At 44.6% G+C, this 71,365-nt stretch overlaps 3 protein-coding genes across 6 annotated transcripts; 1 reads left to right on the plus strand and 2 right to left on the minus strand.

Annotated features, from left to right (window-relative positions):
• Positions 1–22,600: 22,600 nt before the first annotated feature.
• On the minus strand, positions 22,601–29,387 carry LOC307238960 (gap junction beta-4 protein-like). 2 transcript variants are annotated; one of them, XM_080012124.1, is made up of 4 exons: positions 29,258–29,387; positions 26,325–26,538; positions 24,739–25,040; positions 22,601–24,162 (listed from the first exon to the last, which is right to left on the minus strand). In XM_080012124.1, the coding sequence occupies exons 2-4, from the start codon at positions 26,493–26,495 to the stop codon at positions 23,832–23,834; spliced, it is 804 nt and encodes a 267-aa protein (XP_079868250.1). In that variant the 5' UTR covers positions 26,496–26,538; positions 29,258–29,387; the 3' UTR covers positions 22,601–23,831. The 2 variants fall into 2 exon arrangements, with proteins under 2 accessions (XP_079868250.1, XP_079868251.1); XM_080012125.1 differs by lacking the exon at positions 29,258–29,387 and having other exon boundaries at positions 26,325–26,693.
• A 9,841-nt stretch (positions 29,388–39,228) lies between these two features.
• LOC307238950 (protein tyrosine phosphatase type IVA 2-like) lies at positions 39,229–47,919 on the plus strand. 3 transcript variants are annotated; one of them, XM_080012109.1, is made up of 8 exons: positions 39,229–39,537; positions 39,792–39,939; positions 40,035–40,158; positions 42,376–43,170; positions 43,334–43,426; positions 44,229–44,359; positions 46,834–46,908; positions 47,667–47,919. In XM_080012109.1, the coding sequence occupies exons 4-8, from the start codon at positions 43,075–43,077 to the stop codon at positions 47,776–47,778; spliced, it is 507 nt and encodes a 168-aa protein (XP_079868235.1). In that variant the 5' UTR covers positions 39,229–39,537; positions 39,792–39,939; positions 40,035–40,158; positions 42,376–43,074; the 3' UTR covers positions 47,779–47,919. The 3 variants fall into 3 exon arrangements, with proteins under 3 accessions (XP_079868235.1, XP_079868234.1, XP_079868236.1); XM_080012108.1 differs by having other exon boundaries at positions 39,795–39,939; XM_080012110.1 differs by having other exon boundaries at positions 39,795–39,866.
• Positions 47,920–49,026: 1,107 nt separating this feature from the next.
• On the minus strand, positions 49,027–56,243 carry sdsl (serine dehydratase-like). The gene is made up of 9 exons (XM_080012631.1): positions 55,992–56,243; positions 53,122–53,290; positions 52,915–52,951; positions 52,285–52,424; positions 52,026–52,114; positions 51,537–51,770; positions 51,042–51,172; positions 50,275–50,361; positions 49,027–49,534 (listed from the first exon to the last, which is right to left on the minus strand). Exons 2-9 carry the CDS (start codon positions 53,269–53,271, stop codon positions 49,425–49,427), a joined length of 978 nt encoding a protein of 325 aa, XP_079868757.1. The 5' UTR covers positions 53,272–53,290; positions 55,992–56,243; the 3' UTR covers positions 49,027–49,424.
• Positions 56,244–71,365: the final 15,122 nt, after the last annotated feature.

Genomic DNA, 71,365 nt, shown 5'->3' on the forward strand with positions numbered 1-71,365 from the left:
CGTTGATGGCCCAAGGGCACTTGCAGGCTTTAGCATTCAAATGCGTTGGTGGAAAGTGAACATATAATAAAATGGAGCTCAAGGCAAAAACTTGGCATAAGAGGAACATGGCGTGCAGCGGAAAGAAAATAAGGTTATTAATATATATCAATAAGTGAGGCTATGAGCTCACATGGGATGATTTGGCATTTAAAAAAAGAAATCTAGGATAATTGGCTATCTGAAATCTTAAACCTTAAGGCAATAATTTTGATCCATTTTTGGGCGATTCATCCATGGGGTCTCGGGTGACTAAGCCCCGCAAGCAGAAAAAACGCCAGTGAGACCGCACGTTTGTGAAAGATGCTACAGAGATAGAGAGCATGAACGGGGGGGGGGGGGATGGTATCTGCAGAGAGAACAGGATAAAAGCATATAGCGTGAGGAGGCGGTGGAGATCGAGAGGTTGCCAATTGCGTAACATCATCGAAAATTACCTTTGGTGCAGACTGGCCTGCAGGGAAACGAGAGGAATGAGGAAAGAGAGAACGATAGAGAGAGTAGAGGGGAGTGGGTGTGGGGGGTGCGGTGAGAGACAGAGACGGGTGAGTTATTTTGAATCCGCGATTGAGCTAAGAGGAAAGTGTGTGGGCAGAGGTGTCGGCCAACATGAGCAAGCAATGTGTATTTAAACCTGTGGGGTGTTATGGTTTTTTTAAACCAATGTGACAGAATCCCCAGAATTGAGCCTTGTAGCCGAAAAAGTATTGCCGGTATCAGCGGTCCACTCTCGAATAAAAAAACGAACAAAAGAAACGTAACTGTTCACTGAGTGAAAGTGGAATTCACCACAACTCTCCTAATAAATCACTACCTTAGCAGAAATCGGTTTGCGTTGCCGTCCAGGGAACACGGAAAATAAATCTACTGAATCAGAGTACGATTGTCCGACTTTTTTTGTGCCACACGTCATGAAATTTAAACCAATTAATTTGAATGGGGAGATTTTCACAAACATTAGAAGGGGGGGCATGGGGAAGGAGGCGGGGCGCAGATATGTAGACTTAACTAACCTAACCATGCCCCCACCATGGGGAGGTGGGGGCATGGATGTCATCAAATACATGGGTTTACATTTCTTTCTGACTATAACGAAATAAAAGCGGGATATTGATTTTGCTTTTTCTCAATTGAACGGTCTTTTAAATTCAATGATGGGCCAGAATAGATATATAGGGTCATACCCTCAGTATGAATTTTATTCATAGATACAATTAAACTGGATATAAATGTCAGCGTTTGCCCCCTGTGTCTCCATCAGCCAGTGTGGCAAATATTTCCATGGAAACAGCAAGCTACACTAACCAGAGACGTCACTTTTACACTTGGCGTCATAGTAATGTGATTATGGGTAGTGTAGTTGCCATGACAACGTTAACAAAATATGTTATTCTTAAAACAATGTTGATATCATACAAACTTTTGGCTTCGGGAGCAAAAACTAATTATAATATTCATTGCATAATACTGTATTTATGCTAATTATTTATAAGCGTTTCAAACCTAGTAACCCTAATCCTAGAAACTACAAAAATTACAATTCTGAGCCATTTTGTTATGCATCTTGATGATCTCTGATGACTCTGCAATCGTTGGCCTCATCACAGATGAGGACGACAGGGAATACAGGAACTCACCATCAACTTTGTGGGCTGGTGCCAGGGGAACCGCCTCCAGATCAACGCGGGGAAAACTGAAGAGGTGGTGGTGGATTTCCGCAGGCGCAGATACTCCCCCCCGACTCCGGTGAACATCCAGGGAATGGATATTGACATAGTGGAATCTTACAAGTACCTGGGTGTTCACCTGAACAATAAACTGGACTGGACTTATCACATACATGCACTTTATAAGAAGGGTCAGAGCAGACTCTATCTGCTTAGAAGACTTAGGTCCTTTGGAGTACAGGAGGACCGGGCCACCTCTGTCCTGGGGGGTCCCATTGACCCAGTGCAGGTGATGGGAGAAAGGAGGATGATGGTTAAGCTGTCATCCATGATGGAGAACGAATCCCACCCCATGCATTACACTCTGACAGCACTGGAGAGATCCTTCAGCGGTAGGCTGCTTCACCCAAAGTGTGGGAAGGAGCGCTATCGCAGGTCCTACCTTCCTGCGGCTGTCAGACTCTAACCAACAGAGCAGCCAGTAGACCACACACACACACACACACACACACACACACACACACACACAACTGTGGAAAATTCAAGTTAATTTTTTTATCAAAAAAAAAGAAAAAGTTCCTGATGTGCAATGTGTCGAAACATGTGCAATACGCTCTTTACTATTCTTTACTCTGATTCCTATCCATCTATATATTTAATATTGTTTATAGTGCTAACCCTGATATGCTCTATTTTCTGCTGTCACTTTTTGCTGCTGTAACGGTGCAAATTTCCCCGTTGTGGGACTAATAAAGGTTTATCTTATCTTATCCTATGTGTAAAAAGTGCAAATTGTATAAAATTGTGAAAAGATAATTTAAAAACGGGACAAGTAGAAATATCACATAAAACACAAACAGCAAATACATCAAAATGTAAACATAAATACACATATATTCATACAAACAAATAGGCATAATTTAGTCACAGTTGTCTATAGCCAATCTACCTTGTAATTTGGTTTGAATAACAATCAGTTATGGAGAAGTACCCAGTTTTAGCCTTTACATATACTGTATGTCATAAATAACTGCCATGTCTTATAAAAATGTACCTGTAGAACCACCCAACATACACTTTATTTGATCCATGCGTAAGAACTTCATAAGTTCTCCAGCCTACTGGACATGTGTGGGAGAGGCATCCTGCTTCCACTTCATAAGTATAAGGCCTCTAGCAATTAAGGAACCAAAAGTAATAGCATTCGAGTAATGTCTGAGAAGGAGCGTGTCCTCTGTTACTCCTCCGAAAATTGCACTGCCAATTGTGATCTGTTAGTTCTGATGCCAAATCATCTTCCCAACTGGATCTAAGAAGAAAGAGAGGTGGAATGCAAAGTCAATAATATATTGTGTATCACTTTGATTACTCTTCTGTTGTGCACGTTTATGTTGAGAATTATATCTAAAGTTGTTTCAGCTGGCAAACTTGTTAGGCTCACTGACTCAGACCAGAGGTGAACTCAAGAGTACAACGTAGGAGAGCAGGTGAAAGTTCACAAAGAAGGGGGTTTATTAGAACAACCAGACCAGGGTCAGGAAAGCCAGGATATCTGTCAAACAAGTCAGGCAAGGTACAGGCAGAGAATCAAAAACTGGGGAATCAACAAGGTATTAGCAAGATTACGGTACTGTACAGTAGAGCGCTCAACCTAAGCAAAGAAACAATCTGGCACAAAAAAGCGGAAGGGGACCAGTATAAGTTTTGGGTGACTGATGAGGAGATGAGCTGCAGGTGAGGGGAAGTGCGGGAAACCTAGGTGACCTAGAGCAAAGGGGAGTGGCCGGATCTGAAATGACAGGAGAGTTACCGACAGGCTAAAGGCAAAACTAGATGAACTTCAATGAGTAGACCAAAGAATGCTGGATCACAGTGAGAGTTCATGAAAGAACTGGGGATATCTGCTATGCATTAAATTTCAAATTTGTAAATTTTGTATACCATTAACTGTTCCAGATCTTAAAATCAGAATTTATCATGGAGGGTGCGAACATATTATTATAATAAATTGGTGCCTAAATAGACAAAGAATGAAAACCAAACCTTTTCCTACACTGTACCCAGTTTCTAAGAGAATGATATACGAAAGATTTACACTTGTAGGTGTACAATTCTAATGGAAGAGCTGAGCCAAAGCTGGTAGTGAGGTTTTACCACAGTGTGAAGATTCAATATAAAGCCATGCTGGTGTTTCTGTAGATGGAGCTCAGCCAATAAAGCATATTTCGTACATTCCCTGCCCAATAATAGAACTAGAAATTTGGGCCTGTCAATTCTGACAATTCTGATTGTTTTGTTCGTTGCATGATTTTTTTATGGATCCTTGGGGGTTTACTATTCCAAATAAATGCAGAAATATATTTGTCCAGTTTATTGAAATACTTTTCTGGTATACAAGTTGGGATATATTTAAATGTACATAAATAAATGTATGAATTTAGGTAAAGGATTCATTTTTACGACATTAATGCATCCAATTAGTGATAACAGGAGATTATCCCATCTCTGAAAATCTGTCTCGGTGCGTTAAAGAAGGGGGGTAAAATTTTCCTCAAATAACTTTTTATATACATTTCCCTGGCTTAAGAATTGATAGCGAGTAGTTTGCTATTGTGTTTAATTTATAACCCAAAATACAACCAAAGTTTTGATAGTCAAAATATTTTTCAGCATCAAGCGATAAAGCAGTCTCAGGCATTGGAGATGATGGTGTATATGTAATATTAAAAAGTCTGCGTAAATCAAAGAAGCCATGCTGACCCTACACGAATCCCATTTGGTCTGAAGAAATAATGGAGGGCAAACATTGTACTATTCCAAGGGAAGTGTTTTAGACAATATTTTAAAACCCACATTTAAAAGGGATATTTGGTGCTAAAGGGAAAACACTCATGGGTCTTTATTTGATTTCAAAAGAGGTGAGATTGTTGCTTGTTCAAGTGTAGGGGGACCATGCACCAACCACCAAATGCTTGAAAATTTTTGACTGAAAAGCGTCCAGGCTTTTCCACTCTGCAATGATTTGATAGCCATTTTAATTTCCTCAAAGTTCATTTGCTCTTCTAGTTGATCTTAACATGTGGGTCTAAAGATGGAAATGGCAATTTATCAAAATAATTGTCAAATAATTCAGGTTTGCAAAGTCTCATTTACATTTTTAGGATCTGTAGTAATATGTCCCCCGGAAGAATCGACACCTTACCGCGGTGGACGGGTTTGTGTGTCCCTGTGACCCTGGGAGCTGTGTTGTCGGGGGCATTAGCCCCTAGTAGGGTCTGCCAAGGCAGTGTGGTCCCAGGAGAGGGACCAGACAAAGAGCGATTCAAAGGACCCCTATGAAAAATCACCAAAGGCAATATGGTACCTCGCCCGGAATAGGGAAACTGGGGCCCCCTCCTGGAACCAGACCTGGGAGGGGAACTCGCCGGCGAGTGGTGACCGGGACTTGACCCATGGGGCTCGGCCGGGCATAGCCCGAAGAAACATCATGGAGCCGCCACCCTGTGGGTCCACCACCTGCAGAGATAGGTGTTGGGGTCGGGTGCAATGCCAGCCGGGCGGCGGGCAAAGGCTGGGGCCTGGGCCTGCTGATCCTCGACATCACAGACTAGTTCTAGGGACGTGGAATGTCACCTCTCTGGCGGGGAAGGAGCGGGAGCTGGTGCGGGAGGTGGAGCGGTACCAACTAGATATAGTTGGGCTCACCTCTATGCACAGCACTGGCTCTGGGACGAGAGAGTGTGCTCCAATTATAGGGGTATCCCACTTCTCAGCCTCCCCGGGAAAGTTTACTCCAGGGTGCTGGAAAGGAGGCTCGGGCCGATTATCTAACCTCAGATTCAGGAGGAGCAATGCGGATTCCGTCATGGACATGGAACAGTGGACCAGCTCTTTACCCTTGCAGGGTTGCTGGGGGGGTCGTGGGAATTTGCCCATCCAGTCTACATGTGTTTTGTGGACCTGGAGAAGGCTTTCGACCGTGTCCCTCGGGGGATCTTGTGGGGGATACTGAGAGAGTATGGGGTACCGGGACTGTTGGTACGAACCATCCGGGCCTTGTACAACCAAAGTGAGAGCTGGGTTCGTATTCTCGGCACAAAGTCAAACACGTTCTCAGTGGGTGTTGGACTCCGCCAAGGTTTCCCCTTGTCAGCACCTCCAAATCTGAGGCCATGGTTCTCTGCTGGTAAACGGTGGATTGCTCCCTCCGGGTTGGGAGCGAGTTGCTGCCTCAAGTGAAGGAGTTCAAGTATCTCGGGATCTTGTTTACGAGTGAGGGGAAAATAAAGCGTGAGATGGACAGGCGGATCGGTGCAGCATCAGCAGTGATGCAGGCGTTGTACCGGGCCATTGTGGTGAAAAGGGAGCTGATCCGGAAGGCAAAGCTCTCAATTTACCGGCCCATCTACGTCCCAACCCTCACCTATGGTCATGAGCTTTGGGTAGTGACCGAAAGAACGAGATCGTGAATACAAGCGGCCAAAATGTTTTCCTCTGTAGGGTGGCTGGGCTCAGCCTTGGAGATTGGGTGCGGAGCTCGGACATCCGGAGGGAGCTTGGAGTAGAGCCGCTGCTCCTTCTCACCGAAAGGAGCCAGTTAAGGTGGTTCGGGCATCTGATCAGGATTCCTCCTGGGCACCTTCCTTTGGAGGTTTTCCGGGCATGTCCAACTGGTAGCAGACCACGGTGTAGACCCAGAACACGCTGGAGGGATTACATATCGCAGCTGGCCTGGGAACGCCTCGGGGTCCCACAGGAGGAACTGGAAAATGTTGCTGGGGAGAAGGGGGCCTGGAGCTCCTTGCTCAGCCTGCTGCAACCGCGACCAGGCCTCGGATAAGCGAAGGAAAATGGATGGATGGATGGATGGTAACATGTCCAAATTGGATTTTGATTTCACATATTATATGGGTAGATTCTGATTTATGTAGCTGGTGGGTTAAAATCTTAGAAGCTTTTTCTCCACGCTCATACCATGATGGTCTAGACCTAAACAGAATCCATTCAGATTCATTAGTTGTGAGTGAATTCAATTCTGGAGAGATCTGGAGAAGGAGCGGCTGAGTGTTGGTCTAACTTTATGATGAGATCTGTTGATTCGGTTAAAGTCTCTGTTTTTATTAGTGAACGAACAGTATGAAATTATATGGCCCCAAAGGAATGCCTTTAAACTTTCCCAGATGGTTATGGTGGACCAATGGAGCAGGGCCAAGCCGTCACTGCAGACAGGCGGTGCAGTCTCCCATCCTGGGGCCGCTAGCTGCTGGGGATCAACCTAATCAGCGGAGGGACTCCGCTGATTCGCCTGATCCCCGAAACAGGAAGGTATAATTGTGTGTGTTTGTCCCCGCAGTAGGATTGGCGTGCAGGTAGGTCAGCCTGACAGACAAACGATCAGCCACTGGACAGCTCACGGGAGATTGGAAAGTGGTGATCGGAAACACACCAACCGGCGCTGTTTCCTGCCTCCGCTTCCTCATTCCCTGGACCTGAGCCAGAACACACCTCCACAAGTTACATCTGAGCATGGACATGGAGCAGCGCGAGGCAGAATCCCGGATGCCCTCCCTCTTGGAACAGATGGTGGCAGCTCTCGCAGGAACAACAAGCCCTGCAGTTCCAGGAAATGGCGAGGGCCTACAAGCGGGACCAGAGGGTGCTCTGGGAAAACCAGCAGGCAACGGTGGCACTGTGGCACGGTGGCGCAGTGCATTGCACTGCTGCCTCACAGCAAGAAGGTCCTGGGTTCGATTCCCGCCTGGGGCGCTGTTGGCACCGTGCTCCGGCGGGTTATCTTCCAAAAAAAACAGGAGCCTTTCTGTGTGGAGTTTGCATGTTCTCCCCGTGTTCACATGGGGTTTCCTCCACCTCACGTCAGTAAGGACCCCCACCAAAAACATGCACCCATCATCGTCTGACCAGCGATGGACACTTATCACCTGGCCTCCCACGTATGCTGCCCACTGCTCCTGGCTGTGCCCCCGGAGGAAGGACAAGCCAGGATGGGTCAAAAGCAGAGGATCCATTTCACCGGCCACCATCAAGCATGTGCATGTGTGTGTGTGTGCAAGCATGTGTTGTGGAGTGTCGTGTGATGATTAAAGACTGTTTCTTCTTCTTCTTCAATAAAGACCCTCCTTCGGGAGTGCACCAGGAACGGTGAGGAACGACCGCTGGGCACCCCCTTCCCCCTGCTACAGAAGATGACGAGGGAGGATGATCCTGGGCGTTCCTCGCCAACTTTGAATAAATGGCCAAGGCGGCCGGATGGACAGACCGTGAGCAGGCATGGCGGCTCGTTCCCCTCCTCACAGGAGAAGCCCAGCTGGTGGCCCTACCTCCGGAGCAGCGAATGAGCTACGCTGTCATCTGGAGGGCGGTGATGGAACAGGTGGGGAGAACACCTGAGGGTTTCCTTATCCTGGCTTCCTTATGACACCGCAGACCAGCCGTTCCTGCATGCCCAGCAACTCCTGGACGCAGCCCAGCGATGGCTCAGACCGGAGGAGCGCTCCCTGCACCAGATTGTCGAGCCGGTGGCCACTGAACAGTTCGTGACCAATCTCCCAGCCCGCACCTAAAGCTGGGTGAGATGCCACCGTCCAGCCTCCCTCCAAGCCTACAGCACCAGACCAGAGAGGGGCCCACCGAGGGACCTGTGCCAGGACACGGTGCGGGAATCGACGAGGGACCGGCCGATACCAGCACCACAAGAGTCTACGAGGGACCGGCCGATACCAGCACTGCGGACTTGGCGCTCACTTCTGGACCCCCAGGATGGCCCACCTCCTGTCCCTTCGCCCGCCAAAGGAGGGAGACCACCTCCTACCCCGATCCAGCCTCCTGATCCTTCCTGAGGGGCGCGGCCTCGGGACCAACGAGAGCTGGGCAGACGCCTGGGCAGGTATGCTGGCAAGACCCGATCACGACTTCCAAGACTGCCCACTTATGGAGGCCGGCCAGGTTGTTCAGGCCGCCTGTCCGCTGAATCCCTCCCCCGGTCTAGAAGGGGCCTACCGTGTGCCGGTAAGGGTACAAGGGGGTAGACATTAGGCTTTGCTGGACTCGGGTTGCTCGCAGACGATGATTCAGCAGCACCTGGTTCGACCCAGGGCTTTGGTAGAGGCATTTGTTGTGTGCATGGGGATATTCACACTTATCTGATAGTGCGGCTCGAAATTCCCTACAAAGGAAAAAGCATATGGTAAAGGCTGCGGTTAGTTCCCGCCAGTCGCACCTCTGATTTTGGGTACAAATTGGCCAGGTTTCGATGTTCTAATGAAAGAGATGGGGGGGTGTGCTCACGGTCTGTAGGCATATGTGAGTGTTGCGCGGTGCACAGCGACGCAGCGGTCGCACCGACGGAGGTCACCAGAGCGGAGGAGAGGGAGCCCCAAGTGGGAACTTCCCCGGAACCCTCATTCCATCCCATGGAGGGCTTTCCTCTAGAACAATCGCAGGACAATACACTTTGCGGGGCCTTTGAGCGATTTGATAAAATCTAAGTGCATCCAGAGGCTAGCCTCACTCACCCGTATTTTGCGGTGATTAGGGATAGATTTTATGGAGTGAACCGTGACGCTCAGTCAGGAGAAGAGGTTACACAATTGTAAGTCCCTAAAAGCCGTCAGAATTTAGTTTTCCAGGCGGCTCATTATAACCCAATGGTCGGTCACCGAGGACACAAAAACCACTCGCGCAGATAATGGTTCGTTTCTACTGGCCGGGCATCTGGACGGATGTGTGGCGGCGCTGTGCTGCCTGTCCTGAGTGGCAGCGGTTGAATCCACCAGCTATTCCCAGAGCGTCGTTGAGCCCCCTCCCCTTAGTCGAGACTCCATTCGAGAGAATCGCTATGGACCTCATCGGGCCATTAGACCATGGTGCTCGGGGCTATCGATTCGTGTTAGTCCTAGGGGACTATGCGACCCGATACCCAGAAGCAGGGCCTTTCCGCGATATTACGGCCAAAAATGTGGTGCAGGCTCTGTTTCAGGTCATCTCCTGGGTCGGGATTCCAAAGGAAATCCTGACCGAAACAAGGCACACATACTGCGCAAACTGTATGGGTTCCTAGGCGTCTGCTCAATTCGGACTAGCGTTTACCGCCCACAGACGGATGGCCTGGTCGAGCACTTCAACAAAATGTTGAAAAACATGATCCGGAAGTTCATCCATGATGACAGCCAAAATTGGGACACATGGCTGACACATGGTTGTTTGCGGTGCGCGAGGTTCCCCATTCATCCACGGTGTTTTCCCCCTTTGAGCTACTGTTCGGCAGGAGAATGTGGGGGGTGCTCGAATTGATTAAGGAAAACTGGAAGGAAGGTCCATGCACCAGTAAAAACGAGGTCCAGTGCGTCCTGGACCTGAGAGCAAAGCTACACGCCTTAGGACAGGAGTCACAGGGGAACTTGCTCCAGGCCCAGGAACGTCAGTGCCATCTGTACGACAGGGGGGCTCGGTTAAGACAATTCTCACCGGGTGACAAGGTGTTTGTACTACTCCCTATGTCCAGCTCGAAATTACTGGCAAAGTGGCAAGGGCCCTTCGTGGTCACACGACCAAGGGGGGAGGTCGATTATGAGGTCAAACGCACAGAGAGGGGGCCGTCTGCCTAAATTTCCCACCTAATCCTCCAAAACAATGGAGGGAAGGCGTGCCTGTGGCACTGGCTACAGTGACAATTGAGAGGGACTAGTTGGGGCTGGAGGTTCCAAAGCCGGCAGATCGCGCTGCAGCCCTGTTAAGTGACCATCTCTCCGCCGGCCGAAAACAATCGGAAAATAGTGCAGGCGGAATTAGAGGCTGGACATGGGGGTAATAGAGGACCTATGAGCGAATGGTCCAGCCCCATCGTGCTAGTGGGTAAGTATGATGGGTCAGTGCGGTTCTGCGTAGATGGCCGGAAGGTGAATGTGGTGTAAAAGTTCGATGCCTCCCCAATGCCCCGTGTCTACGAGCTTCTCAACCGGTTAGGTACGGCTCGTTTTTTCGGCCTTCTCCACTCTGCAAGGCCTTTACCAATTCCGAGGGCTTCCGTTCTGGTTGTTTGGTGCCCCCGCAACCCTTCAGAAACTCATGGACAGGGTCCTGCGCCCGCATGCAGCCTCTGCCACTGAATATTTAGACAATGTCATTATTCATAGCGATAGGTGGGAGCGGCATATACAGCATGTGGACGCAGTGCTAGCGTCCCTGAGGCGCTCACCGCCAACCCAAAGAAGTGCACGGTTGGGCGGAGGGAGGTACGGTATTTGGGGTACCACTTGGGGGGGCCTGCAGATAGCCGGTAGATAGGACCGCCACAGTCGCAAACATGTCCAGACCTAAGATTGAGAAGGAGGTAAAGCAGTTTTTGGGGTTGGGCGGATACTATATAGGGTTTGTGCTGGAATTTGTGGCACTGTCCAGCCCCTTGACCGACTTGACTCGAAATGGTGCTCCAGATCCGATCCAGTGGTCAGAGCCGTGTCAACAGGCATTTGTTAAATTAAAGGCAGCTTTCTGTGGGGAGCCTGTACTGCATACCCCTAACTTTGCTCTTCCTTTCATGGGGGGGAGTCGGCTGTTGGCCGGACAGCGCCCGGCTTAAGTGCGATGGTGGGGGTATGAGGTGGACCAAGGGGGCAGGGCCGAGCCACTGCTCTAGACAAGCGGTGTAGTCTTCCATCCCGGGGCCGATCAGCATAATCAGCTGAGGGACTCCACTGAATCGCCTGATCCCCAAAACAGGAAGGTATAATTGTGTGTGTATGTCCCTGCAGTAGGATCGGCATGCAGGCGAGTCAGCCTGACTGGCAAATGATCAGCCAGTGCACAGATCGCGGGAGATCAGAAAGCGGTTTTATATATTTATATACATTGGCCTGCAAGCCCTGAGTTGTTCCTTTTGGCCCTCGAGCCACCATTTGATCTTAAAAGACTAATCAATAAACACGCAAACTGATGCTGTTTCGCCTCCGCCTGCCTCCTCTTCCTCATTCCCTGGCCCTGAGCCAGAACACACCTCCACAAGTGGACTATAGGTTACATCAATAGATATATTTGTTTTCAGAAAAATTTAAACATGTTTTGAAATATACTGGATAAATCCTTGATCAGATAGTAAGTGAAGGTTAAGCCACCATGAATAAACTGAATGTTGATTTTGGAAGCTGACCTCTAAAAACAAATTGTTCTACCATGGATTGGATGGTAGGAGAAATGGGATAGTCTTGAAGGAAGAACATGTCGAGTGTTTTGGAGGTGACGAGAGTGTCGGACAGAGTCATGAGCATGAAGCTGGAAATTGATGGGGTGATAATGAATGTGGTCAGTGCATATGCTCCCCAAGTTGGGTGTGAGATGGAAGATAAAGAATAATTCTTTAGTGAGTTGGATGTAATGGTGGAGAGCATCCCCAAGGGAGACAGAGTGGTCGTTGGAGCAGATCTCAATTGGCATGTTGACGAAGGGATCAGCAACATAGGTGACGAGAAGGTGATGGGTAGGTTTGATGTCAAGGAGAGGAATGTGGAAGGACAGATGGTGGTGGATTTCGCCAAAAGGATGGAATTGGCTGTTGTGAATATGTTTTTCAAGAAGAGGGAGGAACACAGGTGACATACAAGAGTGAAGGAAGGTGCACACATCTAATGCAGGAGGTGCAATCTGAAAGAGATTAGTGACTGCAAAATGGTGGTAGGGGAGTGTGTTGCGAGGCAGCATTGGATGGTGGTCTGTAGAATGAGTCCAAGAAGAGGAAGAGAGTGAAAGAAGAGCCAAAGATAAAATGGTGGAAGTTGAAAAAGAAGGAGTGTTGCATGCAATTTAGGTAAGAGGTAAGGCAGGCAATAGGTGGGAATGAACGGTTACCAGATGACTGGGAAACAACTGCAGAAGTGGAGAGGGAGATGGCTACGAAGGTACTCAGTGTATCATGCGGGAAGACAAAGGAAGACACAGACTCTTGGTGGTGGAATGAGGAAGTACAGGAGAGCATAGAGCAGAAGAGGTTGGCGAAGAAGAAATGGGATAGTCAGAGAGATGAAGAAAGTAGACAGGAGTACAAGCTGATGCGGCACATTAACAAGGATGGTGTGAGAACAGCATTAAAGAAGATGAAGAGTGGAAAGGCAGTTGGCCCAGATGACATACCTGTGGAAGCATGGAAATGTTTAGGTGAGATAGCAGTGGCATTCCAAACGAGACTGTTTAACACTATGCTGGAAAGGGAGAGGATGCAGGAGGAGTGGAGAAGTGTACTGGTACCCATCTTCAAGAATAAGGGAGACAGACAAGGGTAGTGGAGGCTAGGTTAAGAGGAGAGGTGGGGGTCCGCAAGCAGCAGTGTGGTTTCATGCCAGGAAAAAGTACTACAGATGCAATGTTTGCTTTAAGAATGCTGATGGAAAAGTACAGGGAAGGTCAGAGGGAGTTGCACTGCGTCTTTGTGGATTTAGAGAAAGCATATGATAGGGTTCCAAGAGAGGAAGTGTGGTATGGCATGAGGAAGTCAGAGGTGGCAGAGAAGTATGTAAGAGTGGTACAGTATACGTATGAAGGCAGTCAGACAGTAGTAAGGTGTGCAGCAGGCGTGACGAAGGCATTCAAAGTGGAGGTGGCATCAAGGATCCGCTCTGAGCCCTTTCTTGTTTGCAATAGTGATGGACAGGTTAACAGATGAAATCAGGCATGAATCTCCGTGGACTCTGATGTTCGCGGATGATGTTGCGATCTCTAGCGAGAGTAGGTAGCAGGTTGAGGAGAGTCTGGGGAAGTGGAAGCATGCATTAGAGAGAAGAATGAAAGTCAGCAGGAGTAAGACAGAATACTGTACATGTGCCTGAATGGGAGGGAGGGCAGCGAAAAGCTGAGAATGAAAGGAATGGAGGTAGAGAATGCGGATGAGTTCAAGTACTTGGGGTCAACCATCCAAAGCTGCGGAGAGTGCGGGGGAGAGGTGATGAAGAGAGTACAGGCAGGGTGGAGTGGGTGGAGAAGAGTGTCCGGAGTGATCTGTAACCGAAGGGTTCCAGCAAGAGTGAAGGGGAAGGTCTACAGGACGGTAGCGAGACCAGCTATGTTGTACGGTTTAGAGGCGGGGGCACTGACAAAAAGGCAGGAGGCTGATCTGGAGGTGGCAGAGTTGGGGATGTTGAGATTTTCATTGGGAGTGACAAGTATGGACAGGATTAAGAATGAGTACATTAGAGGGACGGCTCAGGTTGGACAGTTCGGTGAAAAAGTGAGAGAGTGTGTAGGGGAGATGAGAGTCACATTGGGAGAAGGATGCTGAGGATGGAGTTGCCAGGCAAGAGGAAAAGAGGAAGGCCAATGAGAAGGTTTATGGATGTGGTGAGGAAGGACATGCAGCCATTTGGTGTAAGGGAGGAAGATGCGCACAACAGAAGGTATTGGCGGCGGATGATTTGCTGCGGCGACACCTAATGGGAGCAGCCAAAAGATGAAGATTATATGTGCACACTTTCACATTGGATAGTTGCTTTTTATCAATGAAGAAGTAATCAATATGTGAGTATGTTTGATGCACCCGAGAAAAAAAATGGGCATTGTCTGGATGATGGGAAAATAAATTGCCAATAGTATTTATATCTTCCCCAAGTATTAATTTGATATGAATATGAGTATAATACCACTAAATAGTGAAGACATTTTCAGAAAAAGTTAATATTATCCCAATTGGAGGCATACACATTTGCTAAAATGAACGGGGTAAATTATGAGCCAATCACAACTACATAAACACCATTTGGGTCAGCTGTCGCATTAGAAACAAGAAATGGAGTCCATATATGAATAAGGATTGTAGTATCCCTAGATTTACAATTGAATTTAGAGTGGATCATTTGTCCGACCCATTTTTTCTACATTTTAGGGTGGTCTATATTTTTTAGGTGTCTTTCTTTAAGAAACACAATGTTTACTATAAGGCCTAAAAGATCATCGAAGTCCCCTAATATACCAGCTCATAAAGTTAATAAGGCAACCATTATTTTCTGAAGTTGAGGGTGAGGGTATCACCATCAAAATTTATAGAAGAGAGAAATATGAAGACTTGTATTTATACATTTTGTGACACATTTGAATTAACTGTGTAGATGTAGTCAACCGAAATTCATTTAGACAAGGCAAAATAAATTAAGATAAAAACTTAAACAGAAAAAACAAAAACATCAATCCTACCCTCCCCTCCCTGTTATCCTCAATGTTATCCTCTAAAGAAAAACCCAAGAAGATTCCAAAAGCTTCTTAGCTTTTCTTGAGATCACAATACACATGCCTAATCTCGCCTGTCGTCCCATTTATAAGTAGGTTTTCTGAACTATGATCCCTATATTCAATCAGTGAATCAGTTTACTGATAAGATTCAAGATTCAAGATTCAAGATTTTTATTTGTCACATACATATACATACTTCCATACATATATGCAGTGAAATGTAATAGTGGAATACTTATAGAATAAGATAAAAAATATATAGAATAAAATACAATAAAAAATAAATTGAAATAAAATGGAATAGGTTGAAGGAATATGGCTATGTATATACAGATATGTGCATTTAAAGTGGCATGTGAATTAAAGTGGCATGTGAATGTGAATAGTGTGAGGTAGTGTTTGGGATAATACAGCACAGTATACAACAGTACGGCGCAGCAATACGGCATCACGAACAACCCTGAACAGTGACACAGTATGCGGTACAGTATGCTACATACAGTACAGTAGGTAGTGGAGCCTAGTGCATGGCTCAGTTAGGACCCCTGGTGAGGTCAGCGTTGACAGTTCTGATGGCTTGAGGGAAGAAACTCCGTCTCAGTCTCTCTGTTCTCGCTGCGTGACTGCGGAGGCGCTTGCCTGACCGCAGCAGCTGAAACAGTCCGTTGTTGGGGTGATGAGGATCCTTCATGATCCTACGGGCTCTGCTACTACACCTCCTGGTGTATAACTCCTGCAAGGGGGGGAGGGTAGTTCCAGTGGTACGTTCAGCTGAACGCACCACCCTCTGCAGGGCCCGCCTGTCCTGGGCAGTACAGTTCCCAAACCAGGCAGTGATGTTGCCTGTCAGGATGCTCTCCACTGCTCCAGAGTAGAAGGACTTGAGGATCCTCACCGAGACCCGGAATTTCCTCAGCTGCCTGAGGTGGTAGAGACGCTGCCTCGCCTTTCTCACCAGAGTGTCTGTGTGAACAGTCCATGTTAAGTCCTCTGTGATGTGGACTCCCAGATATCTGAAGCTGCTCACCCTATCGACAGAAGTCCCATTAATCCACAACGGCGCGTGCGTCCTCGATTGTGATCCACGCCTAAAGTCCACAATCAGCTCCTTGGTTTTGCTGACGTTCAGGTGGAGGCTGTTGTCCTGGCACCAGAGTGACAGGTCAGCCACCTCCTCGCGGTAGGCCTTCTCATCGCAGTCGGTGATCAGGCCCACGACCACGGTGTCGTCAGCAAACTTGATGATGGTGTTGGAGCTGGACCTGGCCACACAGTCATGTGTGTACAGGGAGTACAGTAGGGGGCTGAGGACGCAGCCCTGGGGGGATCCTGTATTCAGGGTGAGGGAGCTTGACATGTACTTCCCCACCTTGACCACCTGGGGGCGGCCTGTGAGGAAGTCCAGGATCCAGGTGCACAGCGGACCATTCAATCCTAGCTCCAACAACTTGACAGCCAGTCTGGTGGGGACGATGGTGTTGAAAGCTGAACTATAATCAATGAACAGCATTCTCACATAGGCCCCCTTCTGGCCATCCAGGTGCGTGAGCGTGGTGTGCAGTACCTGAGAGACCGCGTCATCCGTGGATCTGTTCTGCCGGTACGCGAACTGCAACGGGTCCAAGGTGCGGGGGAGGGAGGCGCAGATGTAATCCTTAATCAGCCTCTCGAAACACTTCATGACCACCGAGGTGAGGGCCACCGGACGGTAGTCATTCAGGCAGGTTGGAGAGGCGATCTTCGGGACAGGAACGACGGTGGACCTCTTGAAACAGGATGGGACCACTGATTCAGCCAGGGAGATGTTGAATATTGTGGTGAACACCGGAGCTAGCTGGTTAGCACAGGTCTTCAGTACTCGTCCAGATATGCCATCTGGGCCCGCAGCTTTCCTGGTGTTCACCCGCATCAGAGCCCTCCTGACCTCGTGCACGGACACTGAGAGTGCGCGCTCATCCCCAGCGGTGTAGCTCCAATTAGCCGGCGAGCTAGCGGTGCTGCTGCCAGACTCGAACCGCGCATAAAAGGAGTTCAGTTGGTTGGCCAGGGAGGCGTCCGCACTCGTGGCTGGGGAGGAGCTGCTCTTGTAGTTTGTTATTGTTCGCAGCCCCTCCCACAAGCGTCTTGTGTCCCCCCGCTCCATCTGCAGCTCCACGGTGTCTCTGTACGTCCGTTTAGCGTCCCTCACCGCCCTCCGCAGATTGTACGACGCCGCTTTGTAATTGTCCATGTTACCAGATACAAGTCCGTCGTTGTAAGCGGCCGTGCGAGCATTCAGAGCGCAGCGGATGGATTTATCAACCCATGGTTTCTGGTTTGGAAAAATCCGAACTTTCACCGTGGGAACGATTTCATCCGCGAGCGTAGCCACGAAACTCACTACAACCTCCGTAAACTCGCTGACGTCACTTGAGCTCGCTCGGAACACGTCCCAGTCTACGTCAGTCAGAGCGTCCTGAAGCGCAGCCTCTGATTGGTCCGTCCACCGCTTCACTTCCCTCGTCATCACCAGATCCCGCGCGATCAGAGGCCTGTAAACAGGAAGCAGCGAGATCGCGGCGTGATCTGATTTCCCGAAAGCAGGAAGCGACACGGGCTTGTATCCGTTCTTGTAACGTGTGTAACAATGGTCCAGAGTTCTGTCTCCCCTGGTGGCACACGTGATGTGTTGGTGGAAATTCGGCAGAACTTTTTTCAGGTTGGCCCTGTTAAAGTCCCCAGTCACCACCACAGCCGCGTCGGGATGTCTGTTCTGAAATCCGCACAACACATCGTGCAGAACCGACAGAGCTGCGTCGGTGTCCGCTTGCGGTGGGATATAAACGGCTGTAATGATGACCGTGCTGAATTCCCGGGGGAGATAAAATGGACGGCATAGGATGGTCAGCTGTTCCAGGTTCGGCGAGCAGGAGTGGGAGAGGAATTTGGTGTTGTTGGCGTTACACCAGCGGTTGTTTACCATTAGGCAGACGCCTCCACCTTTGGATTTCCCCGACTCTCCCGTTCTGTCGCCGCGGAACACGGAGAAGGCCTCGGCTGGACGTATGGCTTCATCCGGCACCAGTGGGGTCAGCCATGTTTCCGTCAGGCAGAGGACGCAACAGTTCCTCGTGTCACGCTGGAATTGAATCCTCGCTCGAAGTTCATCCATCTTGTTCTCCAGGGACTGGACGTTCGCAAGAAGGATGCTTGGCAGAGGTGGACGGTAAGGTTGCATCCTCATTCTGACCCGAATGCCGCCTCGTTTACCTCGGTGCTTCCTCCGTGGGCCGGCTCGTGGAACAGCGACTCCATTTTTGTTGTTGTTGCGAGTGTTCCCGCGTAGGATTTCCGCCGGCCACTCTGCTCCCACGGATAAAAAGTCCCAAAGTTGTTCGTTTAGGGAAATTTTTATATCCATGAGTGCATCGCGGCCGTATGAGTTAATTGTTGATGTTTTTCTGGCGAACATTGTGATAAAAAAAGGAAAAAATACTAAAGAGTAAGAAAGAAACCGGAGCGCCGGCGCAGGCGACCGCTAGGGGCGGCGCCACTATCGCCACACTGATAAAGAGAGTCAACAAGAAACAAGAAAAAAAAATAGAACATGGAAAGCTTTCTTTATAATGACTGTCATAACGTACAAGAGAGCACCCATCTCGATCACAGCAACAGCCCGCGCGTGAATAGTCGGTCATAATTCAAGACAGTTGTGCAAAATCACCCACCCGGACCGCCCAGTGAGAGTTTAGCGCACCCCACCAAGACCCTTAAACCCCATGGCCTTGGTTTGTTGTCAAAGGAAATACATCACTTGCCATGTAGAGGCCATAGTTGAAAGGCCACAGAGAGCTTAACAACTAGTTCAATAACAACGTAATCAATAACACAAAATAACTGCCTTTTAGAACATGAACAAAATTGAAGGCACACATCGTGAAAAATGGCGCCGTGCGAGTGGCAGCCTGTTACAGCAGCTCCTGCTCACTCCTGAGCTTCTTTTAACTCTTACATCTGTTCTATTTTTTTTAAGTACTTTTTGTGTGTTATTATTTCTAAACAGTATTGCACTAATGGAGGCCAAAATTGCACGTTTTGCTCTGGTTCTTCTTCTTTTTTTAACTTTATTAACTACCACGTCGGGAGATTTGGTGCGTAGCCCTATTGTTTACAGTGGGGATCAGAGGTGCTGCCCCAGGAGAGACCCGATGTCCCCCGCAAGCTGAGGACGAGGAGGAGGAGGCGGGGGAGCTGGACTGTGTCATTCCCGGATGAAACGCTACAGGCCCGTTCTCCCGTCTGTTATCATGGGGAATGTAAGATCTCTCCCCAACAAGATGGACGAGTTAACGGCGCTGACCCGGCACCAGAGGGAATATCATGAGTGCAGCATCATGATGTTTACCAAGACATGGCTAGCCACGCTAACTCCGGATGAGGCTGTTTCCCTGGACAGATTTTATCTGCTGTGGGCGGACAGGACAGTGGAGAGCGGTAAGAGGAAAGGGGGTGGGCTGGCTGTGTTTGTTAATGATAGATGGTGTAACCCCTAGCACATCACTATCAAGGAAGAACATTGTTGTTAGGACATCGAGCTGTTAGCCGTTAGCATGAGTCCGAACTATCTCCCGAGGGAATTTTCGCACATCGTTGTGACCGTTGCATATGTCCCCCCTCTGCTAACGCTGAAGAGGCCGCTGATTCCTGCACTCAGCTATAAGCAGGCTGCAGACACAGCACCCACATGCCCTCCTCCTCATCTCTGGAGACTTTAATCATGTCTCTCCGTCTTCCACTATGCCCACTTTCTCCCAGTACGTGACGTGCCACACCAGGGATAATAAAACACTGGACTTGTTATATGCCAACACCAAGGAGGCATATAACTCATCCCCCCTCCCCCCCAGGAAGATCAGATCACAACCTGGTTTATCTCCTGCCTGTGTACAAACCTCTCGTGCTCAGGCAACCATCTGTGACCTGCACAGTGAAAAGGTGGTCTAATGAGACTGAAGAGGCTCTGCAGGACTGCTTTGACTCTACTGTGTGGGGCGAACTCTGTGCTCCTCATAGGGAGGCCATCGACGGTCTCACTGACTGTATCATGTATTACATCAATTTCTGTGTGGAAAACATTGTACCCACCAGGACTGTACAGTGTTTTTCCAACAGCAAAGCCTGGATTACTCCGGATATAAAGGCTCAAGGAGGAGAAAAGGGGGAGCTGAAGGAGGTACAGAAACAGCTGAGTAGGAAGATCAGAGAGGAGAAGGACAATTACAGAAGAAAGATGGAGGACCAGTTGCAGAAAAAGAACACCAGATGAGTCTGGAGGGGCCTAAAAACCATCTCGGGCCACAATGAACCAGACTCCCAGGCTGTGGGAGATCAGAGGTGGGTGAATTATCTCAATTTGTTTTTCAATAGATTTGATCAGTCACCTACCCCTCCCCCGGCCTATTCACCTCTGCTGCTACCTCCATCATCTGCACCCCAGGTGTTCTGCCCCACCCCCCTTCCTTCAATACTCAGCTCACAGCCACCCCCCACTGTTTCTCCTACCAGAGACAACCGCCCCCCCTATTCACACCCTCCACTCAGCCCCCCTGCTCCAATCTGTCCATCACTACGATCCAGGTGAGGAAAGAGCTCTGGAAGATGAAGGAGTGAAAGGCTGCAGGTCCGGACCGCATCAGCACCAGGATCCTGAACACATGTGCAGACCAGCTCTATGGGATAGTGGAGCACATGTTCAACATGAGCCTGATGCTGGGGAGAGTACCACAGGTGTGGAAGACCTCCTGCGTGGTACCGGTGCCGAAAATCCCGCACCCCAAGGACCTCAGCAGCTACAGGCCGGTGGCACTGACGCCTCGTCTCATGAAGACCTTGGAGAGGCTGGTCCATGTGCATCTCCGCCCCCTGGTGTGATCATCAATGGACCCGCTCCAGTTTGCCTACCAGCCTGGTATTGGGGTGGACGACGCCGTCATCTTCCTGCTACATCGAGCTCTCTCTCACCTGGAGAAGCCTGGGAGCACTGTGAGGATCATGTTCTTTGATTTCTTAAGTGCTTTCAACACCATTCAGCCTGTGCTTCTGAGGGACAAGCTGCAGCACACAGGAGTGGACCATCACTTGTCTTCCTGGATCCTGGACTACCTCACGGACCCGCCACAGTACATGAGGTCTCAGAACTGAGAGTCTGACATGGTCATCTGCAGCACGGGGGCCCCACAAGGAACTGTCTTGGCACATTTCCTCTTCACCTTCTACACTGCAGACTTCATGTACAGCTCAACCAGGTGTCACCTGCAGAAGTTCTCTGATGACTTGCCTTGCACGACTTTTGACGGTTTGGGAGAGATTTGTTGTCCCAAAATCTATCCTAAAACTAAAATACTTTATTGACTCTCAAAATATCAAAATAGAAAAAGTCACTTAATCAGACCATTTAAACTAATGAAAACTTATTTATGCATAAAAGTTGGGACCTTGTGGTTTACACCTCTACTCCATGGTGGTTTAGGCCATTGCCTCCTTAACCCTCAATCTTACAAAGTCTGAGTTTGGGAAGGGTACAGTCCTCTACCTTGGCCAACATGTTGGACAAGAATAGGTGCACCCTGCTGATTGTAACGTATCCACAATTGCTGCTTTTCCAAGGGTGGGAGCTGCGGCGTTTCCTGGGTATGGCTTGGTACTACCGTAGGTCCTGCAAGAACTTTTGTACAGTAGCAGCCCCTCTAACAGCTTTAACCAGCCCTTCTATACAGAGAGCTATATTCTTGGTCCAGTGAGTGGCAGCATGCCTTTGATAATATCAAAGCCTTGGTGGGTTGTACCCCAGTTTTGTCTACACCTAACTTTGCTCTGCCATTCACATTAGAGATGGATGCAAGTCTTTCTATCACATATGTACAATCACAACTGGTGTCTCATGAACTGAATTATAATATTGAAATCTATCATAAAAAGTGTTCTGAGAATGTACTGGTTGACACTCACTCTTATGGGTGGGGGGTGTTATGTGCCATGCCTTTGGAGGTGTCATTTGTGTGTGTGGATTTGTGGCTGTCTTTCCGTTTGCCTCTCTCCCTGTCATTCCCACAGGTACAGCCCCAGACTGAACTGGTTGGTTCACCCAAGGACCAATCGCAAACTACCACCTGGTATAAAAGGCCAGTCTGCTAAGAATGCTACTGCTCGCAGCAGCAGCAGCAGCAGCAGCAGCAGCAGCAGCAGCAGCAGCAGCAGCAGCAGCAGCAGCAGCAGCAGCACCTCAAGTCTGCCTGTCTTGTGTATGTTCATTTCTTCCCTGGAAAAAGGGCTGGGTAAGCTGGGGTACCCTGTACATTCAGGCACGGTGTATTTATTTGTCAAGACACACTCGGGGAGAGGTGGGTGCCACCCTTGTAAATTTTCATCCCGTTGTTTGGCTAGCTAGTCTAGTTCGGATCTTGTTGAGATAGATGAGGTGTTTTGTTTTAAGTTCTGTTTCTTTGCCAGACAACATGAAATATGGAATTATGATTAATTATTAAGTAAAAATGTCCCATTCAAGTTCCAAAAAGCGCAAAGGATATTTTTCAAGGATATTTTTGTTAGGACTGTAAACACAAGAAGCTGTCCAGCTAGAAGCTAATTCATTAAAGTAAGTGAAAAATTCTCAGTTCATTCTATAAATTGACAGCCTATATTGTAAAAACACATTTTTACAATATTTCGGCAACTTTGTTTTTAAAAGAGTAATAAAGCTTTTAACATTCCATTACAAATAATCCAATCATGTTAGAGGTAAATAACCTGTTGTAGGAACGACCCTAATACCATTGACTTTGCATGCAATAAAGATCTATCACACCCGACCCACAGCCACATAAAAGACTTCCAGGACTGATGACATCATCGATGTCTTGACAAAACTGGACATCCTCCAGAATCAGTTTTTTCATTTATACTGCATGACAAATGTAAATTGCATAAACACAGAGTGGGCCACCAATGGTTTGGATTACTCGCAAAAAGGAGACTACCGCATTCTTTTCAGTCACTATCGCTGAACACCACCAGGGCGCAGTGCAGTGCTGTTACCTAGGCTTGTCCACAGGGAGTACCATTGTTCAGGAGGAATGTTTTGAGCAGGATCGAATGCATGCTGAGCAGTGCCAGACAAAGCAGCTCTCATCTGCCTTGAATATGGAATCCAATGAATTATCCTTTAATTTCAAACATCCCAGTAGTATACCGCCACCATGTTTTGACAAGATTGTGGACTGGGAGTTATTTGCGTATAGTGGGTGTTGATGCTTTCCAATTTCAACAGCTGCTCTTTGATGACTTAATAAAACCTTGGAATGCTAGGTTGGGACCTCCATATCTCCATCCATACATCGTCCAGCTGACTTGGTAAGAACGTTGCATGACACCATAACCTGGTGATGACCCTCCGTAAATATTTAATTGGTACTCGATAGGTCTCTCCAAGTGAGGCTTGAACATATTCTTTCAGGCAGGTGCTCTGTTTGTGACATGTGGTCCCAGACGTAGGTGCTAGAACATGGAACCATGGTTAATGATTGGACCTTTGAATAATGACTTCTAAACCCTGCACTGACTAACCGGAATATTTTCAAGCTTGTTGACTTCCTGCTAATGTTCACAGCTAAACAAAACAAATCTAATTTGTCTTTGTGGGTTGGGAAGTATTTCCTTTTTATGAAGAACAGCGCTGTTGTTTTTCGTCCCCCTGCTGGGTTTCTGTGCACTTGCTGCCAAAATGTAATCTTGTCAACATGAATATTTGTCACATAGGTTGATCACTTATTGATTATTAGATTGTTCAACCTCCTGCCACTGTTTTAAGAGAACATTTGTTGTGTCGGCACCCAACCAAAGACAATCCATACTCTCCATGCCCTAGAGGGTCGTCATAGCATCTTTGAGTTCCTGCTTCCTGCATAAATTCTTGCTTTTGGTCATGGTATTCACTCCAGGATACTGCGATCTTGGCAGGGCAATGCTTGTAATCTCATGACTGTCTGCAAACAATAGTCTCTCGTTGGAATGACGGACTTTCAAGCCTTTTTGGACGCGCTTGCCGACGAGGTAGATCATTTCGCACACACACATGAGGATGCAGACCGCACTGCTCACAACCATGAACAGGGTGAAGATCTTCTTCTCTGTTGGACGACTGATGAAGCAGTCCACAGTGTTGGGGCAAGGCTCCAGGGAACACTTGGATAACCTAAGAAGTGAATTGGAATATATTAGAATGAATGATGGGTTTTTGTACTTCTACCAGTAGCCTCCGGTCACTGAGAAGACAGGAGATTTTTATTGTTTTTCTGCTCCTCACTGAAGAGCTTCCGACAACAAACTAAGTTATTAGGCAGGTAGAAATGTACCATCCAAGTATATCAGAAAGGATTGTATAATGTGGTGCATCAATTTTTTTTTTTTTTTTTTTTTTTTTTGGTGCATCAATTAATGATGCATTAATGCAGTTACTTCTAGCCATGTCTCAGCAATGTGCTTTGAGAAATACTCACTAACCCTTATTCATAGTTGATAGCCTACAAAGTACAACAGAGTTCTTTTTCAATAGATAGTTGCAGAGGGCATTTCTACCTGCTTCATGTTCAGGAGAGAACTTTATTCTCCACACAGTGACTAAAGAAGCTTGCAGTGGAAGTGAATGGCAGTGTATGGACTTCTATTGGGGTAAGGCACAAAGTCAAAATTTCAAAAACCTTCCATATCGCAACAAGTGAGATAGGCTAGGCGTTGAAAGGAAGAGGCTATTTCCTTTGTATGTATTTACCTGGGCATGTCGTATCCATGGTATATCCGATACAGAATGTATAGAAATGAAGTGTCGAAGCCTGCTTTCAGGATCAAGCTCAGCAGGTAGGTCCACCACAGCCCTCCTCTCTTTTTGCCGGGGTGGGTGTACAGGTGAGAACCCTCGTTCAAGGTATTGTACTTCTGGTCTTTCTGCTCGCGGTATTTGACGTGGGCCACAACAATGAGAGACGGGCAGGTGACAAAGATAAGCTGCAGTGCCCATAGGCGGATATGGGAGATGGGGAAGATGCTGTCATAGCACACATTGGCACAGCCGGGCTGGGGGACAGGGGGAGAGAAAAAGTTACAAAACATTTCGAGCAATTTTCTTGTGGTGAGGAATGATATTCGTTCTGGAGCCAGGGCAAATGCCTCAATACACAATTCTCAGATTATACCTCTTAGGCCTTCCCAGTTGCTGGGAAGAAATTTTCACATTTGTCCTATGGCTTCCAGACTATGTTTGTGCTCTGCGGGAGTTCTAACAAGTTGATACTTGAATCATTTTTGTCCTTTTGTGTTTTAATGATTCTGATGTCTGTCATTTTTAGAACCACTGCTTGGGTAATTATGGTTAGTAGAGTGGCTCATGACTCAATTCTATGAACAAATGTAGAAAAATCTTATCTGGGAGCGGTGTACTGTATGTTTTGACAAGGGCGACAAAAATTAGAGAGCCATTTTATAATTATTATTATTAGCATAGCAATGGATTAAGATGTACAGACAGCCAGGAACTCGAATTTTCTCTTGAATATGGGTTTTGTGAAAATTGATAGTGCACGATTTGGACGGTCAGAGTTCCACCATTCACCAGTTCCAATACATTTACATTAGATAATACATTCAATGTACTCCTTCCTCAGTTCCTTCAAGTTCTTTCTTTGTTTGGAGTATACTGCCTTCTTAAGTCTAAACGCTGTTTCCATAGCAGTAAGCTATGAAGCAGAAGGGGTGTTGTCACAGTTGGGCTTCAGCCCTGTATGTTTTATGAATAGCCCCCCCTCCACAGTGCCAGGTCTGCTTGTGCTAAGCCCCTGATGTCTTTGAATCCTAGCAACGCCCCTGTGAAGCAGTAACATAACTAAATGCTTATCTGACAACCCGCAGATACTGTCTGTGATGTTTGTGTGACATGAAGCAATTGAAATGTGAGTTAAAGGGTATTGTAGTTAAAGAGTTACTGCACTTGATTCAATATGCTATGCAGTCAGACTTGACACAAACTCCATAGGCTTTGTAGCGGGACTTGATTCGGACTCCTACTAAATTCAGACTTCATATGCTTCGGAGACGCATTTGACTCTGACTCAATAGGCTATGGTCTCAATAGGCTTCCGACTCCGACTTGACTCTGATTCATCCTTGCGTGAACTCTATGTCATGACTTGATAGTGCAGTTAATTTTTAAGTAATGACTTTAAATGAACATAACACCCCAAAGAACCTTGTCAGAATCTAATACTAGAACAGGTTGTTTGGTGGGCCTGAATCCCTTGCAGTCCTGTTGCTTTCAATAATGTAATAAAAGTTCGAGATGATTTGTTGTCATCCCTGTCTTACCTGTCTGGTATTACAGACAAAGTCTTTGCTTTCGTCTCCCCACACCCTTTGTGCTGCCACCACAAAAACCATGACACGGAATACAAAGACCATGGACAGCCAAACTCTCCCGAATACAGTGGAGTATTTGTTGACTCCACTCAGCAGGCTCTCCAAAGCCGACCAGTTCATCCCTGCTGCCTGTGCTGCCCCCGGTTCGAAACACAAATGCACCCTGAAATAGAGAATTGACAATGTTTCAATTATTTTGACACAAATAGTAAAACAAGGACGCTCAGAATGTGGCCACTCATTAAAAAATACAGCAACCCAATGCTTTCACTTAAACAGAGTGCTCTGAAAAGATTTAATGGCTCAATGTTTTATTAAAAATCCATAACTTTTATCAGTAGACCAATCATAGTGAAGAAAAGTGAGAGAGAGAGAGACTAAATATCACTGGTATTACATACTATAATAAGCTACTTAGCACATAGTAGAATTCATATTTATGATTTATACCCTGAACTGTACCCATAACAATAATGTATCCTGTACATAGTATCGCATTTTGTATATCTTTCAATTTATGTTTCTGGCTGTTTCTGTTATAATTCACGACTCTTCCTGTGAAAACTCAGAATTTCCCATAGCTACCTGGAAAAATCTCATACAAACCAATTTTTGGCAATTCCATTTTTCTTAAAGGAAACGTTTGGTGCGTTTCACAGACGATTAGGGTGCAACAGTCCGGAAATGTTTTTTAGAATAATCATAAAAATTTAATTATAAAATACAAATAGCCATAAAATACAAATTCATTCTGGGCCTACTGAAAACATAAAGCTATTTGATTACAGCTTACATAAGGGTGTGTGTGTGTGTGTGTGTGTGTGTCCCCTACTGGAATTAAAAATTTTGTATTCCTTATTATTAAGCTATTTGGTTTCATCTGGTAGTAACAACAAAAGAAAAATCCACATGTGGTGTCTAAACTCAAACTAATGCTGAAATGTTGGACTTCCACAGTGTGGCAGGAGTACTCGGTAAACAACAGTACTCGCTGTTTGGAAAGGAATCAAATATTTAGATTCCAGACAAATAGGAGCGGCCTCGCACAACACAGAACTATGCCTTGCGCGATGGGAATATCGTTCTCCGTTAACACTTTGATCCCAGGATTACCTCCATTTCTATGATATTGTTCAGATGTGTAAAGCTGAACTCGGAATTGAAGTCTAATGTAAATGGCTGGGTCTTGATCAGCCAACCCTACTGATGAGAATAAAGAAATGCAATAGATTTGAAGTGGCAATCCATATCATAAGTGTTTGTGTTGGGTGGATTACACTACGAGTCCTAGAATTAGTTTGAAATGGCAATGGCTTTATTTAAAATCCTTCCTTTTTGCAAAAGTATGCCTTCTTCTGGTGGATTTTTTTTGAATGTGTATTTTTTATTAATTTATTTTCTTCTTCTGATGGATTGATTTATTGGTTGTGGTGGCTTCTTGCCAAAATGTTGTTTACTGTTAAAAGGTTATATTTAATGTCAGGTGTATTGTACATCTTTCTGCTTCACTGTTTATAAGGGGCCCTACTCGGATGGTGGGACGCTTATTGTTTATTTTTGGACCCATTATCACATGTCAAACTGTCTGGCGCTCAGAAACCGTCTAACCCACGGACACAAAAGAATACGATTTGTATGCAGGGCAGTCCACACATGCTGTCGTCCTAGTTTGATCCACACACAGAACAGTTTTTCTTATCTCTGTTGGTGATACAAAAGGTCAGGTGGAAACACTGCAGACAGCTGATTGGTCACAGAGAATCATCAGTGCATCATCCGGTCATCATTGCGAGACACGGCACATCCTGCTCTGTTTTTACATCCCGCCGCAAGCCAACTCGCAGCGCCGAGATACTGTATGTGGAGAGGAAGCACCTGGATGCCTTCCTCTGGGACTTTAACAAAGGGAATTTAAGACACAAACTCCTGAAATGCAAGCAGTTTCAACAGCTGTTTTGCTGTGCTGCGCAAAAAAGTTAAACAAGGTTACAACAATGACAACCCCTGGTTCACAGCCAATTATAGCCATTATATGATTAAAACAAAGGGTGTATTCCATTAAAGACAATACATTTGGTTGTCATTTTGAATTGTAGTGTAGTTCTAACATTAACCTTAAATTCCTCTATATTTGCTAACAAGGCTTGCACATCGTTTCGCCATAAACATCACACCGACTAACCTCCGGTGTGACATGTATGACGGTTGTGAGTGCATTGCTGCCTGTAGCTATATTTTAATGTGGTTGTACAGGACCATTTATATTTCATTTTTTGGCATGACCCTTTAGTTTTCAAGTCTTTTTCATTTTCATTTTTTTTTCTTTTCTATATTATATTTGTTTATCATAAGGATTAGTGTAAATCGGCAGAATTTTTATTGTTATTGTTCCTTGTTTGGAAGCCATCACGCAACAGTTCCTGTATAATTTTACATCAGATATGTATATTTTTCAGGAAATACAATTCTAGATCTCCATAAAGTCTACTTAGAGTTTCAATATACACTGTATACAGTATATAAAACATGTTTAATGAACATTGCCTAGTAAATTATAAAGGAACCACTACTCACACGTTCCTTACGCATCTTCACTCCAAAACAATATGGGGGGGGGGGGAAGAATTCTCGGAGTTAAATGGAAAGTATAGCCTCCAAGGTTGAATAATAACACACATTCAAAAAAAAATGATATATATATATATATATATATATATATATATATATATATATATCATTTTTATTTCTTTTTTCAGGTCAGTTACAATTCACAAGACAAATACAGTTAAAAAGAATCAAGTTTGGTTAGATTTCCCAACTGAGTCCATCCTGTCTACAAGAATCCGTCACAATTAGTGAAAGAAACGGTGAAATGACCTTACCTTGTTTGGATCGACGGTCAGACAGATGGGAGGTCCAAAAGTAAGATCCGCACACAAACCTAGGTGAAAGGTAACAAGACAGAAACAAAACTATTTCTATTGTAAACTAAATTTTTCTCTGAAGTGTCTTGGCTTTCCTACTCCTCCTTCTATTGCTTCTATTGCTTGCTATTGCTCCCATCTCAGAAATCCTGCCAAACCAGATTTGACAGCTGTTACGTCAACACACAGGCACGTGCGCACGCACACACACTGCACTACAAAGAGTTTACTATAGTTAACATGCTGTTAACTAACATTGTTAAAATGTTTAAATTGTATGTATACAGCTATGAGCCCATGTTTCTTTACCTCCTATGACGTGTTTCTATACAGAGCCAGGAATTTTTTCTTCATTTACCAGCTATACAAGACAAGACTGGGCACGTTGAATATTCTCCTCCTCCACCCATGTAATACAGAGAGAGAGGGAGATACCACACCCTCTATAGGCCAACATTTCTTGACCTGCCTGAAGTGACAGATAAAATGCAAGTTTAGCAGGTTGGCTTTGCTCTGATTTTTATTATTATTAATCTTCTTGGCATTTTTAGGGCTAAAAATGTCTGAAACACGGCAACCACAGTACGCACAGACATGGTTGAGGTCTCGTTAGAACCGGGACAGGAATAATACGTAACTTTGTATGGTTAAGAGTTTATATCTTATATTCCTTTAGTTAAAGTCCAATCTATATCTGCTTGGCGATCTGTGTACTCCCTCAACTTGAGCATGCTCGGAAGGATTTCTCAGTTGCAAAATACGTCTGTGCGGGGTGCCATCTTGGTGAGATTGCATGTTGTTGATCGGAAACTTTTTCCGCAATACTGAACCACCGATCTGGAGGAACTCGACTGACGACATGTTGGAACTACCCTGAATACAATTCTTATTCAGATTGGCTCTGGCTTCGTCGGATCTATGACGTGTCTGGTGCTCAGCAACCGCCTGTCAGGGTTTGCCCGGGTCCTACCGGCATCGGCCACTAGATGCCGCCAGTACTGCCTTTTCAAGGTTGCTCTGCTTCACCTATTTCTGTTCCTGATTACCCTGCCTCATTACGTTTTATGTTTCACCTGTGTCTCGTTTGGTCGTCCCTATTTAGACCCTGTCGTTTGTGTCCTCGGGCGCTCAGTCTTGAGTTTGTCTAACCTCATGACAACGCTCTTGTTCCAAGCTCCCGAGACTTCTTATTTGTTTTTGCCCAGTTTTTTTGTACTTGTTTTGAGTAAACCTCTATTTTTGCCACCTCGCCTCTGCCTTGTTCTCTGCACCTGGGTTCACTCAGCATACCTCCTAACACCGCCTAACCCATGGACATGCTTGAGGTCTAGTTGGAACCAAGGCGTTTTCAGACATCTTGTGGTTCAAGTTTGATCCACATCGATCTAAATTTGGAGCAGGAATTTGTGAAAAACTGTTGGAAACTTTCGTAAGTTGAAGAACATTGGCATACCTTGAGTTCAGTTTATTCAATTGTCATTCAAACATGTATAAAACATGAAGGAACAAAATTCATTACCCAGGTACAGCAGCGTACAGAATGGAATAACATTTGTAATGAAATTGCTAAAAAAACGTAAATAAAATTATAGTGCATAAAACTAGCCAGTGCAGTGGACAGACTTTAAGTCAGGGAGTTCATAAGCCTCACAGCCTCTGGGAAGAAGTTGCACTTTAGCCTTGTTGTGCTTTTGCTTTGAGGCTGCGCAGCCTTCTGCCTGAGGGGAGGGGAGTGAACAGTGTGCTGGGTGAATGAGGTCCTTCATGATACATGTTCTGCTTCTGCACCTGCTGACATAAATATCCTCCAAGGAAGGGAGGCTGCTGTTGGTTATTCTTTCAGCAGATTAAACCACTCGTTGCAGCCTTTCTTGTCAGGCGCAGAGCAGTTCCCATACCAAACAGTGATGGAGGATGTCAGTATGCTCTCCATCACACACCGGTAAAAAGAGGTCAGGACAGCAGGGCTGAGGCGAGCCCGTTTCAGCCTCCTCAAACAGTACAGGCGTTGGTGGAACTTCTTTATGATGCTGGCTGTGTTGGTGGACCACGTAAGGTCATTGGAGATGTACAGACCAGGTATTTACAGGTGGACACCATTTCCACAACTGCTCCTCTGATGATGAGGGGGGGCGGTGTGACCTCTCCTTCTAAAGTCCACAATCATCTCATTAGTCTTCCCCACATTGAAGCAGAGAGTTTGCTTTGCACCAGGCCACAAGTTCTACCACCTCCTGCCTGTACACAGACTCATTGTTGTTGGAGCTCAGTCAAACCACAGCCATGTCATCTGCACACTTCACTATATGATTGCTCGGGTACCTTGCAGAGCAATCATATTTGAGGAGAGTGTACAGCAGGGGGATCAGGACACATCCCTGTGGGGAGCTGGTGTTGAGAGTGATGGTGGAAGATGAGACGCCATGGATCTTAACAGACTGTGGTCTGTTTGTCAAGAAGTCCAGGACCCAGTTGCAGAGAGATGGTTCTAGTCCCAACAGCAGCAGCTTGTTGACTAAAGTCTGCGAGTAGTAGTTGAGTAGTTTGTAGAGCGGGATGCTTTGTACCATCATCATCCAATTTGTATGTCCAGGTTTCTTCTCCGGGATGCCCCTTCACACCTGGCAAGGTCCGCTTTGAGACGACAGACAGCAGGAGCTGATGCTGTGTTCAAGTGAAACTCAAAAAATTTTAAGGTGCCAGGCAGAAGTAATAGTAGGGGTCCAGACCGCTGACAATTACAGACAATTAATTTAGTTATGTCATGTTGAATTGTATCATTTGGTTATGTGTCGTCTTGAATAATATCTAGTTATAACATTAATCTTATTATATTTGTGTGTGGAGTCATAATGATGTTATCACAATTGCTATGATAAATGACAGTGAAAGTACTTCTTGTTTTGTGTTAGGAAAAATTGTTTTGTTTGTGTTTTCGTGTTCCAAATGTCAAAGTGAAGCCGAAAGTTTAAGACAATAAAGAAGCAGTGGGCAGGACGTCCACCCTGCGTTCCATGTGAACTCGGAAATTCGCTCTGTAGTGGTTCGACATTGCCAACTATTGGTTTACACATATATAGTAGCGAGTTAGGGATTCTTCGAGCAAGCTAGAGGCAGGAGATTTGAATTCTCGACCAAGCGGGATTTTATTACATCGCAGTGCTCAGCATTAACAACCACACACTGTTATTACAGCAGGCAGGTTACCAACGGCACACACACTCTTACTCCTGGTGCAACAATCATAAAACTAATAACAATCTTTCATAACACATATAACATGGCTAACTAACACTACAACGACATAACAATTAACATTACTGTAACTAAAAACACATAAAACAATCCCCTTTCCGACAACAACCCCAAAACACACATAAAACAAAGCATGCTGGGAAATCTCTGCCCACCTCTATTCCCAACACGCTACATTGCCCCCACCTGGCTGGTTAGCTGTCCCCAGCAACCCATGTGTCCACCACAAAGTCTCTGAGCTGTCGGAAGTTGATGCTGTCGCCGGGCCCGCCCAGGGGGAGCCACCTCTGGTTCGGGGGGAGGGCCAAACATCAAGTCCATAGGGGTGCGGAGCTTGCGTCCAAACATGAGGGCTGCCGGAGTGCACTGAGTGGATTCTTGCCGCGTCCGATATGTCCAAAGGGCAAGTGAAGATCCCAATCTCACTGCTGGTGGCTCGTCAGAATGAAGGTTGAAATGTTCGACCAATCCGTCACTCTGTGGGTGCAACGGCATAGTCCGCGTTTTTTTAACACCCAGCAGGCGGCAGACCTCTGCAAACACCTGAGCCTCGAAGTTCCGACCCTGGTCGCTGTGCAGCTCCTTCAGCTCCCTGAACCGACAGAACATCTCGTCCACTAGGCATGCAGCAGTGGTAGCGGCACTCCGGTCAGTAACAGCGTAGGCTTCTGGCCATTTGGTAAAGTAGTCCATGGCTACTAGGATATAGCGGTTGCCCCGTTCTGTGGCCGGAAAGGGGCCCAAGATGTCCACGGCCACCCGCTCCATGGGAGCCCACACCTGGTACTGCTGCAGAGGAGCGTGAAAATATCGAGTCGGCCATTTCTGAGCGGTGCAGGTGTCACACCGGTGGACATGGAGCTCTGTGTTTTGACGACACCCTGGCCAGTTGAAGCAGGACCGAAGGCGACGAAGCGTCTTGGTGACCCTGAAATGACCAACCCCTGCGGAGCCATGGATGAGATGGAGTACTCTGGAACGTAGCTGGCGGGGCACCAGGAGTTGGAAGACGTCGCGATGACCACCGGGAGTCTGCCAGCGGCGATACAGGAGCCCGTCATGGTTGATGAGGTTGGCCCACTGCAAGTAGAGGGCCTTCGTCTCCGTGTCCAGTGCTGAGACCGCTGGCCAGTCTGGTCGGTGGCCTGCCTTCAACCGCTCTTGAACCCAGGAGAGGACAGGGTCTTGGCTCTGCTCGTGTTGGAGTTGGTCTGTGTCAATGTTCCCAACGCTGTGGTTATTGATCGTGCTTGGGGGATCTTGGGGACCATCGTCTGCTCGGCGGTCCCGTAGAGCTGCCACCTTCAACGTCGCTGCATGGCGTCCCACGGAGCACTGACAGTGCCAGCACTCTGGTTAGGCATTCCGGCTAACTCTGGCTGGCTGTGTTACGCGCGGGGCTCACCATGTGGCCTCTATCGTGGGGGGCGGTCTCCTGTCATCACAGTGGGCTGCCAGGGGAACCTGCCCTCCAATGCTCTCCCTGCGCGGGGCGCTCGTCGCTGGGGGGTTGGGCTGTGGGTGGGGGTGCCGTCTGCCACCCTCTGTTCTGTAGTCTGCATGCTCTGCGGCTGGGAGCTGACCAGGGGCCTGATGGGGGTGCGGCGCTGCTCCGACATGGTGAAGGCGCATGGCAGACGCTCTGCGCCCTTGGCTATTGCTGTAGGTTGGCTGCCACCAGGTACGGGAGGTGGGGGCAATGGGGCATGGTTGGGTCCGGGGGGGGGGGTCTGCGTGGTTGCTCCCCGGCCTGCTGCGCTCCTGGATCGATCCGGTCGCGACTCGCCTATCTCTCCCAGTGCCAAAACTCATACTCAGCACATACACCACACAATAGACAGAGGGCTTGTGGGATGGGCGGGGTGCAGGCTATGTGGGTGGGGATGTGGCGGGCAGCTGCCGTCTTGCCTGTCAGGCTCCTGCCAAAGCGTGCTTCTCGTCCGTCCCAAAATTGTAATCCCACTCATATTAGTTTAGAACACATACACTCACACACCAATCCTACTCCGAACAACACTCCATCAGACCAGGGTCTGCGGGACAGGAGGGGTGCGATTGATTCGGGTTCGACTTGCATGAAGGACTCGCACCCCCAACCCCGCAATTTTAACTGCAATTACCAGCACACATTGAGCACTGGGATTTTTCCCGAGGAGGCCGGTCGCTGGCGGGTCGGTGTGGGGGCGTGGTTTGCCGGGGTGGTCAGGTGGGCCCCCCCTTCCGGCCTGGCTGGAGTCCTGATGGCTTGCGCCTGGTGGCTTGGGATGTGCTGCGACCTGGCGGGGCTGCGGAGAGTGCCGCCGGGTGCCTTCCGGGCCCCCTGGGTGGACTGCTTGCCGTTGTGGGTTGGGGTGTGGGGGGTGGCTGTTGGCCTTTTGCTTCTGCGGCGCAGCTTCTCTGTGGCCGTGCGCCCTGGTGCTGGGGGTGGTGGAGGGCCTGTGTACCTGCCGGCATCTCCGGGGGTTGGGGGGGGGGTGTGACATCAAGGTGCCCCGCGCTTGGCACACGCTGCTTCGTGTATGGGCACTTGGCACTCACGTCTGGTTGGCTGCGGTGGGGCGGGCCTCCCCCTTGTGCGGGGCGTGGGTGGGCATGGGGTTCCTGCCGGCTCGCCCTAGGTCGGGCAGCTCGAGCAGGGTGTCAGTCTACCGCCGTAGGGCCAGGATCCGGGCCCGCAGCCGTGCCTTGCGCCCGTGCCTTGCGCCCGTGGCCCGAGTTCTGTGCCGGCGGCTGCATCTTGTGCCTGCACCAGGGGGTTCAAGATTCAAGAGGTTTATTTGTCACATATACATACTTTCATACATATATGCAGTGAAATGTCAATGCAACGCATGGTTGTATGTGTGCGCCCCTGGGGTGCGGGGTCTCCTTGTGCTCCCTGGGACTGGGTCATGCTCCTTGGGGCTGGGTGTGGGGGTTGCTCCATGGCCCTCTAGGTTCTCTGGGGGCCCGGGGGTCTTCTGTGGCCGCAGGGCAGTGTACACAGGGCTTTCCTGCAGCCGTAGGGTGGCCACGTGACCAGTTGTAGTTCCAGTTTTCCTGGACCTTATTCACTGTTTTTCAATACATGTTGTCATCCAATGTTCATGTTTTTGTGTAAATGTTGTTTGGAGTAGTGATCAGTTGTTTATGATAAATAGTTCGCCAAAGAGGGGGGTTGGTGGTGGCTCTCTATAACCAAAAACTGTGCTCTTGTCATTCTACAGGTCATCCACAGGACAGAGTTATTGCAGCACTTCTTGATGATTTAAGAATTAATAAAGAGTTGCATTGCAGGTTGAGAACTTGAATGCCACTTGCAGACTAACTCTGTCCTGAATGCAATGGCATAAAAATACTCTGATGTATGCCCAGCATGCTGACAGCACAGGTTAAAAAAAAAAAAAAGAAAAACAAAGTGCCTGCACTCTGACAGGGCCATTGCAACAGTGCATCGGCGTTGGCATGAAGACGGCCAGCACTGTGGTGAATCTCAAAGTTGTAGTCCTGTAATGTCTCTAGCCACCGGGCCAGCTGTCCTTCTGGTTCTTTGAAGTTGAGGAGCCAGGTAAGGGGTGCATGGTCAGTGCGCAGAAGGAACCTCTGCCTGTAGAGGTATGGACGGAAATGGCGGAGGCCCTGGATGACGGCCAGCAGCTCCCGACAGGTGACACAGTAATTTCTCTCAGGCCGGCTGAAGTAGGCGATGTTCACCTTGTTCACCTTCCTGAGACAGCACTGCTCCGAGACCCATGTCGCTAGCGTCAGTGTTCACGATGAAAGGTCTCCGCAGGTCTGGATAGGCCAGCACAGGGGCCTCGATGAGTGCCGATGGCAGCTTTGTGAAGACACAGGAACAGTCCTCCCCCCACTGGAACGCCTGACCCTTCTGTGTCAGCTGGTGTAGAGGGCTGACAATGGTGGCAAAGTCTTTCACGAACTGTCGGTAGTAGGAAGCCATCCCCAGGAAGCTTCGCAGCTCTTTCACATTGCGAGAAACGGGCCAGTCTTTCACTGCCGCTACCTTGGCTGGATCGTTGAAACCCCAGCCGCATTGACGACATGGCCCAGGAACAATGTCTCCTGTCGAAACAGCTGGCACTTCTTTGGATGAAGACGGAGCCCGGCCTGGCGGATGGCTTGGAAGACATCCCTCAGATTGGTCAGCACGCTCTCAAAATCTGCAGCATGGGCGAGGAGATCATCCAGATAGATGACACAGTGGTCCTGGGGGATGCTGGTCAGGACACTCTCCATCAGGCGCTCGAAGGTGGCTGGAGCGTTGCAAAGACCAAATGGTATTACCTTGAACTGCCACGGTCCCTGGCTGATGGAAAAGGCGGTCTTTGGGCGTGCCTCTGGTGCCAGCTCTAACTGCTAGTAGCCGCTGCGCAGGTCGAGGGAGCTGAACTAGTGGAAACCAGCGGTGCAATTGAGGGTGTCATCAACTCGAGGTAGGGGGTAAGAGTCTTTGCAGGAGACCTCGTTAAGCAGGCAGTAGTCAACGCAGAACCGCCATGTGCCGTCCTGGGCACCGGTGGGTGGCAGCAGCATGAGTGCCCGCAGTGAAGCGCTATGGCTTCAGTACCCAAGTAGAGTGTGGCTCCGGCCACATCCACCACAGCCCCCCACTTGATCAGCCCGATAATGCAGGCGTCTTGTATGTTGGCCAACCAGAACTTGTGGTCGACATCACGGTTAGCAACAGTCACTAGAAGGGCCCTCTTCCCCTGCATTCTGGTGCGTTGTCTGGTGACTGTCATGATGCGGTGCTTGGCGAGCTCCCAGCCTCGCGGTATCGGGTTGCTTGTGCCTGGAAGTGTCCCGGGGCAGATGATAGAAATGGTGGACACAATGTCCACCGGGGCTCTGCATAGCGTACCGTTTAGGTTACAGTCCAGGTACAGCCCCTGAGCCCGACCCAGACGTCTGAGCCTCAGGCCCGGTCTGGTAGAGGAGGAGCTTCATACAGGTGGCAGTTCCTCTGCTGTGCCAGCCAGTTGTAGTTTAACGCTGGCTTGTGCTGTGCTGGGCAATAGCATGCGATGTGGCCCGGCTCTCTGCATCGTAGCACCCCCCCGTTGGCCGCCTGGCAGTCCTCTCGTTTCCCCGCCGAAGTCGTTGTTGCGGGGGTGCACTGTTGACCGTGCAGACTGTCTCGTCATCGTCACTCTCCATACCGTCTGCTTGGCGCACTCGATGCTTCATGTTGGGGAAACGATCACTTGTAACCAGCACGAGTTCAACCCCTTCAGCTTCTGCGGGAGCCTCGACCAATGATCTTGGGGCGCGCAGGCAGATGTGTTCTCTGCCGCTCTGGATGGAGCCCCCGAACGAAAGTTTGAAGCGCAAACTCTTCCTGCGCCGTGCCATAAACGTTGGGTAGCACTGTCGCACATACAGCCGGAGGTCCGCGATGTTGGTGCCCAGGCTGGTGATGATTAACCAGCTTGTCCCGTGCGTCGTCGGTGTAGATGCGACGGCCAAACCAATGCTGTAGCGTTCTCTCAACGGTCTGCCAGTCGAGTCATTCTTGTGGCTGGAGGTCGGTGAAGATCTGCAGGGCTTTTCCTTCCAGGGCGAGGGCGACTTGCACAGCGGTTTCTTCTGAAGTCCAATTATTGAACTGTGCCCCCAGCTGTACTTGGATGAGGTAGGTCTCCAACGACATCACTCCGTCATAGCAGAGGTAGCCCAATGGCTCCCCATCTGGTGCTCTCCGGTGGCGCTCGTGGGGCTGGCGATGAAGCGTCGAGAGGGTCGTACTCACAGAAATACCACAACGTTTTTGGTATGTCAAGCAAACGTAACTTATTGAAAATGTAATCCAAGGGAAAAAGTCAATAATTCAATTGCATAAATTTAACTGCTATTGTAAACATCCATTAATAAGTAAACCTGCCATAGGTCATAATTGCCATATACGAGACACAACGTCAAATACCATCACTGAGACTCCAGAAAGGTAAGTTATAATACAGAAAGGTAAGTCAAAATAATGGCAAATTTTGGTTTAAAGTAAAAATATATATATATTTTTTAAATGTAGGTATAAACATTTCCCTACAGCTAAACGTAACACACTTTAATGAAAAGATGAAGTGTTTGTAGTACTGACAAGTTCTTCCATAATAATTCTAATGACAAATTAATGTTAAAGTTCCATAAATGTTGTCTGCATTACAATATGGACAAGTAATCTGTTTAAATTAATTGCCCAATCGTAGATTATTAAAAGCCCTAACCAAAATTAGGACTGTTAGCTCAGCTATTTAGAACTGCTATTTAGAAGTGACCTATCTCATATGACCCAATTATGTCACTTTAGAACTTAAATCAATAGCTGACGTCTGGTTGAAACGGGAACGCTTCATACGTAATGTCATGAAGGTTTGTCATGGAATTACATGGATGTAACTACATGCTGTTTGTAAATTTAGTAAATTTTGCTGCATTTCACAAAAAAACCCAAAATATATAACAGGTACCTAAAACGGATAAACTGGACCCTGTGTATTGCTGCCTGCAGCTATATTTATTATTATTATTATTATTATTATTATTATAACACACATTAGCCACTAGTGGGTACTGTACTACTTATATTTTTTTTAGAACGACACCCTAGTGGTTTTGAAACTGGGGGAAACTGGCCGCATCTATCCTTTTCTATTTTAACGTATCTCTAGTTACACTAGTTTCATTCACATTTTAGAGGCGCGATATTAAGCCCTTTCTTACTGCCTTCTTGCACACATTTTCCCTTTTAATAAATTCACCGTCATTCCGGGCTCGTATCTACAATCTGTATCTCGACACAAAACCGGTATTTCCCAGTCGGAGCTGCTCGGAAGAGGAGGGAGTTAACGGCATTACGATAACGTCCGTCCGACTTGAGCTCAGCATTTACAGTCTCGTTATAAAGCTACAGCAGTTTCAACATGTCACCTCTGTCGGGCCCTTTGATTAACTGAGATTCTCTGTACCCCGGCGTCCCTTTTTTGGTAAGTATGTAGTACACATGGATTGACGTCGTGCGTTTTTTAACGGAGTATTTACGTTATAACGATATAGTAGGTACCTTTCTATATAACGTCTTAGCTAGCTATGTGTGACAACTGTGTGATGCAGCTATATATACTATATCGCTGCTAATTTACAACGTATGAGTTAATGTTACAATCATGAACTCGATTATATGATACTCGTGTGTTTTGTAACGTGAGTTAATCTGCTTAGTAACGTCTCTCTGGCGCAGCAGATTAGCAGCAAGCTAGCGGGCCGTACGCAGCGCTTCGTCATCCGGGACCCAGGAGAAGCATCATCATCAATGGTGTGTCCACATCCCAGAGCCGTTACATCTTCCCCTGTCCGCTCGATGAACAACCACTTTGCCTCACATCACAGTGGGTTTATTTCCATATACATTCAAAGGCAACGCCTCCGTTGTCGCGCACGCTCCCATTCTGCGATTACATTAAACGAGAGTTATCTTCACCAGACTGCACATGTATGGCGTTTGCGAGGCTTGGAGGGGAGTTCTGCCAAGCCCAGCACCTACTGCTTATTGTGGACAAGTGAAAAGGCGACCTCCGACTTGGTCCCGTACACTACACTACACACAGGTGGGTAAGGTGTCTGTGTGTGTGTCTGTCTGTGTGTGTGTGTGTGTGTGTGTGTGAGAGAGATTTGGAATGAAGATTCAACCCGTGTTTGTCAAAACAGAGTTGTGTGTGTGAGTGAACTAATTAGTGATGCAAGAGTTCCCAAGACTCGCCAATTTAATTGTAGTGAACTAATCTTTAATTACTCGGGAGTTACTTGGGCAAAAGAGAGGGGTGAGCGTGTTCATCTAAGACTCATAAACTCCTAATAATTACTGAGGACTGATGAAAATTGAAAAAGAGATACATACCCTTTCGTGGGGTTTGTAAAGTTGCTATATGACAATGTTTTTCCGATAATATGCAATAATAATAATGAAACAGAATTATTTTGGCCTGCTGGTGGCTCTTTGGTTTGGAAATGTGAAAACAATGCCTGACCATAGCGGGCTTCTATCGATGTAATTTCTAATAGCGTAGTACAATTTCACAAGATTTTTTTTCTACACTTTAACGCTTGGGTAATAATGAGGCAATCTGGGAAACCAGAGTCTTCTCTGGGGACAACGGCCAATATTTCTGGGGTTCTGGTGTAGCCAATGGATATCCGGGCCAAGAATTCCTCTTCCGTGCGCCCGATATATATGTCTTGTGAAGGCGTTGATGGTGCACAGCATTTTTGTCTGATATTTTTATTTGCAGCCATGTCTCTAATGAGACCACCAATTCTGTTTTTGGGCTCTTCATTGCTGTGATTGTACTGTTTTAGAAGCTCTTTACGAGAATTACATACTGGCCCAGGAGAATCGCAAACTCCTTAATTTTTTCAAAGGCAATTTTGTAATTCGACTTTGAAAGAAAGTTGTTCATTCTATTACACGAGTCGAATGTTTCTCCACAGAATACACACATTTTGATAGTTTTTGTAGGGGTTCCAGGTCCTGACGACATTTCGGATAATCTCTATAAACAGATATCTGCATATGAATGCAGATAAATGAACAGTGATGGACGCATGGAGGACAAAGTCTTTGCCCGGATATTTGCTGGCTACACCAGAACCCCAGAAATATTGACCCAGAGTCTTTTGTCGTCAGACTGATAAACAATGTGTTCCGATATTGGTAATGAGGCAATAATAACTGACCTAGATTAACAGCATTTGTTAACGAAAAATATGAATATCTTTTAGGATCAGCTACAAATTGATATAGGCGCCGTGTCGTTAGTCCTGCTTGTCGGCCTAACACTGAGTTTAGCAGGGAAGGATATTCTGGTAGTGTTGGGGAGAACATTAAACACCCAATGCAGAACTAAAATAAAAGAACCAAATCGAACACACACGGATGGAAAAACCGAGCAGTTTGAAGAACAATCTGTAGATGAGGTTCATTATACCAATATTTGTATAATCCCTTTTGAAACCATTAACATAAAATTAATATAGTTTGGCTGCCTCAGGTGTGCGGGGAGGTGCCTGTTGTGTTAAAGCCTACAAGATCTCACTTTTACTCGGATTGTGTCCCTAATAAACAATTGGAGAAAAGGGTCACGGCAAGTCTGAAAAGCACATGGTCAACAGAATCATATGGTAAACAGAAAATGTACACATTAGATTAATATTTACAATAATTATGGCTTTGTAAAACAAATATAGGAATGCTTTCTTGTAGCTTTCCAAGTTGTCCAATGGCTCTCTGAATTAATATTTAGCCAGAAGAGCGTAATGGTAGGGTCACACTGCCGTCGACTGAGCGCTGCAAAGCCACATGCTGCAATGCATTTCAATGCAAATGAGCAGCGCACGCTCTTTTATTTATTAATTAATTTATAAATTTATTTATTTATTATGGAAAAACATCTCTAAAACTATCGATAAAATAAAGAACAGGTAATTTTATGTTTCTCCAATAAGGACAATTCATTATTTTTAGGGATGGCAAGATTATTTACGTAGATTCTCAGTAGGTAATTTATTTTGCTAAGTAAAAACAGCTCCACCATTTTAATAAAAGAAAAAAAGTACACACAGAACCATTCATCCATATAATGTATATTAAATATGGAAAGGTAGAGACGTTTGAAATGTTGCCATGGTGGAATCTGATTGGCCCATAACCGGAAAATCTCGCTAAATGTAACATGATTGGCTTACAGCACTCGCGAAGCTTTTTTTAAGCCTGTCGCCTCTCACGCTCCATATTTTATGTTACCTCATTTTCCACGTCTCTCCAACAGGTTCTTACTGCCACCAAATTGGACCCTTATGAAGACGGGCCAACCTTCAGTCTGCCAGCTGTTCTGGGTTGTAGGGGAGCCTGTGATCGTTGGGATCCAGAGGAACTGCCCCCACCCACCCCCACCCCCACCCCTTCCTGCCCCACTCTTTCACCTTCTCTTCCTTTCAGTTTCTGCCTCTCCTTCAGCCACTCTTTGCTGGCATCATTGAGACTTCCATCCTGAATGGCCTGATTGATTTTAAAGTAGTAGGAAAGAAAAATTGACTTTTTTTTTCTTTAATCTTTCCACTCTATAACTTTCTCTCCAACTATAATCTCATTTACTGACAGTTTTTGTGTATTTATTTAAACTTCTTAATTCAAGGTTTTCTGTTTTTATTTCTATCCTTGTCCCAAGAAAATGGTTTAAAATGTCCTTCTTTGCAAGACTTTTTACCTGGACACTCTCAAGTGGATCATTTTGACCTAGCCTGACCCAACACTGTGTTAAAATCAGTCCCGACTGTCCTGTACCTATCATCTGACCTCTTTATGACCCATGACCTATGAAGGCTATATTTGAACCCCCCCCCAAAACTAATTCTCCTTCAAAAGACTGTTTTTTTGGGTTTTTTTTCCCTGACCAGTGTTGTCTAAACCTTTTTGGTTTAGTTACAGTGCGAGCTCTTATCATTATTTTTGCTCCCTGATTCTCAAAATGAATCGACCGGCTCCTGTAGAGATCACTTTTGACTGCCTCCGATTCCTCATCACACACAACCCTACCAACGCGCAGCTGGGGAGATTCATAGAGGTACAGCACAGATGAAGCATTTAAAGCATGGGTTTGCCATTTGTCAACCCAGACCTTATTAAAATGTTGGTTCCCGTCATTCATAGCCGTTCATAGCACTACCTTGCTAAACACTTAACTCATGATAAAAAATCCTTAAATCTGTAATTTTTTTCATTTGTAGGATCTGAAAGCATTTGGAGTACAGACCTTGGTGAGAGTGTGTGCTGCTACCTACGACAAGACCCCAGTGGAGCAGGAAGGCATACAAGTCCTGGTAAGAACTCTAGACCAGAGGATGTAAAACATTTTTACGGCAGACTGATCTCTGGTTGAGGACCTCAACTTTATCTGCCGTGTGTGTGTGTGTGTGTGTGTGTGTGTGTGTGTGTGTGTGTGTGTGCGTGTGCGTGTGTGTGCGAGATTTGGTTATGGACCACCATCAATAAGTTAAGAGGATCCGTCGGCGGCCCTAGTTTGTAAACCCTTGCTCTAGGCCAGTGATTGCCAACCTGGGGCGTAAAATATTGGCTCAAACATCCCCCAGTGTTCAAATAAAAATTGTTACATATACATAGCTATATAATGCTTTAATATATTCTGTGCCCTACAAAACGTGCTCTCTCGACCATAAAAATGAACCAATTCTATAAAAAAATAAGACCACCGAATAAATATACGACGAACAACATTTTTCTTTTGTTATTTTAAATAGGGGTGTCTCAGATTGAATCAGCTTTGATTTGGGGTTCTCTGGGGCAAAAAGGTAGGTAACCCCAGATCTAGACTATGCAGTGAGATTTTTAAAAAATACTAATTTTTTACTCCAAACACAATCTGTCATCAACAGTCATCATTTTGCTTGTAGCCTAATGAGGCAACAATTCAAACAGAGAAGGGGCTTAACGTTTGCTTTTGTCAACTTATTATCAATATATATTATCATGATACGGTATTAGATATCAGAGAGTGCCACGCCCCATAATATCGGCACATTATTCATGTGGATGTATTTGCCCAAGAATAAATTGGGCATGTTTTTCACTCCACATCTCTGCTTTCCCCCTGTGTTGCTGCAGGACTGGCCGTTTGAGGATGGCTCCGCCCCTCCTGAACAGGTGGTGGACGATTGGCTGAACTTGTTGCAGACCAAGTTTAAGGAGGACCCTGGCTGCTGCGTAGCTGTCCACTGTGTGGCCGGACTTGGGAGGTTAGTGTGGGTTGTGTGTTGAAGCCAACCATACTCGGCCTATCTGTTTGATGTGACGCATCGGCCCCTCTCTCCACAGGAAATCAATTGCTAATTGAAAACAAACTCGTGCCAACAGCAGTGACGCCATGCTACGCTGCTTTACTAAAGCAAACACTGCACAGTGAAAATATGACAATAAAATGATGAAGGGCAAAAAAATATTGTGAAAAATATTGAGATACCTTCAACTTCCTCTGGGTCCAATAAATTACTTTTTAAAATCCATAGCATACAGATTCGGCAAGGCAAGTTTAGTTGTATAGCACATTTCAACAACAAGGCATTCAACATGCTTTACATAAAACATAAAAAGCATTAAGACAAAGTGCCAAGAAACACATTATTAAAGGAGATAGCATAAAGAATGAATGCATAAAGTAAAAACATTGAATACATACATTGCATAGTGCAAAAGAAACACATTGTAAAAGGAAGAACACATTAGAAAGTTAAGAAATAGAATGCATAAACTCAAGTAAAAGTGACAGTGCAGTGCAAGAAATAAATAGATTTTAGTTTAGTAAAAGGTAGCGGCAAACAAAAGTCTTCACCCTTGATTTAAAAGACCGGAGAGTTGCAGCAGACCTGCAGTTTTCTGGGGGTTTGTTCCAGATATGTGGTGCATAAAAACTGAACGCTGCTTCTACATGTTTAGTTTTGACTCTTGGGACAGAAAGCAGACCTGTCCTAGATGACCTGAGAGGTCTGGATGGTTCATAACGTAGCAGAAGATCAGAAATGTATTGTGGCCCTAAACCATTCAGCGCTTTATAAACCAACAGTAGTAATTTTAAATTAATTCTTTGACGGACAGGAAGCCAGTGTAATGATCTGAGAGCTGGAGTGATATGATCCACTTTCCTGGTCTTAGTGAGGACTCGAGCAACACGTTCTGAATCTACTGCAGCTGTCTGATCAATCTTTTATGGAGACCTGTAAAGACACTGTTATAGAAGTCTAGTCTACTAAAGATGAATACATGGAAAGTTTTTCCAAATTCTGCTGAGACATAAGTCCTTTAATCCTTGATAGGTTCTTAGGCTGACTTTGTAAGTGTTTTAATGTGGCTGTTGAAATTTAGGTCAGAGTCCATGACTACACCAAGATTTTCTTGCATGGCTTGTGCTTTTTAACCGATTGAAGCTGAGCGCTGACTTTTAGTCATTCTTCCTTGGCTCCAAAAACAATTACTTCAGTTTTGTTTAATTTGAGAAAATTCTGGCATATTTGTTCAACGCGCTTGCCTAGTCAATGTATTTAACCCTCATCCCTGGTGATATGGTTATGTAAACTTGTGTGTCGTCTATGTAATTATGGGAACATATTTGTTGTTTTCCATAATCTGAGCCAGTGGGAGCATGTAGATTTTAAACAGAAGAGGCCCTAGAATGGAGCCTTGGGGAACTCTAGATGTCATTTTTGTCTGCTCAGATGTGTAATTACCTATAGACACAAAGTAGTCCCTGTCCTTTAAGTTGGATTTAAACCAGTTTAGTACTGTGCCAGAAAGTCCCACCAAGTTTTCCAGTCGGTCTAATAATATGTTGTGGTCAACCGTGTCAAATGCAGCACTGAGATCCAGTAATACTAAGATGGAAATTTGCCACCGTCTGTGTTTAGATGGATGTCATTGAAGACCTTTACAAGAGCAGTCTCAGTGCTATGGTGTTGTCCAAATCCTGACTGGAAGCTATCAAAGCAGTTGTGTAATACCAAGTAAAGTTCCCACATAGTCCATTTACTTCCACATTCACTTCTAACAGGTGAATTTTGGTTTCCAGCGCTATAATCTTCTGTAGAAGTTTGTGGAAGTCGTCTATGGAGAAGTGGGGCATCTTGCTGCTAATAAGCTTAGCTTACTGAAGTGAGGGCAGCAGTGTCCAGTGTAGCTGGTGCTGGTGGTAATCCTATATAAACAGTTGTAAAGTAAGTGTCCAGTTGTTAGATGGAGCCACTGTTTCTTTTTTAAGCGTTGCAGCAGGAAAAAGATGCTGAGACGGTGAAAATAGATTCAAGAGGTTTATTTGTTCCATACATAAACATACTTTCATACATATATGCAGCGAAATGTCAACAGCACATAGCAAATAGAAGCCAAGCATAGAGTAGAGCACAGAGCAAAGCAAAGCACGTCTGCTCCGCACAAAGGACAGATGTGCGGATATCATCTGGATTTCATTTTTTATTTCACTTGCTGGCCAAGTTTCTCTCTTATCAGAAAGTAGTAGTTTTAGCTCCTCCAAACAAACAAACTACTCGTCAAACAAACCAGCCAACCCTGAGAAAATCCTGAGTATGGCTACCAAACAAAACTTTGTTGTTTTAAAATGTTACCTGTGCAGAATGTGCACGCTGCGTCTAACCTTGACATTGCACAATTGACGGAAGGCCAAACGGGTCCAAGAATACAGTAGATGTGTCTGTCTCCTCAGAGCCCCTGTGCTTGTAGCCCTGGCTTTGATCGAGTGTGGGATGGAGTACGAAGATGCTGTACACTTCATAAGACTGTAAGTACATGTTCCCTTTTCCTACAGAGAGCTCCTGTTCTCTGAATTTTGTCTAATTCAAGTACCTGGCTGGGCCCGCTTGCATAATGCCTCAACCTGCATTAAAAAAAACACTTCAGGAAAAGTTGAAAGGGAGGCATTATAGATAGCTGGTTAGTTTAGTTTTATGTTTCATACTGTGTCCGAGTTATACAAAGCTAAATTGAATGTTATGGGTTAAACTCTGTTGCTACGGTAAGCGCATCATGTTGTCCCGACCAATTGATTTTTGCACAGTTGCTGTAAAACATCAGTATCACTTAAGTTTATGGAGCAACATTTTACAGTGTTGTCGACAGTTCATCAGCGTTTATAAATATTCACTATAAATGGTGATGTACTGTATCTACTGTAGATATAATAATCATAATAACCACTGATGAATAAGCACTTGATCAGTGCCTTTCACAGAACCCAAGGAAACTACACACAAAAAACAAATGACTCCTTATCTTGTTTTGTTGGACACAAACTTCCCACGCAGTAACATTAAGGAGATGGTGCATGAATGGACAAAGTTCTCTCTGAGTTTGGTAAATCCTGTAATTAAGTGGAACCGTTAAGAAGCTTAATGCAGAAAACCTAAGTAGACCCCTTTGGTTTAGGTGATATTTTGGCTTATGGTGTTTTATGCAAAGAGACCTCTGCCGTTCAGTTGCCATACTAAAACCGATCTTCCCCCCCCCCATCGTGTGTCTGTGTGTGTTTGTGTGGGACAGTAAGCGGCGTGGAGCATTTAATGCCAAGCAGCTCCTGTATCTGGAGAGCTACAAACCCAAACTGTGTCTGCGATCCAAGGACGCCAACAGCCAGAGCTGCTGTCTGCAGTAAAGGATCGCAACGCTCTCATATGCATCTCTGCAGGAAAAAAAATAAAGACTGTGTGTGTGTGTGTGTGTGTGTGTGTGTGTGTGTGTGTGTGTGTGTGTGTGTGTGTGTGTGTGTGTGTGTGTGTGTGTGTGTGTGTGTGTGTGTGTGAACAAGCACCACAAACCCCTCCTCTTATTCAAGTTTGGAAAATTAATAAAAGAAAACATGGTCAAACAGGTTTAGTGCCATTTCCAATTGGTGTTTTTCAGCAAAAACACCACAGCAAGACCGAATGTTCTCATATGTAAAATGGTTTTTAATTGTTAACGCAGACCCCTCGGCAAACTAAAGGTCTTATTGTAAATTCTCATTTTCAAATCAAAGAAAGTGTTTCTCATGTCTTGTCACATGTTCTAGAGGTTGTTTTGTCTGAATTCATTAGTAAAATTGCAAAGTTCTTATAAAAAGAATGATATCATACCACAAATTAAATGGTAAATGTCAAATATTTTATTTGCTCATTGTGCAAATTGATCGATACTGATATAGCAGCGAGGAGGCTCACAAATGTTGGTCGACACCATTCAGTCGACCGTGGCTGTTGAGATTTCAAGTCGTCAATATGGCTCTGTGTTGAGGAGGAAATGCCCCTCACCCACAGATCTGTCAATGTCCACTAAAGCTCCGGCTGCCGAATTACCCCACTTGCATCCCTGAACTTGACAATCTAGTTGTCACTAAATCTGAATACTAAATCTTATCTGTTACTACTGTCATTGGCAATGAGTACAGTGGGAAAGGAAAACTGGAAAAGGAAAACTTAAAGGAAAAAGTGATGGCTACCAATGCCAAAACTCTCAATTTCAGGCTATCTAACCTTTGGTACTAAGCTGTCTGGCTAGCAGCTGTGATTGTAAACTACCGCTGTGAATCATATTTTTGTTGTAGATATCCTTTACCTCTCCATGTGTGAATACTTGTATTTATTTGATTCCATTATGTGATGTTTTTTTTTCATATTTTTTCCTTTGGGCAGGTGGTAACTGTCTATACCGTGGGAAATAAAAATTCTTTTAGTACTGTAAATGTCGATTTCATTCTCTTTTTGGCCATTTTATCAATTTGCGGCAGACAAATCTCAGGGAAGGTCTGAGATGTTTATTAGAATAAAAAAAAAAAAAACCTGACAAATCAGGAATTAGCATTTTTATTGTCTTAAGGAAACCTCAACAGAAAATAGCGATTTACATTACCTGTGTAAAAGCAAAAATGTGTGTGAGCACTTAGCAGTTGTAATAAGGTTGTGTGGGTGGAAAAATGGATCATTCTGAGAAGCTGATTGCCTTTATTGAATGTACAATACATGACAGCACACGACCACACACAAAGGACTGCTAGGAACAAATGCGTAGTCACCTCACTCATATAGATTCTTTGATTTTTGATGGCAGTCTATACAGTACAAAAAGATCAAGAAGAGAATATGCAAAACAAATATGCAGATAAGGTAGATGGATTTTTTAATCCAAGTTTAACTCTTGGCTTTTTTTTTTTTTTTTAATGAACTACATTGGTTAAATCTGCATACACAAATATGTGCTTTTAATATTAAAATTTACATTTCTAAATGGACTAATGGTTTAGTGACAATGTAGATTTTTTGATTATTAGTCCATTTTTAGTAGTTTGTTTCTAATGCTATCAAGTTGCTTCATGTTGATGCTGCTGCCACCACACACTATCACCACTAGGGGGCCCAGGGGAGTTGGCAGACGGCCTAAAAACACAAAATAAACAATTTGGGATTGTAGTAAGGCCATTTTCAATCTTTACTATACTAGAGATATAACTACTCAGATATAATCTCATTCATTACCTGTATAAGACAGGTCTCTGAGAAATACCTGTATAAATACAAAATAACATACATGCGGTGTAGAGGCAGTGTATGTGTAACGTATGTAAGTGTCTGTAAGTTTGCAAAGCTATTAGGGGTAGCGCTATTGTAGTCAATGTTAAAAAGCCTTCTTCAATACACCTTCCATTCCAGGTGGGATCGCCGTCACGTGCTTTGTCACCACATAAGGTAAAGATGTCGCCAAAGTGTTTGTCCATGACTATTGTCAAACCACTGCATAACATGGACAAAGTGCTAACAAACTGGGGATGTTGCATTGGTGTGATGGTCGAGATTTAAAAATGCTAAAAAGCACAGTTGTATAGCTACTGATGTTTTTTGTGGAAAAATTAATGACAATATATATAACAGAACATCAGGAAAGTGAATAAAGCTTCAGTTGAAGATGACTTTGGACTCCATGGACTGAGAATCCTCAGGGAAGTAGTTGGCATTTAAAGGAACTGCTTTGGCATTGTAGTGGAGTTTTAGATTTCTAATTGCAATTGAAGGCTAAATATGGTGTCAAACATGCCTAGAAAAGCGGAACCTTCCTAACACTCAATCGTATGAATTTGTATGAGATGCTTGTATTTATTTACAATAATTAGAGTTCAAACCTTCCTCCTGTAATTGGGAAACGACCCCACTGTAGACTGCTGCAAGTGCAGCTCCGCATGCTAACTCCACAAACACACGCTCCTCATCTACCAGAAAAAAAACAAAAAACACATACACACTTTTAATGCCTGATCTTTAGGGATTCATTAGAGGCTTTATTTAAAAGAAGATGTACATTTCAACCATGCATATCAACATACAAAAATAAATCTACATATGGGGAAAATATGGCTATATATGGTTTAGTGTAGGCAAATAGAGCGCTTCAGCCAGAGCTTAGTCTGCCAAGGGGGGCTGGCCATAAAAATGGGGTTCATTCTGGCGTTACAAAATGAAATTCAAGGACTTCCAAGTACTTCTTAAGCACCAAATTTCATTTTCAAGGTCTTTAGGCAAAACAAATATAATCAATTTTCAATGTGATCTTTATAAATTCAAATATCTAACCGTAGTCTCATTCTCATTTATGTTAGTATATCTATTTTAATCTATTATAATAATAATATATATATATATAAATATTATACTGTATATATACAGTATGTATGTATGTGTATATCCGCCGGACCCCTTGTCCGATTTTTCTCAAGGACTTTTCAAGCATTTCAGCAAAAAATGGGCTATATTTCAAGTTATTACAGAACTTCAATTTCTGAGGACGAAATTCAAGCACTTCAAGGACCTCAAGGACCTGGTAAGAACCCTGTAAAATACTTTGAGACTCTGTGTTTTGTTGTCTTGTATTTCACAGTGTCAGAATACTCACCAAGGAATCTTTCCACGGCATGTAAAGCTTGCTGGTCGGTGACCAGTTCTGATATGATTCTCGGTTCGCCGGACTGGCTGTATTCAAACGCCTTTTTACAAACTGTCTTAGCACCAAGACATTTAGCTTCACTACAGGGTGTGTGTTTGGGAAGGAGGGGGTTGCAGAGAGAGAAGAGGAGAAGAGGAGAAGTGGTGATTGTCAGTATGGCTTCACTCAACCACCTTACTACTGAAGATGCACTAAAATGCAACAAATGGATGTAACAATATTTAAATGGTACTTTGGCTGTTCTCATCTTAAAAGACATCCTAATCTCAAAACTATACACTAGAGTAATGAGTAAAGTCAACTGTATTTATAAAGCATGTTTATAAATAACGAATGTTGACGAAAGTGGTACAGTACCGGATAAAGGAGAGTAGAATATACACCAAATTCATAGACAAATCTCACCCTGTTTGTGTCATCACTTCATCTTCTTCAACTGCTTACCTTGTGATGTCATCCAGGGTGACCACTCTCCCTGCCTTCACGGCGGCATTGAGACAGTCTGCGCCAACGGTCTCCATGGCGACAATGGGCACATCTGTCCAGCCCACCGCCTTGATGCCCTGGACGACGCCACAGAGGAGCCCTCCTCCACCGACAGATAGAACTACAGCCCCAGGCTTCAGGTTGGGACCCACGGAGGCCACAATCTCTGTAATGACACTGGCATGGCCTGCCCTAGTGTGTGGTGAGTGAGTGAGTGTGCACAAGGGTAGTTTTATGGGGTGGGCATGGGGTAGGGTTGCTTAGTGGGTCTCATTCAAAAAGGTTCTCTGAAAGTCTTTGTTTTGTTCTTGAGAAAAGAAACATACTGCTTTGCTACATTCAAGCACAGTGAAAAGCTGAAGCAGAGTGGTTATAATAAAGTGAGGTTGTGCTTTCAACATGAAGTGGACAAGGAGAAAATGAATGAATTGTGTATGTCTGCAATACCAAAGCAGTGGATGGTCAAATGGGGGAACATAGGTCAGTCCTTCGGTCTCCATCAGTCTGAGAGCTTCTGTGTTGGCTTCATCCCACACCTTGACAAAGAGAACAGACAACGTATTAAATTTCTTTTAACCCCTTTTGCCACAAACCCGACATTCCACAGTATGTCTACATACGTGTAATTTATGCAACCATGATGCGATCAGTCATGAGAATGACACAAAAAAGTCCGAAATTGACCATGTCTCATGTCATATTTCACCTTGCCTATAACCTTGACGGTGGCTCCCTCATCCTGGAGTCTCTGAACCACCAACACGGGGGATGACGTGGGAACCACGATGGTCGCTGGCAGACCCATTTTCCTGGCTATGTAGGCTGTGGCCATACCTGCATTACCGCCTAGCAACATACAATCATGCACAGGATGTAATGCTATGTAAGTCCATTGTGCTGAGAATAGGGGGGGGTACACACAGTAACCCAGTCTAGCCAAACAACTTCACACTCTCGTCCCTAAACTTAAGGAGAGTACCTCAGTCAGTGCCATCTTGACTCTCCATAAAACAGCTCCAAATGGCTTAGTTGGCTACTGTGGCTAACTAAATGGCTTAGTTGGCCACAAGTTTCGATTTGGTAAAATTGCATTTCAAATTCAAGATTTATTATTTTAGATTGATGTACATATAATATCAGATATAAGCGCAGAAAATAATTGTTCCCAGTAAATTGGGCTGCATTTTTTCTATATTGCAATTGATTAATATATTACGTGTTAAAGGTTGGGTTTTGTACAACAAATAAATCACTGAAAGACATTTTTTTTTGCATGCGCTAGAATTAATGACATACACCCCCCCTCAACAAAAATCCTTTAAAGTGAAAAAATAACCCGAAGAACAGACGACTCCTTTGGAGTTCCCAGCGACCTGCAGGAGAGGAATGGAAAAGAGGGAAGAGGAGAAAGGAGAGCGACAGGATCTGTAAACTCTCTCTACTTTGAATAAATGATAATGCCCCTAAAAACAGAACAGCATTAACAATAAAGACGGTTTACTTAATTTGAGTCACGAAGCAGCACCTGCTGTGACCGGCCTACCTGCTGGCAAAGATGGCCGATGCCCCGGATTTTGAAGGAACCCGAAGGCTGTGAACTCTCCATCTTCAGGTAGACTGTGGTTCCGAGGCGTTTTGACATGCCAAGGCTCTCCAAGAGTGGTGTGTTGATGTGAAAGTGCTCGGCCATCATTCGGTTCGCTGCTGTAATACTGGAGTAACAAAACAGCGTTAGATGTGCTAAAATGATTGTTTGCAACTGATAGAGAAAGTATGCATATCCTCTACCTAAGAAATGGAATACTATAAGACAACAGTAGTCCATTCAACGTTCTGCTCAAGTAAAACTATTAAAGTTAGAGATAGATAACATGACACAGATATCATGTCCCATCCTTTATATGTGAACCTAGGACTAAGTACATCCAGGTAATTAGAATTAAAGAGTAAGACATTTGCTTTGAAACGGTACAAGGCCTCATAAAATGTAATTATTTTAAGTACAATTACTCAAAACTCTTTAGTAAAAGTACGGTTACGTTCAGTCATGACTTTTCATTTTGTGGATCAAATCTGATCTTTGGCATAGTACACTGAGGGTATTTCAAAAGACACGAAAGTTTTGTGCGTATTTATCAGAAAAAAAATTCTGTGAAAAACAGTTTGATTTACAAATCAGAAAAATTATTTGCCAAAATCCTCAATAAGCGAAATTTGTTGAAAAATCAGTATAGATAAAGTATCTCAAAGAGCGCACTGATGTATACTACGGGTTTAAATCTGGATTTTTTGATACTGTACCGGCAGTCAAGCTGTAGATTTTGACGAAACAACCAAATTTGTTGGTTATTCTGCACACGGAAAGGCCTGTTTAAAGTGGGGTGGGTGGCTGGGTGCATTATAATACATAATATCCAAAAGTCCATTTGAAACTGCAATGTGGTTTTTTTTCACCCTCATCTTCGCTCCACGAAAGTTGACTTTCTTTTCAGCCTTCTTCTGATTTCGATCCCCCTCGTCACTGGTAGGGATAGTTTGTTTTCATCCGATGGTTATATCCCGGTGTGGCAGACCAAGGCCGAGGTCAAGCACCGGCTGCAGACGACAACACGGTTCCCTTTCTCGCAGCCGCCAAGCTGCCTGGAATCCGCGCCCGTGCCGTGCTGATTGGTCCAACTCTAGGCAGGGAGCTTTCTTAATGTTTATCTGTCTTGCAGAGGGGATCAGCGCATGTGCTCGTCAGCCGACCAGGAGATGGAGCAGAACGCCATTTCTCCTGCGCCCGAAATTATTGTTCCTCTGTCTAATAAAAACTCTCGCAATGTTGGCGCACAACAGCAATAAAGACTCAGTCTCCCTCCCTAAACCCCTACCTATGGGCAGAGACTCCCACAAGTGGTGCCTGAACAGGGACTCGGGAGGGGCGGATCCGCTTGCTGCTGTAGCGCCTCACAGACCTGGAAGAGGAGCGGGACTTCCTCCGCTGTCAGCTTGAGTGCCTCTTGCCGTGACCGACCACTGGCCGCCACCAACCGGGAGCCGGCTAGAGGACCAGACCTGCTTCCCACCCCAGGACCCACGTGGGATTCGCCGTCTCCCCAGCCCGTCTCGGTGCCCCGGAGGAGAACGGCCAGGGCTCCGCTGCACCCATGGGCGTAAGGGGGCAGGAGGGCAGATGTCTGCCAGCCGGGTCCTGTGGTGCCGTCTCTCCCCTTGCTGTCCCCTCTCTGTCCCCCATCAGCTCCCAGGGCGGTTCTGCCCGGGAAATCAGGGAGCTGCGCAGACGGGCAGGGGTGCGGGCACTGCGGGCGGCCCGGCCACGACCACCAGGACTGCCACCGGATGGAACTCGGCCAGGTGGTCCCGGTCGCCGGCCCGCCAGACCCCTTTCCTGGTCAGGAAGTGGCCTACCAAGGCTACAAGGGGGTAGACATCAGGCTTTGCTAGACTCGAGCTGTTCGTAGACGATGGTCCAGTAATGCCTGGTTCGACCAGGGCTTTGGTGGAGACATCACAGGTTCGTTGTGTGCATGGGGATGTTCAGAGGTACTGATGGTCCGGCTAGAAATTCGTTACAATGGGAAAAGCATAGGGCACACGCAGTGGTTAGTTCCCGCCTGTCGCACTCCCTGATTTTGGGCACTGATTGGCCAGGGTTTGACGCAGTGACGAGGGGGAGTGCATTCACAGTAGGGAGTGAGTGTTGTGAGTGTTGGTGGCGCACATGACGCTGAGGGTTCGTCAGCGGGCACGACGGGTGGAGGGGCGGCAGGATCATAGGTGGGATCGCCTTCGGTTACCTTAACGTTCCCTATCGACGACTTTCCACTGGGGCAGTCGCGAGGCTGATTGGTCCGACTCGAGGCAGGGAGCTTTCTTAATGTTTGTCTGTCTTGCAGAGGTGATCGGCGCACGGGCCCGTCAGCCCACCATGAGACAGCGCGGAACGCCATTCCTCCTGTGCTCGACATCATCATCATCATCATCATCATCATCATCATCATCATTTATACTTCTGGCCGAGCCTTTTTGTTTCTCTGTCCAATAGAAACTCTCGCCATGTTGGCGCACCACGGCAAGGAAGACTCAGCGTCCTTCCCTAAACCCCTACATGTGGGCAGAGGCTCCCACACCCGGTTATACGTCAACTTTTGTCGACAAGAAGAGCGATCTATTTTAAGAAATGTAATCAAAACTATCTCTGGACTGGACAACCAGGGGGAAACATTACCAATTTAACAACAAATCCACTTCCCAGTGCGCATGACTGACCTACTGTCCTCTGAATGGAAGTCCCCTGTGTTTTAAAGTTACGCAAGTACGTAAATAGGGGAAAACTTATGTAGTAAATAGAAGTAAATATATACTATATATTTACACAATTATAATGTTAGTAGTCAACAGACAACTTACTTCTCCGCTGTCAGTTCCAACGAATGGTACAAAGTCTCCACGCTAGAAAATGGCTGAGGTAAAGCTATATATTGGAAATTCGGGCTTCGACAACAAATTCCTTCAAAACGCAAGCAAACCGTTCAAAGTAAGTTTCATATTGTTGATGAGGACTTAGAACGGGCTCAATGTATCTTAATTTCATGAAATATGTCCTATACTCCCTGCATTTTTTTTAAACGCAGCTAAATCTCCTTTGACGAGTTGGTTAAGTCTAAGGGAACGTCTTAAAATGATATGCCCTCCTCTCTCCGGAAAAAAAACGGGGGTAAAAAAAAAAATTTAAGTGTGCAACAATACAATATAGATATACTCAAACAATTGGATATGACTCAGAATACTCACTTGTGTCATACACACCTATTATTCCAGTTATTGATGTATTGATATTAAACTAGTAATGAATACATTTATGAAAAAAAGATGAGTAATACCATGTATATTCATGCAGCCACCTGAATGCTGCTAGGATTATTTACATCTGTACATTTCCCGTTACTTTCCTGCTCAAATTATTTGTTTTAGTAAAAAAGAACCAGAAGAGCTAAAATATATGCTGAAAAAAATTACAAAGGTACGCAACCATAATATGCAGAGACAGGCAGACACTTGCATATGACTCAGAATAGTCCCTTCTGTCATACATGGTCACGCATTTTTCCAATTTTTTGATGTTTTGATACTAAACTACTAATATAGGCGTTATTCACGAATAAAAACTACAAATCGCGATAAAAAGGATCAGGATAAAAGAGAATGGGGACTGTATGTTTTATTGGACAGATGTATATAAATACATTGACAATTAATAGAGAGGTTACTATTTTTACATTAGCAGCACAATTGAAAGCAATACTATCTAACAAATACACATAGTTTGTCAGTCATACACACACACCTAGAGAGGCCAGGCAGCACTGTAAGAGTCATGTTCTTCGACTTCTCCAGCCACCATCCAGCTACTTCGGCTAGCTGAGAAGCTCTTGGTGAGGTAGGTGGACCATGGCCTGGTGACCTGGATCATGGACTACCTCACCAGCATACCACAGTACGTCAGACTGCAGGGCAGCCTGTGACATGTGATGGTAAGAAACACATCGCCCCCAAGGAACTATGCAGTCACCTTTCCTGTTCACCTTCTACACCTCCGATTTTCGCTTTGATCAAATATGTGCCACCTACAGAAGTTCCCCGACGACTCCTCCATTGTCAACTGCATCACGGATGACAACGAGGAGGAGTACAGAGCTCCCGCTGGAGAGTTCTGTAGGGTGGTGGGACAACAATGACCTCCAGTTCAACATCAGAAAGGAACTGGTGGTGGACTACTGGCATAGCAAGAAAGATGCCCCCAATTCCCATCAACATCCAAGGAGAGGAGGTGGTGGAGAGCTACAAGTTCCTTGGAGTACACATGAACAATAAGCTGGATTGGACTGACAACACTGGGGCCCTCTACAGGAAGGGCCAGAGCTAGCTGTTCTTCCTGAGGAGGCTCAGGTCCTTAAACGTATGCAATTGGCTGCTGCAGATGTTTTACTAGTCTGTAGAGGGGTGTGGTAACACCAACACGAGGGAGGCCAACAAACTGAACAAGCTGGTGAGGAAGGCTAGCTCCATTGTTGGAACTGAACTGGACAATCTTGAGGTGGTTGCGGAGGAAAGGGACGAGGAGGAAGCTGGACGCTATCCTAGCGAGCCCCTCCCATCTCCTCTATGATGAACTAGCTATGCTGAGAAGCACATTCAGCCACAGACTCACCACACCACAAAGTGCCTTGACCGGTCCTTTATGCCAGTAGCCATACAACAACTACAACCAAAGCTTGACCTCCATATGAGAACTTTAAGAGCTGGTCTGTTATTTACTTGTCACTTTTAAATACTGAATCCTGCATGGACTCTTGTGGACTCATATATTTATTCATTCATATATTCATTCATATTTCTATGTACATTTAAAAACATTTTATTTAATAGTCGACCAAGATTGATAGACAAAAACTATTATTGACAGACTGTACATATGTACATATTTACATTCATTGATAGACTGTACATATGCATGTTCATATTCACTCTCTAGGGATCCAGTGCAGATATTTCGGCCAGCAGCCCAGTGTTCTATCTTATTTTTTCTTTGTTTGTTTTTTTATTTTTTTATACAGAGGAGCAACCTAACCCACCAACCCATGAACGATGTTGCCTGAATAATTTTTATTGCTAACTTTTCTGTTTTGTTCTGGTTTGTTGGTGTGTAAGTTATATCTTCTATATTTATTTATAATATTATAATATTATAAATTATAGTATTTATGAAATTATTAATACTTTAACTTCTTGGCATTCTTGCATAGCATGCTGTAAACCACCTCTGCTATATCTTGACTGTTTAATATTTGGCTAATGACATAGTGAATACAACAACAAATATATTTTGTGAGATTCCAACTATATTTTATGTCATATTTAAGTGGTCTTTTATTACCAAATTACCAAGAAATGGGATTAATGAGCATTTGAAAGGGAATTGTAGGGCATTTGCAAGAGTATGCATGTCTCTATGCTATGGATGCGTGCAGTACCTTATTTTTTCAGTTTGTACTTTTTATTCGTCAATAACGCCTGTATTATAAATTTAGTCTCAAAGCATCAAAAAATGTGAAAATGAGTGACCGTGTATTAAAGAAGGGAGTATTCTGAATCATCATATCATATCATCTGCATGTTTCTAGGTGCTATGTCCTTTTTTAAAATGTACTTAAATAGTTGGCAAGACTTTTAACCGAGAGGGGAATATTCCAAACAGTATGCAGGTGGTTATATGCATATAAATTAATATAAATTCATTCAGTATTATTGCGCATCTATTTTCAGAATTGCTTTTTCTTGCTATTCTTATTCAGCTGTTATGTAGGATTCTTCAGTTGTTCAGGTAAAGTTATAAAAATATCAGAAATTAAAATAGCTATAATTGAAATATGCATATATATTTCAAGCAGTAGCCATCAGACTTAATATGGTATCATTTTGTATCAAGGATATTCTTTATTCTTTTCTTGGATTTATTTTCTTGGTCTGCACTTTTTAGACGGTACCGGCATACATTACATAGTGGCATACATTTTTCCATTGAAATAAATGCAAATCAGTTTTCTTAAAACGTTACTCATTATTATGGCGGGCATCAAATTTGTTTGTTATCGTCAGTTGGTTTAAAATATGTAGTTGCTTTTGAAAATATAATATATTTCTAGCTTTACCTCAGTGTGTTCAATGCTTGTACAGTAACATCATATCCAGTCAAATGAGTGGAAAATGCCGGTGAAACTGTGTTCACTTTTTTGGTAAGATTGAGCTAGTACTTCACTTTCAGTCCAAAATATATATTTATTTACTTTCACCACAAGAATGGTAACTTCCAATATGTTGCTTTGCTTTATTTTGAAGGAAAAGTTTTACATACATAAGCAAAAAGTCCACCCCCTACTCACTTTCTTTTTTTTTTTAGAAGTCAAATGTTTCATTAACTCAATAAGTATTTCAAAAAGGCAAAAAAAATATATATATATTTTCCTGCTACGCAGAATTAATAAAAGGAAACCCCTAATTTGACTCATTTTATTTAGTTTATTACTTATTTTTGTGTCTTATTTATATTTTTGTTTTTATGTAACTGGCTTTTAATTGTATTTCACTGTTGGTGTTATATTGTTGTTGTATTGTTGTCCCTTTCTAATTTTTACGCTTTGTTTAACTTATTATATTTGTAATACATAATTGCGTTTTTTCGTTATTTTTCAAACCTAGATTCATTTTAATTGAGATTTGACCCATGTAATTCATATGTGTCATATTTAATTCAATTTACATTTTTCAATGTATATTTTCATATTGTAAATCTATATCTAAACTTGACTTGTTTTTATACTTAAATCGTTGTTTCTGTTATTTAAGTGGCCTTTTATTACCAAGTCATCAAGAAATGGGTTAATGAGTGTTTGAAAGGGAATTTTAAGGCATTAAGAGTATGCATGTCTCTAATCTCAATGTGCTAAACTATTGTTTCTGTTAAGCTTGTTATACGGCTACGGATGTGTACAAAATTGTGTTGTGCTATATGTATATTTCTTCAATTAAAAAGTTTAGTCCCCAAAAAAATAAAAATCAAGATTTACCTAAAAAAGGAGAGGATGCCGGAGGAGTGGAGAAAAAGTGTACTTGTACTGGTACCCATCTTCAAGAATAAGGGAGACGTACAGAGCTGTGGTAACTACAGGGGAATAAAGTTGACCAGCCACAGCATGAACCTATGGGAAAGGGTAGCGGAGGCTAGGTTAAGAGAAAAGATGGGGATCAGCGAGCAGCAGTATGGTCCATGCCAGGAAAGAGTACTACAGATGCAATGTTTGTGAGGTGTCTGGAAGGTTTGAGGTGAATAGGTCACTGAGCTCCCAAAGCTGAGATATAGTGCGGTCATAATATTAACTATGTTACTATTAGATTTATTGCCTCTATGTCATACGAAGAACGAAAACAACAATGGGTCTATTGAGAGGTCCTATGGGAGAGTAATTTTGTTTATTCCTCCAGCTCGACCAGAGGAGGAAAAGTTTCGATTTATGACAGGACTGAGGCTGAGCGGGCACCTATGGGTTGGAACCAGATGTGGTATGTTATCTCTGTACAGCTTTAAAAGCGAGTGCAGAGCGTCACTTGGCAGAGATTCCATCCGGCTCGGGTCTCTCCCAGGACATCCATGGCAAGTCTGGTTTGATGCTGATTTACAAAGTGGCGTCACGAATCAGGATCTGTTGGGCCTCATCTGCCGATGCTGCCTGCTCCAGCGAACTGCCGCTCTCAGGGTGAGTGACCTCTCACAAAATTGAGCTGTTATGTGGGCTAGAAGCAGTATGTTTTTGGCAGGGAGACTACACTGAGATTATGCGGGGATGGAGATGATGTGTTGATGTGTGAAGTGAGTTTCCGTCTAAATTGGGGTTAATTAAGATGTAAAAGACGTAAATAAGGGGAATAAGAGAATAATAAGTGGAGAAAAAGAGAATTAAGTTGAAATAGAGAATAGAGACGAGAGAAATAAAAGTTAAAGGTTAAAAGTTGAAATAGAGAATAGAGACGAGAGAAATAAAAGTTAAGAGTTGAAATAGAGAATAGAGATGAGAGAAATAAAAGCTAAAAGTTAAAAGTTGAAATAGAGAATAGGGATGAGAGAAATGAAAAATGAAGTTAAAAGTAAAAGTTGAAGGCTTAAAAGATGTTGAGAAAGTAGAAATAAAAAGTAATTGTAGAATGGCAGAACTAGTAGCCAAAAGTTATTTAAATAACCATGCAAGATAAACGAAGACAGGGCCCGTATCTCGTTAAACAGTAAGACATGTGTACATTAAATGCTGTGTGAAAGTTGGCCGAATGAAGATATAATATAGTCAAATCTAGGTAGGAAAAAACAAGAGGAAATAACCCTGGCCAGGGGAATTGACTCAAAATAAAATTATATGAATAAAGATGAAAAAGAAGAAAGTAAAGTGAAAAAAGAGATAAAAGATAAAAGCAAATAAAAAGAGTTACAAGTTAAAGGCTAAAGATGAAAAATAAAGTTTGAGCTAAAGTAAGATGAAAAGGATAAAGTGAAATAAAAACAGTTACAAGTTAAAGGCTCAAAAGATGAAAAAATAAAGTTTGTAAAGAAAAGTGATTAAAAACAGGGCAGAACCTGCTCTGGAGAACTAGTGAACATGCATGATGAGAGAATCTGATTAAAAAGAATTTGTTAAAAGTGTGGCCAAAGTAAAATTTTAAAAGTCTGGCCAAAGTGAAAATTTTGATGAAATTAAAAAAGTATAAATGAGTCGACGTAAAACATAAAGCTAAGCGCTGTTAAAGTCTCTGGGGATTAGATGTTCTGCTGGTCAGACATATCTTTTTCTTTTTTTCTTTTTGTGTGTGTGAGTGTGAAAGTGCCGCGGCTGCAGAGGTAGAAGAGCTTTGTGTAATGTTTTGTGTATGTGTAAGTGATATATATAATGTATGTGTTATTAATAGGTATACATATGTGGTGAGCAGTTGAATAATACATAAAGAGAAACATTTCTTGCCCCTTAGTGATAAATATATATGAGCCTGTTTACGGACTTTGTAAAGTTGATAAATATATATGAGCCTTTTTCTCTAAGGACTTTTGATAAATATATATGAGCCTTTTTCTTTAAGGACGTTTGATAAATATATATGAGCCTTTTTTCCAAGGACGTTTGTGCATTTGATAAAGGATATGAACCTTTACAGGACTTTATATAGTTGATAACAAAATGAGCCTTCTGAAGGACTAGAGCCACAGTCTGCCTACACATACATGAACACATCCAGAAAAGAAAAGAAAATCTCCTGCTCTGAATTGGAAGTGGGATTTGTGATTTGTTTGATTGGCGTGTGGGTTTTTTCTTTTTCTTTTTGTGCTTGGGGTGTGTGTGGCGGTGATTTCTGTGAGTCCTGTCTGGTTAAAAGAGCAGATGGTCTTGTTGGGGTGAAGGGAGACTCTGGTTCTTGATGCAAGAAAAGAGGTTTTGTGTTTCGACTGCTGAGAGAAAACAGCTTTGATTTACGAGTGCGCATAACTGCATTGAGCTGGGCTGTCCCTACGGGAGCCAAAACAGGATGTTCACTCGCTGACGACCAGTCCATACTGGAAGTCTTTGCTAAACTTAAGAGGTGGAGCAAGGGGTGGTGCTTCACACAAGAGTGGAATTTAGTTAACTCCTCCTGACAAGAGGGGCTGGTGAGCCCCCTCTCTACTCTTTTCTCTCAGTAGTTAGAAGAAAGAATAAAAAGGATAAAATACAATTAAATAGATAAATAGAATAAAAATAATTAAATAAAATAAAAATAAATAGATAAATAGAATAAAAATAACTAATTAAAGGTGATATCAGATTGACTAATATATTCTTTGGACTTTAAATGCATTGCATGATTAAAAGTAACCATTGCTTTATTTCAAGTGTGCGCAAAATAAAAAAGCTGATAATGTATGTCACACTGAATTGTATTACAGTGTGTATAAGAATTTAGAGTGAGCCTAAGGCATTGAACTCTTCTGTTGTTCTTTTTCTTTTTTCTTTCTTCCTCTCTTTTACTATGCTGAGTGAAAGCTGAGTGAAAGCTGGGGAAAGACAGAAAAGATGGAATGAGTCTGAACTGAATCATCCATAGGGCAGATGACAAGACATCTGGCAGATCTTCACAGACACTGAGGCTTGCGGATGACAACGTTCTGGAATCCTGAATCCATCCAAACCAATTAAAGGCCAGTACGGTTTTATCCACAAACTCTTTCAACAGACCTCACCTGCATTTACCTATATACCTATAAATTTAGTTATAATAAATGTGTTTAGCTTGTCTTCACATATGGGTTTGTAGTAGTTCTTTTTAATACATTGCATTTGCAATTATTTAGTGAGAGACTTGGCAACAGACTGACCAATTAAGGCATTTGCCTAATTAATAGGGTATTATTGACTGATTGATTGATTGATCATGTGGAAAAGCTGATTTGATTTAAATACTGTTCTGTGAATATTGGTGTCATTATCTGGGTATGATTTATCTATGCTGTTTTGAGAATGAACACTGATATCATTTTGATAATTGAACATAAATGAGTGTGAATGATAGTGAACAAGTGAATTGGCTTTCACAAGTGGGAAGCGATTGGTCTCCTTTGGGGTTGGCAAATTCAGCTGTTGTTGGTTGAGTGTGATTACATGGTGCTTTATAAAGACATTTTTAAAATAGTTCAAATTGATTTACAATAAAAGAAAAATAAGAGAGTCATTAGGATGTCAAAAATGGATACTAAAATTACAAAAGTAATCACTCCTATTGATGTAGTGCAAAAGAACAATCCCCTTATTAAAGATATTGCAAAAATATCAGGAAAATGGAGCAAGCGTTGGCCGGACATTGAACAACCATGGCCAGTTGAAGGAACTCTTAACCCGGATGTGATTAAAACAATGCAGGTGCTTGTGTCCACATATAAGGTAAATCAAAAGAAAGGCAAGAAAGGGAAGAGACGCACGGAGAAAAGACAAACAGAACTTGGCATTCTGCAACTGTTTGCAAAGGAGGGACAGACATGGTTCGAAGCTGCAAAGGAAAAAAGAGAACAAAGTAGACAAGAAATAAAGAAAAATGAAAAGGAAACAGAAAAATTGATGGAGAAGATTACCACGCCCTTCTCACATACAGCATCTTTACAGAAGCCCCCGCCTTATGAGAAGGTGGTGAAGTGCACTGATGCTCATCCCCAGCTCCCAGTGATTACACAGGAGGGCAACTATCTCTTCAAAGGTGAGGATGAACAAATAATAGAGATGGGCAAGGCTAAAACAACCATGAAGATGTACCCGAGCTCCAACAGTACAAAGAAGAAGGAACAGGATCAGGAGACTCTCAGAAAAGTCAACCAAATACAGTTGGTGGATAATAAGAAGAAGAAAAAGAAACAAGCTGTGGTTATGCAGAGCCAGTCACAACTAAATCAATTACCACCACAACCACAGCAAGGACAGATTCAGGTACTACCACCTGTGGTCTTCACTGTCTCCTTTCCACAGCCAGTTTTTGACCAACCACAAACATGGAGAGGAAGAGGTCAAGGAAATTTAGGAAGAGGAAGAGGAGGAAATTTCCAACAGTCTCAAGGAGCGTGTCATAATTGTGGACAACAAGGTCATTTTGTACGTGACTGCTACAGGTTCAGAGGAGGCTTCAGAGGAGGCTTCAGAGGAGGCTTCAGAGGAGGCTTCAGAGGACAACCACAGCCACCCAGGGGACCAGCGAACCCTTACAGGGGTCCAGAACCTGGTTTCTAGGGGTGCCCAGAAGACTCGAAAGGGAGGTGTCAGCTGGTAGTATCAGGGCCGGAGCAAGATCCAAAAAAAGAGGTGAAAATAAATGATAAGTCATTGGAAGTAATGGCAGATTGCGGAGCAGCTTTCACCTGTGTTCGGCCTGAAGATGCTATACATCTCCCCATGTCTGACCAATTGGTACGGACAATCGGGTTTGAGGGTGTGAAACAGCTGATTCCTCTCACAAAACCAATTGAGCTCTGCTGTAGAAATCGGAAAATCACACTACCTATTTTGGTGTCAGAACATACGCCCATTGCACTCTTGGGAAGAGATGCTATGTGCAAACTGAATTGCACAATACGGTGTACACCGGACGGCTGTCTGGTGGATGTGCCACCTGATGTCTACCACCAATTATTTAGCGCACCAGAGACCGAGACTTCTTCAGTATATTGCATTGGAAATCTTAGTCCAGAGCTATTAGAGCCAGCCAAGATGTGGGAGAAGTTCATTGTGGCAAATATGCCTGATGCTAAGCCCCCTGAGTATCCACATCATTGCACGTTGAAATATTTCAAGAAAGCTGACCAATTGGATCCAGAAGAATGGTTGAGTAGTCAACCGAAGCATGTTCAGCTGACCTCATGCTGCATAATTGTGGGACCACAAGGAGCAGCTATGAAGATAAACATCAATGAATATCTTGAGAAAGAGTTTGACATTGTGAAAAGTGTGCCACATGTGACTTTAATGGTGGCTGAAGGATTTGAGCAGAAGCAAATAGGAGAAATGATGGCAGAAGCTGAGGAAGCCATTTTTTCACCAATAAAGGAGAATCTTGCTATCTGGATAAGTGAAGAACAGAAGTTCATGAAAATCATGATTTCAGCTCAAGGACAAGGACAACCACAAGTGATACAGATGACACATGAGTCAATGTTCAGCGCTAAATTGGACTCAGACAGCATGAGAGAGGAGATGCTGCAACAAATTCCAGAATGTTTGTGGTCACGACATAGTACTGACATCGGACTTGTGAAGTCAGCCCAACCGGTGAGAGTTGAACTGAGACCAGGAACCAAACCTCCTTGGAAGAACCAATATCCACTTAAGGAAGAGGCAATCAAAGGGATTGAACCACAAATTGAAGGACTGTTAAAAGCAGGTGTAGTGGAAATATGTTTGGATCCTCAGAGCAATACACCTATATTGCCTTTAAAGAAACCAGATGAGTCCTATCGCTTGGTACATGATTTAAGAGCGATAAATGAAGTGGTGCAGGATTTTCCAGCAGATGTACCAGATCCACATACCTTGTTAGCCCAAATTCCTCCAGAGGCTACACACTTCACAGTGTTGGATTTGTGTGGAGCATTTTTCAGTGTTCCACTGAGCGAAGAAAGTCAAGGATTGTTTGGATTCACATACAAAGGACAAACCTTCAAGTACAAGAGGCTCCCTCAAGGATTCAAACATAGCCCTCACATTTTCAATAAAGTATTGCAAGATGACTTGGCTGGGATTGATCAGATCTTGAAAAGTACTGTCATTCAGTATGTGGACGACATCGTCATCTGTTCACCGGATAAGGAAACATGCCATGAGGATTCAATCAAACTGTTACAGCAATTGGCAGACAAAGGTCACAAGGCCTCTCAGAAGAAGCTACAGTATTGTCAAGAGAAAGTTGTTTATTTGGGTCAAACAATAACCCATGGACACAGAAGCATCTCTGAGAGTCATTTGGATGCCATTCGAACGGCACCAAAGCCTAGAACAGTCAGAGAGATGATGACATTTCTTGGCATTGCGGGATATTCTTCAGCCTGGGTAGAAGATTATGCCTGCCTAACAGGGCCTTTGAGAGCCATGATAAAAGAGACTGGGAATGCTCAACTCCATTGTAACCTCACCTGGACCCAAGAAGGTCTTATGGCATTTGAAACGATCAAACAGAGGCTACAAGAAGCTCCAGCGCTAGCGCTGCCAGACTACTCTAAGAACTTTTTGCTGTATGTGGCCACGTCCATTGGAGGTAAATATGCATGTGCAGTTCTTTGTCAGCCAACAGGTACAGGGACAAGTCCTCAACCTGTGTCGTACTATTCTACTGCCTATTCAGAAGTAGAATCGGGGCTACCACTGTGCTACAGAGCAATGGTGGGAGTTTATCTAATGTATGAGAAAGCATCATCAGTAACTATGGGTTACCCAGTGACAATTCTTACCCATCATAGTCTCAGAAATCTTTTGAACTTCGGTAAATGTACATTGACTATGTCTAGGCTAAGAGACTATCATAGGCTCTTAGAGCAGGAAGATGTCACCTTAGTAAGGTGCGTCACGGTAAATCCAGCTGATAATTTACCAACACCAGGGGATGAAGAGCCACATGATTGTATTCAGGAAGTAGAGAGATATGCAAAGCTCAGATCAGACTTGCAAGCTTTCCCACTGCATGTGTCAGATGTGGAGTATTGGACTGACGGGTCCTGCTATTGAATAGGAGACACATTGAGTGCTGGTTATGCAGTAGTCAAAGCCCAGGGAACTGAATTTGTTGTTGAGAGAGCAGAAGTAATACCACAACCTGCTTCTGCACAGCTTGCTGAGCTTGTGGGCCTGACTGAAGCTTGTCTATTGGCCGAAGGCAAGCGAGTGACAATATATACAGATTCGGCATATGCACATAATGTGTGTCATTTATTTGGATCAGTGTGGAAAAATCGAGGATTTAAGAAAACCGATGGTTCTCCGATACAGCATCATGCCCAAATAATGAAATTGTTGCATGCAATGATGAAACCAAAGGAAATAGCTGTAGCTAAGTGTGCAGCACACAAAATGGACACGTCAAGGGTCACACAAGGTAACAAAGCGGCTGATGAGGCTGCTAAAGCAGTTACAGGAGCAAACAAAGCAGGCAAGGTTCTTCTGGTCACTCATGAAGTGGACTTGGAAGATAAAATCACGCTCAGAGATGTGATCGCGATGCAAGAGGCGGCGTCAGCCATCGATAAACAATTATGGTTGGACCGAGGGGCCACACAAGATTCTGCTGGTCTGTGGAGAAATCATGAAGGACTGATGGTAGCACCCCCTGACCTACTAGGTCTGATGATTCAGGAAGCACATGGGTTAGCCCATGTTGCAAGGGGGGAGGTAAGGAGAAAGATCACGAAAGAGTATGGTTTTTGGGCACCGTACTTGCTTGAGCAAATTGATTATGTCATAGGCAGATGCACAATCTGTCTTAAAAATAACGTCCGGAGGGGTGTGTTGAGTCCACCCGGTCACATTCCAACTCCGACAGGTCCTATGCGTGAGTTGGTTGTGGATTTTGTTGACATGATAAGACCAATAGGAGGTAAAAGATACATGTTAGTCGTCGTGGATAGATTTTCACGGTGGCCTGAGGCATGTCCAACCAAGCGTAAAGATGCTCAGTCGGTTGCCAAGTTCTTGTGTCGTGAGGTCATAAGCAGGTGGGGACTTCCAGATCGGATATCCTCAGATAATGGGAAAGAGTTCGTGGATAGAACAGTAAAATTAATTCTGCAAAAATTGGGAATTAAACAACGTTTAGGAGCTGTTTATCATCCACAAAGCCAAGGAGTTTGTGAAAAAATGAATGGTGTGCTGAAAAATCGCATTGTTAAAATCTGTCAGCATACAGGTCTGAATTGGGTAGAGGTGTGTAGTTAGGAGCTAACACTAGTAGAGAATATCCCATTTTGAATATCTGATTCCATCATTTACTCAACACTATTGTTAACAAGGGAAATACATGGACAAAGGGGGGAAAAGAAAAATGTTAATCATATATTGGAATAATGTTAAAGTATAATGCAAAAGTGAAATTATTATACTGTATTTGATGTTTGTGCAAGATACTGGCTGGTGATTCTTTCTTTCAGGACCAGTCAGAGGTTGGCTGTGTCCAGAGATCCTAACAGCCTAATGGACTTGAACATTCAAACATGGACACTCGAAAATGGAGGACGAAAATGGACAGCGGACCCTGAATGAAGACATCATGATCAGGAGTGTCGAGTGAAATATCATTAAAAGTTGATGGTGTTAAAAAGCAACAGTTCAATACATACATATGTGTCCTGAATGTTTTATAATATTGGAGTTTGTTTACTACAATGTAACCTGTATTATTGATGAATATCCTGTACTCTATGCTAGATATTTTTAGCAAGACATATTACTTTGATTTGCTATTGTTTTCTTTGAGTTATCTGTAGTAGGGTGAAGTGAATACATTGAGACCTCAGGTATTTTCTTTTTTTGCGGTTTTTGAGGGACATTGGTGCTAGGCAGGGAAGGTCCACTGGAAGGTCCGATGGGTCGACCAGCCTGACTTTGGACAAATTTTTGATTTATTTCTGAGGCTCTATATGTATGCATTTATATGTAACATCCTATACAGTATTCTAAACCCTTCGTCGTTTTTCTGTTAATTGATTTGGAGTACCTTAGGTGGTTGCCTGGGGCAGAGGGACCGTGAGAGAATTTTCCTGTCTTGATTGATTGATGGATGTTCTAAGAAAGGAAGCTGCCAGATGGGTTTTTCGCTCTCACACTCCACAAATTTGCTGTATTGCTATGACTAAGCATGGTCAGAGGGGTATATTATAACCAATTGTGTTTGTTATTAAGTGATTTCTATTAAGCCAATTAACATCGTATGTTCAATTACTCTTCTCTCTGTCGAGACTTTGTGTAGTCTCGAAGGGGGGAATATGAGGTGTCTGGAAGGTTTGAGGTGAATAGGTCACTGAGCTCCCAAAGCTGAGATATAGTGCGGTCATAATATTAACTATGTTACTATTAGATTTATTGCCTCTATGTCATACGAAGAACGAAAACAACAATGGGTCTATTGAGAGGTCCTATGGGAGAGGAATTTTGTTTATTCCTCCAGCTCGACCAGAGGAGGAAAAGTTTCGATTTATGACAGGACTGAGGCTGAGCGGGCACCTATGGGTTGGAACCAGATGTGGTATGTTATCTCTGTACAGCTTTAAAAGCGAATGCAGAGCGTCACTTGGCAGAGATTCCATCCGGCTCGGGTCTCTCCCAGGACATCCATGGCAAGTCTGGTTTGATGCTGATTTGTGTAATAAAATTATTATTTTATTCAAGTCAGTGTCAGCGGTCACTCCTTCATTCTTCAGCACATCACACCCATCAAGAAACTAAACTACATTTGCTTTAAGATTGCTGATGAAAAGTACAGGGAAGGCCAGAGGATGGCCAGCGTCTTTGTGGATTTAGAGAAAGAATATGATAGGGTGCCAAGAGAGGAGGTGTGGTATTGCATGAGCAAGTCGGGGGTGGCAGAGAAGGACGTAAGAGTAGTACATGATATGTATGAGGGCAGTCAGACAGTAGTAAGGTGTGCAGTAGGCGTGACAAAGGCATTCAAGGTGGAGGTGGGATTGCATCAAAGATCAGCTCTGAGCCCTTTCTTGTTTGCAATGGTGATGGACAGGTTAACAGATGAAATCAAGCAGGAGTCTCCGTGGACTATGATATTCGTGGATGACATTGTGATCCGTAGCAAGAGTAGGGAGCAGGTTGAGGAGAGCCTGGAGAACTGGATGGGTCGATAAATCCATCCGCTGTGCTCTGAATGCTCGCATGGCCGCTTACAACGACGGTCTTGTATCTGGAAATATGGACAATTGCAAAGCGGCGTCAAACAATACGTCATACATACGTCTACGGAGGGCGGTAAAGGACGCTAAAAGGACATACAGAGAGACTGTGAAACTAGAGATGGAGCAACGGGACACCAGACGCTTGTGGCAGGGGTGCCGACTATAACAAACTACAAGAGCAGCTCCTCCCCAGCCACGAGTGCAGACGCCTCCCTCGCCAACAAACTGAACTCCTTTTATGCGCGGTTTGAGTCTGACAACAGCACCACTAGCTCGCCGGCTAAATGGAGTTACACCGCTGGAGAGGAGCGTGCACTCTCAGTGTCCGAGCATGATGTCAGGAGGGCTCTGATGCGGGTGAACACCAGGAAAGCTGCGGGCCCAGATGGCATATCTGGACGAGTACTGAAGACCTGTGCTAACCAGCTAGCCCGGTGCTCACTATAATATTCAACATCTCCCTGGCTGAATCAGTGGTCCCGTCCTGCTTCAAGAGGTCCACCGTCATTCCTGTCCCGAAGATCACCTCTCCAGACTGCCTGAATGACTACCGTCCGGTGGCCCTCGCCTCGGTGGTCATGAAGTGTTTCGAGAGGCTGATTAAGGATTATATCTGCGCCTCCCTCTATCTTCAGAGCGGACAGGACTGCAGAGACTACAGGGAAGAGCAGAGAGGCGGCTTATGCATTTATGTAAACAAAACTTGGTCCACGGACTGCGTCACTCTTGATGCCCATTGCTCTGCTGAACTGGAGTATTTAATCGTGAGATGCAGGCCCTTCTA

Source organism: Zeus faber (genome assembly GCF_960531495.2).
Source record: "Zeus faber genome assembly, chromosome: 13".
Lineage (NCBI taxonomy): Eukaryota > Metazoa > Chordata > Actinopteri > Zeiformes > Zeidae > Zeus > Zeus faber.

Bases quoted from the DNA above. Each gene is read 5' to 3' on its own strand.
- LOC307238950 (XM_080012109.1), top strand. From the start codon at position 43,075: ATGAATCGACCGGCTCCTGTAGAGATCACTTTTGACTGCCTCCGATTC. The intron at 43,171-43,333 runs GTACAGCACAGA...TTTCATTTGTAG, and splicing joins AGCTGGGGAGATTCATAGAG to GATCTGAAAGCATTTGGAGT. The intron at 44,360-46,833 runs GTTAGTGTGGGT...CTGTCTCCTCAG, and splicing joins TGTGTGGCCGGACTTGGGAG to AGCCCCTGTGCTTGTAGCCC.
- sdsl (XM_080012631.1), bottom strand. From the start codon at position 53,271: ATGATGGCCGAGCACTTTCACATCAACACACCACTCTTGGAGAGCCTT. The intron at 52,952-53,121 runs GTAGGCCGGTCA...CCTCTCCTGCAG, and splicing joins TCGGCCATCTTTGCCAGCAG to GTCGCTGGGAACTCCAAAGG. The intron at 51,771-52,025 runs GTATTGCAGACA...ACCACACACTAG, and splicing joins TTTGACCATCCACTGCTTTG to GGCAGGCCATGCCAGTGTCA.
- LOC307238960 (XM_080012124.1), bottom strand. From the start codon at position 26,495: ATGAACTGGTCGGCTTTGGAGAGCCTGCTGAGTGGAGTCAACAAATAC. The intron at 25,041-26,324 runs GTAAGACAGGGA...CCTGTCCCCCAG, and splicing joins TTGTCTGTAATACCAGACAG to CCCGGCTGTGCCAATGTGTG. The intron at 24,163-24,738 runs GTAAATACATAC...TTCACTTCTTAG, and splicing joins CATGGATACGACATGCCCAG to GTTATCCAAGTGTTCCCTGG.